General features: G+C 36.1%; 1 protein-coding gene across 1 annotated transcript; it reads right to left on the minus strand.

The window, feature by feature from the left end:
- Positions 1-20,383: 20,383 nt before the first annotated feature.
- Positions 20,384-49,095, minus strand: ZNF484 (zinc finger protein 484). Its single transcript, XM_036856020.1, has 6 exons — positions 48,990-49,095; positions 39,428-39,513; positions 39,045-39,089; positions 30,840-30,966; positions 30,469-30,564; positions 20,384-23,913 (listed from the first exon to the last, which is right to left on the minus strand). Exons 2-6 carry the CDS (start codon positions 39,449-39,451, stop codon positions 21,686-21,688), a joined length of 2,520 nt encoding a protein of 839 aa, XP_036711915.1. The 5' UTR covers positions 39,452-39,513; positions 48,990-49,095; the 3' UTR covers positions 20,384-21,685.
- Positions 49,096-72,089: the final 22,994 nt, after the last annotated feature.

The raw sequence follows: 72,089 nt of genomic DNA on the forward strand, positions 1-72,089 counted from the left end.
AGATGTGGAAATTAAACAGCCTGCTCCTGAACAACCAATGGGTCAAAGAAGATATCAAAAAGAATCAGAAAATATCTTGAAACAAACAAAACCAAAAATACAACATACCAAAACTTCTGAGATGAAGCATAAGAAATTCTAAGAGGAAAGTTTTAGCCTACATTAAGAAAAAAGAAAGAACTCAAATAACCTAACTTTACACCTCAAAGAACTAGAAAAAGAAGAACAAAGCCCAAATTTAGCAGAAGGAAAGAAATATCAGAGCAGACGTAAATGAAGTAGATACCAGAAAAACAATAGAAAAGATCAACAAAACTAAGAGCTAATTTTTGAAAACATACAGAAAATTGATAAACCTTTTAACAAAGGAAAAAGACTATATAAATAATATCAGAAATAAAAGAGGAGACATTACAACTGACAACACAGAAATACAAAGAATCACAAGAGGTTACTCTAACAATTATACATCAACAAATTGGATAACCTAGAGGAAATGGAAAATTCCTAGGAACATACAACCTATCAAGACCGAATCATCAAGAAAGAAAATCTGCACAAACCAATATCAATAACATTGAAGCAATAATTTAAAAACCTCCCAACAAAGAAAAGTCCATGAGCAGATGGTGTCACTGGTGAATTGTAATAAACATTTAAAGAAGAATTAATGCCAATTCTTCTCAAACTCTTCCCCCAAAACTGCAGATGAAGAGAACACTCCCAAACTCATTTTACAAAACCAGCATTACTCTGATACCAAAGCCACTACAAGAAAAGAAAACTACATCCCTGGTGAATATAGATGGAAAAAAACTCATGAAAATATTAGAAAATATTAAACCAAATTCAATTGACACATTAAAAGGATCATACACCATGATGAAGAGGGCTATATCCCTGGGTTACAAGGATGATTCAACATACACAATCAATAAATGTGATACATCACATTAATAGAATTAAAGATAAAAATCACACAATCCTCTCAATAGATGCAGAAAAAGCATTTGAAAAATTCAATATCCTTTCATGATAAAGATTCTCAACAAATTGAGTATAAAAAGAATGTACCTCAACATAATAAAGGCCATATATGACGAGCACACAGCTAACATCTTACCCAGTGGTGAAAGGTTGAAAGCTTTTCCTCTAAGATTAGAAATAAGAAAGGCATGCCCACTCTCACCACTCTTATTCAAGAGAGTACTAGATGTCCTAGCCAGAGCAATTAGTCAAGAAAAAGAAATAATAGGCATCTAAATCAGAAATAAAGAAGTAAAACTATCTCTGTTTTCAGATGATCTTATATAAAAATAATCCTAAAGACTCTGCTAAAAACTATTAGAACTAATAAATGAATTCAGTAAAGTTTCAGGATAATGTAAAATCAACATACAAAAATCAGTTGCACTTCTATACACTAACAAATGATCAATCTGAAAAAAAAATTTAAAAACGAATCCTATTTACAATAGTATCAAAAACAATATAATACTTAGGAATAAATTTAACCAAGGAGGTGAAAGATCTGTACACTAAAAACTGTAAGACAGGGAATTCCCTGGTTGTCCAGTGGTTAGGACTCTGTGCTTTCACTGCCGTGGGCCCAGGTTTGGTCCCTGGTCAGGGAACTAAGATCCCACAAGTCACACATGCAGCCAAAAAAACAAAACCAAACAAACTGTAAGACATTGATGAAAGAAATTGAAGAAGACACAAATAAACAGAAAGATGTCCCATATCCATGGATCAGAAGGATTAATATTGTTTAAATATCCATACTGCCCAATGCCATCTATAGAGTCAATGCAATCCCTATAAAAATTCCAGTGGTATTTTTCACAGAAATAGATAAAACAATTCTAAAATTTGCATGGAACCACAAAAGACCCCAAGTAACCAAAGCAATCTTAGGAAAGAACAAAGCTGGAGGCATCATGCTGCCTGATTTCAAACTGTATTTCAAATCCATAGTAATCAAAACAGTATAGTATTGGCATAAAAAATACACATTGATCAATGGAACAAAATAGAAAACCCAGAAATTAACCCATGCATATTAAGTCAAATAATATTTGACAAGGGAGCCAAGAATACTCAATGGAGAGAGAACAGTCTTCAACACATGGTGTTGGGAAAACTATATAACCACATGCAGAAAAATAAAATTGGACCCCTCCCTCACACCACTCACAAAAATTAACTCAAAATGGAACTAAAGACTAAAGATAAGACCTTATATCATAAAACTTCTAGAAAATAACAGAGGGAAGAAGCTCTTGACATAGATGTTGGCAATGATTTTTTTATGACACTAAAATCACAAGCTACAGAAGCAAAAGTCATTAAGTGGCACTACATAAAACTAAAAACTTCTACATAACAACATAAACAATTAACAAAATGAAAAGGAAACCTACAGGATGGGAGAAAATATCTGCTAATCATACCTAGGATAAGGAGTTAATATTCAAAATATAGAAAGAACTCATACAACTCAGTAGCAGAAAAAAGAAACAATCCATTTTAAAAAGTGGGCAGAGAACCTGAATAGACATTTTCCCAAAGAAGATATCCTAATGGCCACCATGTACATGAAAAGATGCTCAACATCACTTATCATAAGGGAAATGCAAATCAAAACCACAAGATATTACCTCACACCTGTTAGAATGGCTATTACAAAAAACAAAAACAAAAAAAAACACAAGAGATAACAAGTGTTTTTAAGAATGGGAAGAAAAGGGAACTCTTGTGCACTGTTGGTAGGAATGTAAATTGGTACAGCCACTATGGAAAACAGTAAGAAGTTTCCTCAAAAAAACTAAAAATTGAACTACCTTATGATCCAGCAATTCCACTTCTGGGTATTTTTTGAATATAACAAAAACACTAACTCAAAAAGATATATACACACATATGTTCACTCATATGGAGATTCCTCAAAAAATTAAAAATAGAACTAAGATATGACCCAGCAATTCCACTCCTGTGTATATATCCAAAGGTAATGAAATGAGTATCTCAAAGAGATATTTGCACTCTCATGTTCATTGCAGCATTATTCACAATAGCCAAAGTATGGAAACAACCTAAGTGTCCATCAATGATAAAGAAAACATTATACACACATACATACATACACACACACAATAGAATATTATTCACACATAAGAAAGAAGGAAATCCTGCCATTTGAGGCAACGTGGATGGCTCTTTAGGGCATTATCCTAAGTGAAATAAGCCAGACAAAGGCAAATACTGTATGATCTCACTTATATGTGGAATCTAATAAAACCAATCTCATAGAAACAGAGAGAGTATAGTGGTTGTTGCTGGGGCTGCGGGCCAGGGGAAATGAGAGTTTGTCAAAGGATACACACTTATAGTTTAATATTGAATAAGTTCTGGGGATCTAATGTACCTCATGGTAACTATAGTTAACAATACTGTATTATATACTTGAAAGTTGCTAAGAGAGTAGATCTTAAATGTTCTCATCACACAAAAAAAGGTAATTATGTGAGATAATTGAAGTGTTAACTGACCTTATTTTAGTAATCATTTTACAATAAATGTGTATACAATCATCACATTGTACACCTTAAATTTACACATTATGTATCAATTATGTCTCAATGAAGCTGGAAAAATAAAATATGAAGTTTTAAAAATAGAAAGTCATCTAATACACATACAAAAAATATGGAATTAGAAAGTTATCATTTTGCAACCATCAGAATAATGGATTCATGCAAGAAGCATCAGTAAATGCTAAGTGTAGTGGATGAATCTATGAGGAGTTAAAGGATATTTACATAGTCTCAAAGATTCCCCCCTCCAGGGAACTTATTAATATTAATGGAAAACAGAAACTTGACAGGGGAGAAACCTGGTAGACAGCAACCTTAAATGCTCAAAGTTAATATAACTGGTAATGAAGTAAATCAATATCATATGACTTCTGATATGATGAAGTGACAATACAAAGTCATTTCTATGGTTTTTTGAACGAAAATTATCAGAATCTAATTATGAGGAAACATCAGACAAAAACAGAGAGACAGTCTACAAAACAACTGGTCCATACTCTTCATTTAAAAGGTCATGAAGAGGAGGAGCTTCAAGATGGCGGAAGATTAAGACATGGAGATCACCTTCCTCCCCACAATTACATCAGAAATACATCTACATGTGGAACACCCCCTACAGAACACCTACTGAACGCAGGCAGAAGACCTCAGACCTCCCAAAAGGCAAGAAATTCCCCACGTACCTGGGTAGGGCAAAAGAAAAATGAAAATACAGAGACAAAAGAATAGGGACGGGACCTGCACCAGTGGGAGGGAGCTGTGAAGGAGGAAAGGTTTCCACACACTAGGAAGCCCCTTTGCGGGCGGAGAATGCTGGTGGCGGAGGGGGGAAGCTTTGGAGCCACGGAGGAGAGCGCAGAAACAGGGGTGCGGAGGGCAAAGCGGAGAGATTCCCGCACAGAGGAACGGTGCCGACCAGCGCTCACCAGCCCGAGAGGCTTGTCTGCTCACCCGCCGTGGCAGGTGGGGACTGGGAGCTGAGGCTCCGGCTTTGGTAGGATCCCAGGGAGAGGACTGGGGTGGGCTGCATGAACACAGCCTGAAGGGGGCTAGTGTGCCACAGCTAGCCAAGAGGGAGTCCGGGAAAAAGTCTGGAGCTGCCAAAGAGGCAAGAGACTTTTTCTTGCCTCTTTGTTTCCTGGTGCATGAGGAGAGGGGATTAAGAGCGCCGCTTAAAGGAGCTCCAGAGATGGGCGTGAGCCATGGCTATCAGCGCGAACCCCAGAGACGGGCATGAGATGCTAAGGCTGCTGCTGCAGCCATCAAGAAGCCTGTGTGCAAGCAAAGGTCACTATCCACACCTTCCCTCCCAGGAGCCTGTGCAGCACGCCACTTCCAGGGTTCCATGATCCAGGGACAACTTCCCTGGGAGAACACACGTTGCACTTTAGGCTGGTGCAACGTCACGCCTGCCTCTGCCACCACAGGCTCGCCCCAAACTCCGTATCCCTCCCTCCCCCCAGCCTGAGTGAGGCAGAGCCCCCAAATCAGCTGCTCCTTTAACTCCATCCTGTCTGACCGAAGAACAGATGCCCTCAGGCGACCTACAAGCAGAGGCAGGGCCAAATCCAAAGCTGAACCCCAGGAGCTGTGTGAACAAAGAAGAGAAAGGGAAATCTCTCCCAGCAGCCTCAGGAGCAGCAGATTAAATCTCCACAATCAACTTGATGTACCCTGCATCTGTGGGATACCTGACTAGAAAACGAATCATCCCAAATTGTGGAGGTGGACTTTGGGAGCAATGATATACATATTTTTTTTGCCTTTTTCTTTTTTTGTGAGTGTGTATATGTACGCTTCTCTCTGTGATTTTGTCAGTATAGCTTTGCATTTACCATTTGTCCTAGGGTTCTGTCTGTCCGTTTTGGGGGTTTTTTTAGTATAGGTTTTAGCACTGGTTATCATTGGTGGATTTGTGTTTTGGTTTCATTGCTCTCTTTTTTTCTTTCTTTCTTTTTCTTTTTATTACTTTAAAAAATTTCTTTTTAATAATTATTTTTATTTTTCATTTTAATTATTTTATTTTATTTTATTTTATCTTCTTCTTTGTTTCTTAATTTCTTTTCTCCCTTTTATTCTGAGCCATGTGGATGACAGGCTCTTGGTGCTCCAGCCAGGCATCAGGACTGTGCCTTTGAGGTGGGAGAGCCAAGTTCAGGACATTGGTCCACAAGAGACCTCCCAGCTCCACATAATATCAAACGATGAAAATCTCCCAGAGATCTCCATCTCAAGGCCAAGACCCAACTCCACTTGATGACCAGAAAGCTCCAGTGCTGGACACACTATGCCAAACAACTAGCAAGACAGGAACACAACCTCACCCATTAGCAGAGAGGCAGCCTAAAATCATAATAAGGCCACAGACACCCCAAAACACACCACCAGACATGGACCTGCCCACCAGGAAGACAAGATCCAGCCTCATCCACCAGAACACAGGCACCAGTTCCCTCCACCAGGAAGCCCACATAACCCACTGAACCAATTTTACTCACTGGGGGCAAACACCAAAAACAACAGGAACTATGAACCTGCAGCCTGTGAAAAGGAGACCCCAAACACAGTAAGTTAAGCAAAATGAGAAGACAAAGAAACATACAGCAGATGAAGGAGCAAGATAAAACCCACCAGACCTAACAAATGAAGAGGAAATAGGCAGTCTACCTGAAAAAGAATTCAGAATAATGATAGTAAAAATGATCCAAAATCTTGGAAATAGAATGGAGAAAATACAAGAAACGTTTAACATGGGCCTAGAAGAATTAAAGAGCAAACAAACAGTGATGAACAACACAATAAATGAAATTAAAAATTCTCTAGGAGGGATCAATAGCAGAATAACTGAGGCAGAAGAACGGATAAGTGACCTGCAAGATAAAATAGTGGAAATAACTACTGCAGAAGAGAAAAAAGAAAAAAGAAAGAAAAGAATTGAGGACACTCTTAGAGGCCTCTGGGACAACATTAAACGCACCAATATTCGAATTATAGGGGTGCCAGAAGAAGAAGAGAAAATGAAAAGGACTGAGAAAATATTTGAAGAGATTACATTGAAAACTTGCCTAATACGGGAAAGGAAATAGTTAATCAAGTCCAGGAAGCACAGAGAGTCCCACATAGGATAAATCCAAGGAGAAACACGCCAAGACACATATTAATCAAACCAACAAAAATTAAATACAAAGAAAAAATATTAAAAGCAGCAAGGGAAAAACAACAAATAACATACAAGGGAATCCCCATAAGGTTAACAGCGGAGTTTTCAACAGAAACTGTGCAAGCCAGAAGGGAGTGGCAGCACATATTTAAAATGATGAAGAGGGAAAACCTACAATCAAGATTACTCTACCCAGCAAGGCTCTCATTCAGATTTGATGCAGAAATTAAAACCTTTACAGACAGGCAAAAGCTAAGAGAATTCAGCACCACCAAACCAGCTTTACAACAAATGCTAAAGGAACTTCTCTAGGCAGGAAACACAAGAGAAGGAAAAGACCTACAATAACAAACCCAAAACAATTAAGAAAAGGATAACAGGAGCATACATATCGATAATTACCTTAAATGTAATTGGATTAAAGCTCCAAGCAAAAGACATAGACTGGCTGAATGGATACAGAAACAAGACCTGTATATATGCTGTCTACAAGAGACCCACTTCAGACCTAGGGACACATACAGACTGAAAGTGAGGGGATGGAAAAATATATTCCATGCAAATGGAAATCAAAACAAAGCTAGGGTACCAATTTATATAGCAGAGAAAATAGACTTTAAAACAAAGACTATAACTAGAGACAAAGAAGGACACTACATAATGATCAAGGGATCAATCCAAGAAGAAGATATAACAATTGTAAATATTTATGCACCCAACATAGGAGCACCTCAATACATAAGGCAAATACTAACAGCCATAAAAGGGGAAATCGACAGTAACAAAATCATAGTAGGGGACTTAACACCTCACTTTCACCAATGGACAGATCATCCAACATGAAAATAAATAAGGAAACACAAGCTTTAAATGATACATTAAACAAGATGGACTTAATTGATATTTATAGGACATTCCATCCAAAAACCAACAGAATACACGTTCTTCTCAACTGCTCATGGAACATTCTCCAGGATAGATCATATCTTGTGTCACAAATCAACCCTTGGTAAATTTACAAAAACTGAAATTGTATCAATTATCTTTTCCAACCACAATGCTATGAGACTAGATATCATTTACAGGAAAAAATCTGTAAAAAATACAAGCACATGGAGCCTAACAATACACTACTGAATAACCAAGAGATCACTGAAGAAATCAAAGAGGAAATCAAAAAATACCTAGAAACAAATGACAATGAAAACACGATGGTCCAAAACCTATGGGATGCAGCAAAAGCAGTTCTAAGAGGGAATTTTATAGCAATACAATCCTACGTTAAGAAACAAGAAATATCTCAAATAAACAACCTAACCTTACACCTAAAGCAATTAGAGAAAGAAGAAGAAAAAAACCCCAAAATTGGCAGAAGGAAAGAAATCATAAAGATCAGATCAGAAATAAAAAGATATGAAGGAAACTATAGCAAATATCAATAAAACTACAAGCTGGTTCTTTGAGAAGATAAACAAAATTGATAAACCATTAGCCAGACTCATCATGAAAAAAATAGAGAAGACTCAAATCAATAGAATTAGAAATGAAAAAAGAGAAGTAACAACTGACACTGCAGAAATACAAAGGATCATGAGAGATTACTACAAGCAAATATATGCCAATAAAATGGACAACCTGGAAGAAATGGACAAATTCTTAGAAATGCACAACCTTCCAAGACTAAACCAGGAAGAAATAGAAAATATGAACAGGCCAATCACAAGCACTGAAATTGAAACTGTGATTAAAAGTCTTCCAACAAACAAAAGTCCAGGACCAGATGGCTTCACAGGTGAATTCTATCAAACATTTAGAGAAGAGCTAACACCTATCCTTCTCAAACTCTTCCAAAATATAGCAGAGGGAGGAACACTCCCAAACTCATTCCAAGAGGCCACCATCACCCTGATACCAAAACCAGACAAAGATGTCACAAAGAAAGAAAACTACAGGCCAATATCACTGATGAACATAGATGCAGAAATCCTCAACAAAATACTGGTGAACAGAATCCAACAGCACATTAAAAGGATCATACACCATGATCAAGTGGGGTTTATCCCAGGAATGCAAGGATTCTTCGGTATACGCAAATCAATCAATGTGATATAACATATTAACAAATTGAAGGAGAAAAACCACATGATCATCTCAGTAGATGCAGAGAAAGCTTTCAACAAAATTCAACACCCATTTATGATAAAAACCCTCCACAAAGTAGGTATAGAGGGAACTTAGCTCAACATAATAAAGGCCATATATGACAAACCCACAGCCAACATTGTCCTCAATGGTGAAAAACTGAAACCATTTCCACTAAGATCAGGAACAAAACAAGGTTGCCCACTCTCACCACTATTATTCAACATAGTTTTGGAAGTTTTAGCCACAGCAATCAGAGAAGAAAAAGAAATAAAAGGAATCCAAATCAGAAAAGAAGAAGTAAAGCTGTCACTGTTTGCAGATGACATGACTCTATACATAGAGACTCCTAAAGATGCTACCAGAAAACTACTAGAGCTAATCAATGAATTTGGTAAAGTAGCAGGATATAAAATTAGTGCACAGAAATCTCTTGCATTCCTATACACTAATGATGAAGAATCTGAAAGTGAAATTAAGGAAACATTCCCATTTACCATTGTAACAAAAAGAATAAAATATCTAGGAATAAACCTACCTAAGGAGACATAAGACCTGTATGCAGAAAATTATAAGACACTGCTGAAAGAAATTAAAGATGATACAAATAGATGGAGAGATATACCATGTTCTTGGATTGGAAAAATCAACATTGTGAAAATGACTCTACTACCCAAAGCAATCTACAGATTCAATGCAATCCCTATCAAACTACCACTGGCATTTTTCACAGAACTAGAACAAAAAATTTCACAATTTGTATGGAAACACAAAAGATCCCAAATAGCCAAAGCAATCTTGAGAACGAAAAACGGAGCTGGAGGAATCAGGCTCCCTTACCTCAGACTATCCTACAAAGCTACAGTAATCAAGACAGTATGGTACTGGCACAAAAACAGAAATATAGATCAATGGAACAGGATAGAAAGCCCAGAGATAAACCCATGCACATATGGTCACCTTATCTTTGATAAAGGAGGCAAGAATATACAGTGGAGAAAAGACAGCCTCTTCAATAAGTGGTGCTGGGAAAACTGGACAGCTACATGTAAAAGAATGAAATTAGAACATTCTTTAACACCATACACAAAAATAAACTCAAAATGGATTAAAGACCTAAATGTAAGGCCAGACACTATTAAACTCTTAGAGGAAAACATAGGCAGAACACTGCATGACATAAATCACAGCAAGATACTTTTCGACCCACCTCCTAGAGAAATGGAAATAAAAACAAAAATAAACAAATGGGATCTAATGAAACTTAAAAGCTTTTGCACAGCAAAGGAAACCATAAACAAGATGACAAGACAACCTCAGAATGGGAGAAAATATTTGCAAACAAAGCAACTGACAAAGGATTAATCTCCAAAATTTACAAGCAGCTCATGCAGCTCAATATCAAAAAAAGAAACAACCCAATCCAAAAATGGGCAGAAGACCTAAATAGACATTTCTCCAAAGAAGATATACAGATTGCCAACAAACACATGAAGGAATGCTCAACATCACTAATCATTAGAGATATGCAAATCAAAACTACAATTAGATATCATCTCACACTGGTCAGAATGGCCATCATTAAAATATCTACAAACAATAAATGCTGGAGAGGGTTTGGAGAAAAGGGAACCCTCTTGCACTGCTGGTGGGAATGTAAATTGATAAGCTACTATGGAGAACAGTATGGAGGTTCCTTAAAAAACTAAAACTAAAACTACCATATGACCCAGCAATCCCACTACTGGACATATACCCTGAGAAGACCATAATTCAAAAAGAATCATGTACCACAATATTCACTGCAGCTCTATTTACAATAGCCAGGACATGGAAGCAACTTAAGTGTCCATCGACAGATGAATGGATAAAGAAGATGTGGCACATATATACAATGGAATATTACTCAGCCATAAAAAGAAACGAAATTGAGTTATTTGTAATGATGTGGATGGGCCTAGAGTTTGTCATACAGAGTGAAGTAAGTCAGAAAGAGAAAAACAAATACCGTACGCTAACAAAATTTATATGGAATCTAAAAAAACAAAAAGGTCATGAAGAACCTAGGGGCAGGACAGGAATAAAGACACAGACCTACTAGAGAATGGACTTGAGGACACGGAGAGAGGGAAGGTTAAGCTGAGACAAAGTGAGAGAGTGGCATGGACATAGATACACTACCAAATGTAAAACCAATAGCTAGTGGGAAGCAGCCGCATAGCACAGGGAGTTCAGCTCGCTGCTTTGTGACCACCTAGAGGGGTGGGAGGGTGGCAGGAGGGAGACACAAGAGGGAAAAGATATGGGGATATATGTGTATGTATAACTGATTCATTTTGTTATAAAGCAGAAACTAACACACCAGTGTAAAGTAATTATACTCCTATAAAAATGTTAAAAAATAGTGTCATGAAGAGCACAAAAAGACTGAGGAGCTGTTGTAGATTTAAGGAGACTAAATGGGCAGAAGACCTAAATAGACATTTCTCCAAAGAAGATATACAGATTGCCAACAAACACCTGAAAGAATGCTCAACATCATTAATCATTAAAGAAATGCAAATCAAAACTACAATGAGATATCATCTCACACTGGTCAGAATGGCCATCATCAAAAAATCTAGAAACAATGAATGCTGGAGAGGGTGTGGAGAAAACAGAACACTCTTGCACTGTTGGTGGGAATGTAAATTGATACAGCCACTATGGAGAACAGTATGGAGGTTCCTTAAAAAACTAAAAATAGAACTACCATACGACCCAGGAATCCCACTACTGGGCATATACCCTGAGAAAACCATAATTCAAAAAGAGTCATGTACCAAAATGTTCATTGCAGCTCTATTTACAATAGCCAGGACATGGAAGCAACCTAAGTGTCCATCACTGGATGAATGCATAAAGAAGATGTGGCACATATATACAATGGAATATTACTCAGCCATAAAAAGAAACGAAATGGAGGTATTTGTAGTGAGGTGGATGGACCTAGAGTCTGTCATACAGAGTGAAGTAAGTCAGAAAGAGAAAATCAAATACAGTATGCTAACACATATATATGGAATCTAAGGCGGGAAAAAAAAAGGTCATGAAGAACCTAGTGGCAAGACAGGAATAAAGACACAGACCTACTAGAGAATGAACTTGAGGATATGGGGAGGAGGAAGGGTAAGATGTGACAAAGTGAGAGAGTGGCATGGACATATTTACACTACCAAACGTAAAATAGATAGCTAGTGGGAAGCAACCGCATAGCACAGGGAGATCAGCTCGGTGCTTTGTGACCACCTAGAGGGGTGGGAGGGTGGCAGGAGGGAGATGCAAGAGGGAAAAGATATGGGGATATATGTATATGTATAACTGATTCACTTTGTTATAAAGCAGAAACTAACACACCATTGTAAAGCAATTATACTCCAATAAAGATGTTAAAAAAAAAAAGACATGATAACAATGTAAAACATAAACTAGTATTTGCTTTAGCAATTAAGTATGTTATTTGATGAAGTAGTAAAATCTGAATAAAGTCTGTGGATTAGGTAATAGCATTGAATCCGTATTAATTCCTGTTTTGGTAATTGTGCTGTGGTTATATAAGAGAATGTCCTTGTTTTTAGAAAATAAAAATTGAAAAATTTGGGATAAAGAGGAATGATATCTTCAATATACTCTCGAAGGTTCAAAAAATGACGTGTGTATGTGTGTGTTTGTGGACGTATGCATATTTTAATGGGGAAAGAGTTGAAGTAAAGGTAGCTAAATATTAACATTCAGTGAATCTGGGTAAAGGATATATGAGAATTTTGTAATGTTCTTTCAAATTTTCTTTAAATCTGAAATTATAACAAAATAAAATTTGAAAGAAAAAAACGTATAGCTGAATGTATCACATGGAAAATCAATAGAGAAATGACAGATTAGTAAGAACCATATGCATGGTATATGACAAAGGGATCATTTCCTAAGTATATAGAACAAACAAAGAAACAATAAGACAGTAAAACAATGGGCAAAGAAAATAAGTAGGCAGTTCATAGTAAAAGAAATAAAATGGCTTCTAAACACACAAAATTCTATCACATTCATATGAAAATATAATTTAAAAAAATATATATAGTTACCTGTTTCACTTATCAAACTGTCAGAAAAATTTGACAATCTTTAAGTTCTATGATGTATAAGTTTAAAATATCCCCAACCTGGAAATTCTCTTCATGAAAAACTATACACTTTCTGACATATAAAAATACTAGATACAAACAAATGCCCATCAGAATGTGATGGGGTAAATAATAATGGTACACCCATTATTAATGCATATATAGGATATATACAAGTAAGATTTTAAAAATAAGTGATACAGATATACAGGTTCTAATATCTAGACTAATTAACAAGCCATGCCTATTTTCTGCTTACATTTTCAAAGATTATAATCAGCAGAGGAATGTGGGGACCATGAAATAGTGGAGGTAGCATTTACCTGCACTTTCTTTTGTAATGTTTTAAATATTTTAGGCTGGTGCATATATTATCAATAATAAAAAATGAATCACATTTTCTCATAGAATTAAATGCCATGTCTGCTGTTTTAAAACCCTCCTGCCACTAAAATCTATTCTTAATTCTGTTTCCAATGTTTGTATCAATACTTGCATTTTTCATCTTATTTCATACATCATATTTTCTAATAGTATGTTAAACAATAATGGTACCAGTGGAAATCTCTAATTACTGATTTTAATTCAACTATTTCCATTTAAAATATTTGTTGTTGCTATTAGAGAATAACTATATTTAAGTAGTTTTCTACTATGCCTATTAGTAAAGAATGATGAACTAATCACTTTACAGTAAATATTGATATCAATATATTGCTTTTCTCTTTTAATTTAATTACTTATTCTAATTTCTTGATATTCCATCACTGCTGAATTTTAAAATTAAAATCACTACTAGTTTTCATTTTATATACTGCAAGATTCTATTTGCTAAAATGCATGTGTAGTCATACATGACACGAGTCAATAATTATTTTTGTATTGTATTTACTATGATGGTTGTATAGTAATGGCATATTCTTAAACCACAATGGTGCAATGAAAATAGTAAAATGTACTGGGAAACGCTATCTTTCTCTAGGACTTGGAAGATTTGAATAAAATTATCTTGTCTTTAAACGTGAGCTAAATTCATATATAAGTCCATCTTTTCATGTTATTTTTTTAAATCAACTTTATTGATATAATTTACATACAGTAAACTGCACCCATTGTGTTGAATTCAATGCATTTTGACAGTTGCGTACACCAACACAACAAAAATACAGAACATTTTCATCATCCCTAAAAGATTTCTTGTACCCATTTGCTGGCCATCCCTCCCTCTGCCCCTAGCCCCAGGCAACCACTGATGTGATTTTTGTCACTTCACTATATGTTAGTTTTCATTTCTAGAATTTCATATAATTGCAACCATTCAGTATACAATACTCGTTTGTGTCTGCTTCTTTTACTCAGAATGCCTTTGAAATTCATTTATGTTGTTACGTATATCAGTAGTCCATTCCTTTTCATTGCTGAATAGTATTGTAGTATTCATTTATGAATATACCACATTTTGACTATCCATTCACTTGATGATGGACATGTGGGTTATTTCCAGTTTGAAGCTATTATGAATAAAACTGATATCAACATTCATGTACAAGTCTTTGTATGGACATAAGTTTTTATTTCTCTTGGGTTAAATATAAGAATGGGATGGCTGTGTTGTATAGTAGTTGTATGTTTAACTGTTAAGAATTTGCCAAACTATTTTACAGTGTTTGTGTCATTTTATATTCCCATTTGCCATGTATGAGTTCCAGTTGCTCCACATCTTTCAACACATGATGTCAATCCTTTTTAGTGTTTTTAATGAGTGTATAGAGGTGTCTCGTGATTTTAATTTGTATTTCCCTGATGGCTAACGTTGAAAATCCTTTCTTGTCCTTATTGGCTATTTCATATCTTTTTCATGAATGATCTCTATTTGAATTTGCTGCTATTTGTGTGTGGGGGGTGCGGTTATCTGCCTTTTTACAATTGGGTTGTAAATTTCTTTATATTTTCAGAATACAAATCTTTTGTCAGATGTCTACTGCAAATATTCTCTCCTATTCTGTATCTTGCCATTTCATTTTCTTAACAGTGCCTTTCAAAGGACAAGTTTTTAATTTTGAAAAGTCAAACTTAACATTTTTTCTTTTATAGTTCATTATTTGTGTGTCCTATCTAAGAAGTATTTTCCTATGGTCCCGGTACATTTTAAATGGTTGCTCTATAATGACATTAACAATTTTTTATGATTATTGACTTTTTTCACTTTTTTCTTTTTCAATTTTGATCAAGTATGTGTTGCTAGGAAATCATTTACTCTTGGTAGTATTCTCTTCTGGTCCTATTGATTGACCCAGTATCTGTGGTTGTTTTTACTCATTACACATCTTGTTTAATTTTGGTATCTGTCTACTTCATTTTGGTTTCTGTGGGGTATCTAGTTTACTGGGGTTTTAAAAAATCTTTCCTATTTATTTTAATAGAGAAAAGATGGACTACTTTATAAATTTTGATGCCTGAATAAATTCAGGCATAATTTCCCATGCAAGAGAAATCTAAAATAGAATGGTTTATACAAAGCATGTCTATTTTTATCACATAGCAAAAGTCAGGAGGTAACTTGCTGCTAGTGTTGATTAAATATATGTCAGGACATGTCTCTGATTCTTTTGGCCTCTCCCCTATGAGAAAATGTTGCCTCTGCCCCAGGCATCATGTAAAAGGAAGAAAGGGTAAATTGATGACAGCAGCTAAGTCTGTCCTTTTCTTTAGGAAAGCAAAGGTTTTCCCAGAACTACCAGTGTTTTGCTTCTCCTGGCCTGAGTCAGTTCACTTGGCCACTACCAGCTTCAAAAGATGCTAATGGAGTAAGCAGTGAGAGAGGAGTATTGGAATTGCTCAGCAAACCAACAGTGTCTACAACTGTGAAAGTGACTATCCATATCCAAGAAAAAAGATATACAAAGTATACAAAAAACCTCACAAACACTTAAAAATCTTATAATATGTGAAGCTTAACTAAGACTAGAAATTCAGAAACTGCGGAAGAATAGATGGGCATATTTAAACATGTAAAAAATAAGACGTGAATGGGAAAATAGCATATACAAAGTCAAGAGACAAACAATAGGCTTTTTTTTTAAAAGGAGTTACTACCTTTAGAACATAAAAAGCTGTTACAAATTGACAAGACAATCCAAAAAGAAAAATTTAGGATGGTTTATAAAGGCAACTTTGCAGATTAGCAAAGTGGCCAAGGAACTTTTAAAGAGGTCATGTCAATTAAAATAAAACTATCACTTTGAAATCATAAAACTCCTCAAGGTTAAAGAGTAACAGCTACTTTTAATACAGGGGAAGGGCACATTTTTATACTAATGTTAGAAATATGAAACGCTAGTCTTATTCCAGAGAAATCTGGCAACATATATTAAAATAAGAAAACACAATTCAATCCATCAATCTCACTCTTACAGGGGGAAAAAAAAAACCTCCAGTAGGTAAGGACATGATTATGCTTGTCCACTAACCTATTATGCTATGTCACCTCTTGAAGATGTTTATCAGATCATTTTTCCTAGTGACAAAAATGTCAATAAACAGTGGCAAAGTGGTTGAACAAATTATGGCATGTCTACACCATGGACTCTTCAGCTGGTTAAAAGTACTGTTGAGTGCAAAAGATGCAAAAATGTGTGTATAATCCCATATTAAGACAATTGAAACACACACTCATATATGTGTGCACAGATAGCATATTAATGTGTCTATATATGGTTATGAGTATAAAGAAAAATAAAAGAAGTTCATCAGCATTGCTTATCTGTTGACACACTGTTGATGGCTGGAGTTGCTGAGAGTGGAGAAAGTACAAAATTCAAGAGATAAAATATATTATAAGTCACATTTATACAAAGTTTTATGTGTGTGCACATATGTGTCTTTAAGTATTTTTTTTAATTAAAAGAAAGGCGATTTTTGGACTGACCTATTTGTCCCCACTGGTTCTAGAGACATGGGCATGAAATTAAAGCAATAAACAAGATGAATCATATTTCTTGAGGAATTTGCTTCTATAGGAAGGCTTCTTCCACTGTATCAAATATATAGTTTCCTCCCACTATGAATTTTGTGACATTTTAAGAAAATGATGTATTCTTAGAAGACTTATTTTTCTCAATTATTTATCTGATGTCCAGTAAGGTGTAACTCATGGACAAAGACTTTTTGACATATAACATACAATATACAATATCATAGGGCCTCTCTGTAGTATGAATAACTTGTAATTAATAATTTATAATTCTGACTTGTGTAAGAATACTTTCTCACTTTTAAGAAATACACAATTTTACTTGTGTATAAATACAGAATACTGAAAACTGATTTCTGAATGAACCTATTCCCATATTTAGTGCATTTTTCTTCCTCTAGCAGAAATTTTCTGATAACTTCCAGGTGTAGTGTTTTCTAGTGACTGCTTTTATAGGTTTTTCTCTCCAAAATGAGTTTCTGTAATGAAGTATGATTTGTGAATGCAGCCCTACCCACATTTAATCAAAGAAGTACTCTCCCCTATGAATTACCTGATGTATAATTAAATACTGGTCCGAGTGACCATTTTTACATTTACTGAATTCACAGAACAAGATTCCTTTTTGAAAAATTAATATAAAGTGCATTTTTAATTTAAAAATTTATATTGTAAAACTGTCTTAAAATAGTTTTGCTCTAAATACAAGTGAACTGTATTATAGTGCTGTCATAAAAATATACAGCTGTAGAGAATGGACTTGAAGACATGAGGAGGGGGAAGGGTAAGCTGGGATGAAGTGAGGGAGTGGCATGGACATATATACACTACCAAATGTAAAACAGATAGCTAGTGGGAAGCAGCCACATAGCACAGGGAGATCGGCTCAGTGCTTTGTGTCCACCTAGAGGAGTGGGATAGGGAGTGGGGAGGGAAAGGCAAGAGAGAGGAGATATGGGGATATATGTATATGTATAGCTGATTCACTTTGTTATATAGCAGAAACTAACACACCATTGTAAACAATTATACTTCAATAGAGATGTTTAAAAAAAAAAGATATGGCTAACTCACACTACTTTCCCAAGTCAAGTCTATACTCCACATTTCCCCCAATTAATTTATACTGACCTTGGGGTTTACCTACTTAAGATTTAGCTCTCATATTCCACTGATAATTTTCCACCATCCATTCCTCAATCAAATCCCAAGTATCCCTTGAGATACATGGAGGTCCACAAAACACTCTTCCTTTCTCCTAGAGATTAATTGTGTGTTTACGAAAAGTAAAGTATCTTTTTTTTTTTTTTTTTTGGCTTGGTAATGTAGAATTGTATTTTTTAAAATGTACCTGAGAATAAAAAAGTTGAGAATCAAACCGCTGGGCTCTTAACACCAGTTTTCATTAACTTAATTTTCTATTAATTATCCAAAGGGGTGGGGGGGGCATACTATCAAAGAAGGAATCTGAGAGGCTCTTAGTCAATCTCCTCCTTTTGCTAAAGTTTGGCAGCTACCGTAATAAAATTTCACACTACCAGAAGTAATTTTCTCATATGTATCAAAGTTTATAAAGTGTTTAACAAAAGAGTGAATGCCTTAACTTTTAACAACAAAAATTGGGAATAAAGTCATGTTGCAAATCAGAGCACTTTCATTTTTTGGAAAGTTTGGAGAGTTTTGGTAATTAAAAAAAATATATTTCTGGACTCTGCATTCCTTAAGTAGCAACAGCTATCTCAGTGAATCGAAAACTTCTGTTAATGGCAATGTAGGTGGTCTGTACCAGTACTCCCTCTGAGAACTAAAAAAGGTGGAAGAAAATATTAAATACGTTTAGGTTTGTGACAGCACCAAGGAAGTGAGAAACTGCAAGAATAAGATTAAAGACATAACCTCTGGAATTTGGAACTATTTATTAAAAAGAGGTGTTTGCTAATTCTTAAAGCAAATACTGGGCAAGAGAAGCTTAAGACAGTTTTTTGACAAACTTATGGGACTAAAGGGACAAATAGTAGAATTAAGTTCCCTCTAAGGAGGAGGGGCCTGATAAATCTCCCAAAGTCCTAAGTCTTGAGGGTATCCCCTAAGAATAAGAGTGATAAAAAATAGACAAGCCTTCACAGGGACTGCAGCCCAGTTTCGAATAATCTCAGTACATGATTGGATGAAGGCAATCAGGGATTGCTCATGTTCCTAGGCTGGTCCCCTGTTAGAAGCAAAGGAAATCCTCTCTGAAAGATATCATCCAGACAATCTAATCATATCTACAATTTTTAATATATAGTGTCTAAGCAGTTCATTTAAAATCACCAGGTATATGAGAAGACAAGACATCACCAAAACTCAAAAGAAACAATAGTCAACAGAAAAATACTATTGGGATCTAGACAATGGGGTCATCACTAGGAGAAGGGGAGGAACATAATGAAGTAAATGCATAATTTGAATAAATAATAGCTAGAAATTTCCCCAAATGTGCAAAAAAAAAAAAAAAAACCCAAAGAAAAAAACCATTAAGCTCCAGATTTTAAAAACACTGCAAACCCCAAGCAGGATAAATACATAGAACATCATACCTAAGCATATCACTGTCCAACTGTTGACAGCCTAAGACAAAGACATAGATTTTAAAGGAGTGAGAGAAAAGAAGAATTTTAAAAAGAACATAACCTTCAAAGGACACTGGATTGAAAGCTTACTTTTCAACAAAACAATGAAATACAAATCATAACAAAATATCTCAAAATACTAATAGAAAATAACTGCCAACTTAGAATTCTATACTCAGTAAAAACATCCTTTAAAAATGAAGGCAAAATTAAGACATTTTCCAACAAATGAAAACAATTTGTCACTAGCAAACATACACTAAAAGAAATACTAAAAAGTGTTCTTCAGTCAGAAAAAAAAATGATTCTAGAAGGAAAATTCAAGAGCAAGAAGGGGAAGAAGTAACAAAAAGGGCAAATATATGGATTAATTTAAATGCATATTGACTCTGAAACAGTAATGATTGAGTGTGTCAACTACATTCAGAATTAAAATGCATGCTACCAATACCATATAAGTCAAGAAGGAAATAAAGTTAATGTTCTAACTCTCCACCTTATACAGAAAGTGGTGTACTAATTTACATTAGCCTTTAATATGTAAAGTATGCATATTGTATTAATATCTTACATAGTAAATTTTGAGACAAAAAGCACCACTAGAGATAAAAACAGACATTTTATAATGATGAAGTTTCAACTAACCAGAAAGAGTATAACAATTCTAAATATGAATGTATGTAAAGACAAAGACTTAAAATATATAAAACAAAAACTGGTAGCTCTAAAAGAGAGACAAATTCACAATTATTCTGGGAGATTAGTACACACATTCTTTTAGTATCTGATAGAATAAAAGATCAAAAAAAGTTTAAGAATACAGAGGATTTGAAACACAATTGATTAATTTGTAGAGATTGAAAGGAAATAGGAGTACTCCTCCAAATGTGCAACTATCTTCTAAGAATACAAGTTCAAATTCAAGACAATTGCCTCATAATAACCTAGTATGTAATAATAAATATGTAGAGAATGCATTAACAAAATTGGAAGGAAAGAATTCTAGGTTTTAAAACTCATTTTCTTAATTTGTCTCTTTTTCAAACAGAAATCAGTAAAAAGTAGGGGTTTCTGTGGAAGATGCTGAGAATCCAGAGTGCTAAATCTGCGCTACAGATTTAGCAGAGTGCTAAATTCCATGATCTCAGGGCCAGTTCTAGTGTGACAGGTAGTCTATGGGGTGCTGCTTACATCACTGATAACTTTTGGGATATAGGCTGGGAGCACTTTATACCTCTTGGGCATGAGTTATCTGCTGCCATGGCAGGGAATTAGTAAACGAGGGAACATATTGGTTACCTAAAGATGCCTGTGAATATTCAGGTAAGTCTGTGGTTCTGATTTGCCAATCTCAAAGTCAAATTGTAAATTTTAAATTTACTAATCCAAATTTCCACACACTGATAAACATTATAAACAATAAATAATACTGACTTCCCAAAGAAAAAAAAAGTAGAGTCCTTCTTTGTGCCTTTAATGTCAATTTTCACAAAAACTTCTAGCTTTTCTTCATTATAGACCTGAATTGTCTATACTGTTGCCTTGATTTCAGTGTCCTTAGGGTGCTTGGACTATGAAAATTTTTCTTAGAACACTGTTCTAAGAAACTGTTCTAAGAACACTGTTCATTAAGAAATTCCTTTGGTCAACATTGAATATTTTTGCTATGCAGGGCATGAAAAACTCAACAGCCCTGACTTATAAAGCTGCTTATCCAAAATGTAAAACAAGAAAGATTGCCAAGTTATCTCCTTCCATATGTACTGTTATTTGCAGGGGCTTGACAATCCCAAGTAACCAAGCATGGCCATTAAACACTGCTTAAACACTTTCTCCAGAGTGTCTCCCCATATGTATAAAACTGGACGTCAGTTATGAGATCCAGATATTCATACTTCTGACTAGATAAAGTGACTTTGGTTACCTCTTGCTTCTTAGTCAAGCTATAGCTCCTCAAAACTTTTATCCCCACACCATGATTGTGGCACTGAGCATTCTACTTCCCCAGTATCAGATTTCTGATGTATACTGAGTTGTGCTTTCTAGTTGAAGGCTTTCCTAAAGTCATTACATTTATAGGGTTTCTGTTTAGTATGAATTTTCTGGTGTTTAATAAGATTTGATCTGATGGTGAAGGCCTTTCCACATTCAGCACACATATATGGTTTCTCTCCTGTGTGAATTCGATGATGTTCAAGGAGTTGTGACTTCTTAATAAAGGTCTTCCCACAGTCACTGCATTCATAGGGCTTCTCTCCAGTATGAGTTCTCCGATGTCGATTTAAGTGTGACTTCTGGATGAAGGACTTCCCACATTCAGTACAAATATAAGGTTTCTCTCCTGTATGAATTCTCTGATGCATAATTAGTGTTGATTTTCTTGCAAAGGCTTTCCCACATTCACTGCACTCATAATGTCTTTCTCCAGTATGAGACTGCTGATGTATATGGAGGCCTGACTTCCGAGTGAAGGCTTTTCCACAGTCATTACATTTATAGGGTTTCTCACCAGTATGAATTTTCTGGTGTGTAAAGAGATTTGATCTGTCAGTAAAAGCCTTTCCACATTCAGCACATCTGTAGGGTTTCTCTCCTGTGTGAATTTGCTGATGTACATGAAGCTGTGATTTCTTTGTGAAGGATTTCCCACAATCACTGCATTCGTAAGGTTTCTCTCCAGTATGAATTCTCTCATGTGTAATAAAATGTGACTTATGGAAGAAGGCCTTCCCACATTCAGTGCAAACATAGGGTTTTTCTCCTTTATGAATTCTCTGGTGCATACTCAGTGTTGACTTCTGAATAAATGCTTTCCCACATTCACTGCATTCATAATGTCTCTCTCCAGTATGACATTTCTGATGTATCCTGAGTCGTGACTTCCAGGTGAATGATTTTCCACAGTCGCTGCATTTATAGGGTTTCTCTCCAGTATGAATTTTTTGGTGTTTAATGAGATTTGACCTATCAGTAAAGGCCTTCCCACATTCAGTACATATATAGGGTCTCTCACCAGTATGAATTTTCTGGTGTATAATGAGATTTGTCTTGTGGGTGAAGACCTTCCCACATTCTGAACATATAAAGGGATTCTCCCCTGTGTGAATTCGCTGATGCACATGGAGCTGTGACTTCTTTATAAAGGACTTCCCACAGTCACTGCATTCATAAGGTTTCTCTCCGGTATGAATTCTCTCATGTGTAATAAAATGTGACTTCCGGATAAAGGCTTTCCCACATTCAGTACATACATAGGGTTTTTCTCCTGTATGAATTTTCTGATGCATACTTAGTGTTGATTTCCTTGTGAAAGCTTTCCCACATTCAGTACATTCAAAGTGTTTCTCGCCAGTATGAACTTTTTTATGTATATTGAGGTTTGAATTCTGAGAGACATTTTTCCCACATTCATTATAATTATAGGTTTTTTTCCCTCCAGTATGAATTCTCTGGTGTCTGAACAGATCTGACTTTTGGATAAAGGCTTTTCCATGTGGACTGCATTTACAATCAGTGTCCTCAGTGTGAGGAGTTTTCTCATGGTTTGAATTGAGGGAAAAGTCCTTCCCGTATTCAGTGCATATATAGGGTTTCTCTCTTGTATAAACCTGAGGTACAGCAAATTGGGACTTCCGAGTGAAGACTGTTTCACATTTGCTGCACTCATGATGTTTCTCTTCAGTATAAATCCTTTGATGCACAAAAAGGTGTGACTTATGGGTGGAAAGTTTTACACAATCAGAAAATAAATAGAGGTTCTCCCCATGAAATTTTTGATGTTGAATGAGAGTTTGCTTATGACTCAGAAGTTTCTTACATTGATTATATTCACAAGCATTCATTTCTGTATGAGAATTCATATGAGTAAAGATATTATCATATCCAATAATCTTATCAAAATTTTCTGTTGCATTGTTTCTATTATAATTACACAGGCTTACAATAGGCTTCAAACTCTTTTGAAATGAGTCATAGTTATGGAGTCTTTTTCTTGAAGAAACAAGGTATGTGTTTACATGAAATATTTTCCTAATGTCTTTATCATATTCACAGTCTCCCTCATTAGTTAGTGTATCCTTGTTGATGAAGGCAACATGACTTAAATGTTTGTTCTGGTTTTCCTCACATCTCCCTGTCTGTTCATCATCTTGCCACAATTCTTCTAAAATGGAATACAGGTCATCTCTTGTGAAGAGATTAATTCTTTCAAACTGGATTGAAACTTCTTCAGACATTCCCTGTTGTGACGTTTCAAAACCAATACCCTGATCTAAAAAATAAAATAAAATAAAACACACAAAGAACAGTTAGCAGAACACAGAAGGGATGATACATAGAGTGGATGCAGGGTGAACACAGAGAAATGAAAGAGGTTTATATAAACATAATAATAAATATAGATAAATATAAAAAATATGAATAAATATATGTGTAGTAATCTCTTTATATATAATAATATGCAATAATAAAATAAGCATTAACATTACATTTACTGTCTGATAAACAATAGCATTTAGATTTGCCAGGCATTTTTCCAAGTTCTAACTCATTTAAACATCATCACAACCTTTTGCTATTGGTGTTATTATTGTCCCTATTTTACAGATGAGGAAACTGAGCCACAGAAGAGTTAAATAGTGTGTCCAAATCAAATGTTTAGTAATTGGGGAAGATGAGATTCAAACTGAAGTATATCAGTTCTGTGCATGTAGCAGAACTACATAATAAGGTGTCAGAGGAACAAAGTGACAAACTATGTGGCTAAAAAGAAGTGTTTCTGAGTCTAGATTCTTACTATCCTTCATCTATAAATCCTAATCTCCCTGCTTTCTCTTTTCCCTATTAACCACTCTGCCTTAAATACCAACTGATTTATGTTTAGAAAACTATTGTAGCCTCAGTCATCCTGAATTAGCTTTACCATTACAAACAATAAATGTATGTATATGATTCAATTCTTTATGTCCTGTTTGGGGTGCACATACATGCATCTAATAGAAAGAATATAACAGCAAAAAGGGCCAACTCTGAAGCAGAGACTGAAAGTTGTCCATCAAAATCTGTCCCCTTCCTTCAACAGCATTAAGCTTGTAGCCAAGCATGTGTCTACCTCAAAACAATAGGTCTGTAAAGCCTCATTTGTCATTAGGTAAAGCCAAGTAATTCAGTTATCACCAATCAAATGGGAGTAAAAATTATATTTGTTGTAATCAGGCCAAGGTCTTAAGGAAGTGGGTGTGTCTCCCAAAACCCTCTTCTCTTCCCACTGGCTATATTCCAGACTTGCAGCTGGCAATGCGCAAGGCAGAGATCAGAAAACTACAGCCCTCAGGCTAAATCCAGGCCTCTACCCAAAAGCTAAGAAAGGATTTTACAGTTTTGAATGGTTGAAAAACAAAAGAAGAGTAATACTTCATGGTACATGAAAATTATATGAAATTCAAATTTCCATGTCCATAAAGTTCTTATTGGAACACAGCCACATCCATTCATTGATGTACTGTCTATAGATGCTTTGGGGCTTCAAAACAAAATTGAGTAATTATGACAGCAATCACATGCCTCACAAAGCCTGAAATATTTACTTCTGAGCCTTTACAGAAGATGTTTGCTGACCCCTGCTCTAGGAGATGATGGTGCAATGACTTTCTAGAAAGTCTGTCCCTAAATAGTCATTGGAAGCAGAGTGGCCTGGCAGACCTGGACCACTCACTTTGGAACTGTCATGTGATGGGTCAATGTTTATATTCTCTAAGTCACTGTTTCTTGGGGGTCTCTCAGTGACAGGGGCTTAGTTTTACTCCAATATACCATTCTTGCCCAGAATAAGAATCACTAATATTCCAAATTCTGGAATAGTGTGTAAGACATAGTAGATTCTCAGTAAATATTTAAGTAAAAATTAGATTATTCTTGAATATAGACACAGTCTAACCTCATATCCATTTCATTCTATCTCTAGGGCCTTGTAATGTCCCCAAACACATTCTTTAATTTTTATATTACATTTTTGCTCACGCACATTAATGGCTTTCATTAATCCTGAGGACCTCTAATACTGATTTCTAAAAACGGATTTTCATCTTTTGCAACCTTTCACTTTCTTTAGCTTATAAACCCATTGCTACGCCTGACAACATTTACATTATTACCAACAATGTTCAATGTAAAAAATTTGCTCCTGTGGTAAAAAGTTTATCCATAATTCCTCTGTCACACATTGAATTACTCATTCAATAAAATACAGAGTCATAATTCAGGCCAATAAAATGAATGTATGCAAGCTATCTTTCCACCAGTCACTAAAGTCTATTTTATTACTGAATCCAAACATATATTCTGTTCCTTTTCCCCATTAAGCTTCCTTTTTCTGATCCTCTGTTCCTATTCAAAATTCATTTTCTTCATGGATCATTTAGGGTTCTATGCTCTGAAAATGAATCTCAAATCTCAGCACAACTCTAGGAGGGCTCTCTTTTCTTTTAACTTAAAAACAAACACAGATATTTCTGAGCCTTTCATAGTCATATTTAATCGGCATAGATTTGTACAATAACAAATGCTTAATGCTCAAAGCCTGAAATTTTAAACATTTCTTGCAGTTATCTTCCCTTTCTAATTACAATTATTGGCCCTTTGAATTACTCCTAGCAGAAAAATTTTCAAATCCCTCTGAAGCAGCACAAAATAACCTCCTCTGCCTATCACATAAATTAAGGAAGTTAATTTCACTAACTATTCTCTAAGGAAACATTTTTAAAATGAGGTAAAAGACTCAGTTATCACACAAATTAATGTCGTTTTCTCTGAATTTCTGGGGGTTGGAGAATTAGAAAAGGGAAAAAGCAATGTATGCTGTAATAGTTAGGTCCAATTCAAGGAGTAAGTGAAACCTGAGAGCAAAGCATAAGTATGTGGATTATCTGAATAGGCAGATAGGTCAGAAAGTAAAGGGTCAGATGCAGGGGGATCATTAAAGAAAATGTTAAAACAAAGTAAACATGATTATGGAAACTAAACAAAGATAAATGTGAATTGCAAACATGAGGCATGTTCTTCCTTTAGTTTATAAACCCATTGAGAGAGGAATTTGTCATATGTTAGATAATATTTTGCACCATATAGCTATGACAAGATAAGCAGAATATTTTAATCAGCATCTAAGAAAAAAAGTTTAAAAAAAAAGGAAACAGCACATCAAAATAGGGTTAGAATAATCCGGGCATAAGTAAATACAGACATGGTTTTGGTGATGTCACTGGAAAGTAAAAGGAGGAGGGCATCTAACTGATATTTTCTAAAAGAGAAAAATTCGTAGAAAGAGCATAAAGAATTGTTTGAGAAGATGAGTCACAGGGAAAAGCAAAAAGCACAATAAAATATGACAAAATTTTGAAAGGTGTGCCATCTGCTGTCAGCATGCTGCATTGTAACTGCTCTTCCTCCACACAAGCAGCCACCTGATGGGCCCTTATATGTGTAAGGTATCAGTTGTTCCTCTGAAAGCTGTATACAATGGGGGCCAATGCCTCCTTGAGACACACAACCAACAGTGACAGGTTAAGACTTGTTCACGATTCTGGAGTCAGTCATGGCTTATGCCAGAATTGAGACACATGATTCAATCTGAGACACATAGATAGGTCTAGGTCACTTTAAGGAAGGCGTTGTCCTTTACATATGTCCCATAATGCCAATAACTTCCAACTTCAATTGGTTAAAAATATTACAGAGCATTATAATTTATTTATATTGTTTAAAATCTTATGAACACTGCTAAGGTCTGTGTGTACATTATATGTATTTAAACTCTGTGTTGATAGATTATTTGTTTTTGCTTCTTTCACATAACATTTCATAGTACATTTCTGTATATTAGTACTTCCTATACTTATAATTTTTTTTATAGCTATGGTAGTTTTTCCTCTGTTTGGACCATTTGGGTTGTTTAGTTTATCCTCATACATAGTGTAGCCATAAACATCTTTGTGTCAACTTCTTGACTTTTCTTTTGCTTACATTCTTGGAGTATGTCCCCAAAGTAGAATTTCCAGGGCAGGAAGCATGTTCAGTTTAATATCACTTATTATATGTTTCCAGAGTTCTTTCCAGAAAGATTTGGCTAAACTTACAGAGCTTTCAGCATTGTACCTGTTTCTCAATGTACCTGCCATCATCGTTTTAATTTTTATTTGTTTTTTGCTGTTTTTATGTTTGTCATTTTTATTTCAATTTCACTTATTGCTAATCAGCCTACAAAATATACATATAAATGTGATTATTTACTCTGATTCTTATTTCCACTTATTAAGTATACTCTGAGAGAATAAATATATCCTCACCCACCCACAGAGAAAAAAAAAATATGACAGAGACTTGTGGGACTCAGCAAATGTAGCATAAAGTAGCACAGCTCAAAGTGTGTACTCACCAGAGAACAGTAAAGCCACAGAACAAGAGAATAAAGACCCCTTGGTGGTGGTCATCATCTAAAGATCCTGCTTACTACACCAACTGTGAAGTCACCTGCGGAGGAGGAATGGACTCCCACCCCAAATTTGGTTCAAATGTCAAGAGTAATGATTTGACACACATACCAATAAGGTGTGAAAAGGTTCATTACTCACACAATGAGGCTTTTAAAGGGAGAGCTTCTAAGCAGGTCCAAAAGTGACTTAAGAGAGCAAGAAAAGGAAACTGGCTTGGGTTTTATATGGTGGTTGGGATGTGGGCTAAGCTGACTGATAGAGTGCAACTTCCCACTAGTACCAAGGGAGAGACCACCTGGGCTTTCTTGTCAGTTTGCCCAGATGTGGGGCAGAAGGTGAAGAGACAGTGGTGAAGTTTAGAAGGTGTCAGCAGTCAAATACCAAAAATGAAGTCAGAATCTACTACAAGGTACATGATAAGATGTTCAAAATATTTTGTTATTAGAGAAACACAAATTAAAACAATAGTTAGAAATTAAAATCCATCAGATTAGCCACCTTATGTGAAATTATTAAAAATATGGGCAGGGATGTGGAGAAACTGATGCCCTTGTATGTTCAGGGGATTGCAGACTAATACATCCAATCTAGAAAACAACATGTTTATACTTAGTGAAATAAAGTATTAGTATACTCAGTAATAAAACAATCCCACTACTCTTCCTCAAGAAATTCTCATTTCCTATAAGAATAGTTCATGAAGAAATTTATTACAGTACTAGTTGTAGTAGCTAGAAAACTGGACAAGTAAATGTGGCATATATACACACTATGGAATGTATGCGTCAATTAGAAGAAATGAACTAGAAAAGCAAATTTAACATGAACCAATTTAGTTCTGAGAGAAAAAATTAGAAACTGAGTAGGACATACAGCACAGTACCATTTCTATAAATTAAAAGGACCAACAATTTAAATTTTATAAATACCCCACAAATTCAAGGATAGATTGCAAACATATCAAATATAATAGAGCAGTTGCCTCTGGGAAGAATAAAAACAAGTAGGGAGTGAGGATTAAAAGGGATAAATAAAGAAATAAAATAAAATAATTTTTTAAATTGTAAAATAGGGAATTCCCTGGCTGTCCAGTGGTTAGGACTCTGAGCTTCCACTGCAGGGGGGCACAGTTCGATCCCTGGTCAGAGAACTAAGATCCTGCATGCTGCAGGGTGTGGCAAAAAAAAAAAAAGAAAAAAGTTATGAAAGAAATAAAATAAGAAGGGAAGCTTAAACAGAGTGATGAATATATTGACTACAAACTGAGGACTGTAATTTACTCAATTTCCTGCACACAAGGTACAGAAACTTTTTGTAAAATATCAAAATTAATAAATTAATCAGAAAGACCTAGTGAGTGTTGTGTTACACTAGCCAGGTAGGAAGAAAATGTCAGGAAGCATAATTACTAATGTCACATACAGCAAAAAACTGTCCCCAAATGTAGGTAATGGTACCCTCAAAGTCAACAGTTGGAGGAGAGGCATGGGAGAAGATATAATAAGGCCATCTCTAGATGACAATTCTGAAGCACTAAGGGAAAAGAAAAAAAATGAAAAGAAATCAGCAGGAGTGTGACCCACAGTAATTTTTTAAAAAAACAACTCTATGAGCCCCTGAATATGTAAGAAAAGGATTTAAGACCTTGATGGAGGTAAAAAGAATAAAAAATGCTATAAAAAGGGAGAAAAAGCAAAAAAGCAGTATCCTAAATCCAATGTACCAGTAATTGTAGCACATCCCTCCTAAAAAGTCAAGCAAAGTGGGATGAAGAGAGTGGCATGGACATATATACACTACCAAATGTAAAACAGATAGCTAGTGGGAAGCAGCTGCATAGCACAGGGAGATCAGCTAAGTGCTTTGTGACCACCTAGAGGGGTGGGATAGGGAGGGTGGAAGGGAGACGCAAGAGAGAGGAGATATGGGGATATATGTATATGTATAGCTGATTCACTTTGTTATAAAGCAGAAACTAACACACCACTGTAAAGCAATTATACTCCAATAAAGATGATTTTTAATTAATTAATTAATTAATTAGTTAATTTTAATTTAATTAAATAGACAACCAGCAAGGACTTACTGAATAGCACAGGGAACTGTGTTAAAAAAAAAAAAAAAAGTCAAGCAACGAAGACACTGATATTGGAAGGGGCCTGAAGTGGGGATGGCATTTAGATGTCCAAGGGGAAAATATCAACTCTATCCATGCAGTTCCAAAAGTTCAGAATGTTGAGAAACATCATATTAGTAGCACTTCAAAGTTGTCAGCCTCTGCCAGTACAACTGCAGTTCGGTCGTACTATCTCTTATGCTTTTTGTTCCCTACTCACCTAGATAGCTCTGGCTTGAGATTTCACCATCCAACATACATGGCTCTTCTCCCCGCTCCAAGTTGAAAATGACTTCTGGTTTGGGAACTTGACACCCTAATAACAGGAAATTATAGAATACTTGATTTCAAAGGTCATACAATGAAATATTCCATTTACTTTCCAGAAAAGTTCATGGGGAACAGAAGTATATTCATAATATTGTTAAGAACATAGGACAAAAAATAAGGACAAAACTATTACACACTTCAGATGTCCTGCGGTCTTTAGAAGTCCCACGTACCTCAGAAACCTCACAGATTTCAGAAATTCCACTGAGAAAGAAAATACACTCAATTAGGTACAGCCTTACCCAGCAGAGCTGTGCTTACCAACTGAGATCAAGTTGAAATAGTTTTCCAGCATTACATCCCTGTATAGACTTTTCTGAGCAAGGTCCAACTGTTGCCACTCCTCCCTGCTGAAGTCTACAGTTACATCCTTGAAAGACACTGATCCCTGGAAAAACACATGCTTATTCAATGTAAAGGATCAGGATTGCAGGACAGGAACAAGATATTTAGAAACTTGTTTTTAATAATTTTTAACATGATACAACATATAAGATTCCCACTAAATACCTAAATTTTACATTATTATTTCAAGAAAAAAATAAATATTAAAAGTATCATGCCATTCTTTCTATGGTTCTGATAATATTATGGTGTTTTATTTTGTTTTGTTTTTATCTGTGTGCTGGTTACAAAAGAATAAGCTGTGAAAACTCAACAAGCTGCATACATGATTTGTGCATTCTTTTCTATGTATGCCATATTTCATTAACACTTCACTTAGAATATATCTTCTGCTTTTCACTTTGCACTCATCAATCTACTAAGTCAATTCTTTCTTTAAAAAAGATAAATAAAATAGGCTTTTTTTCCAATTAACTGTGTGGTATTGACATAAGTATAGACGATAGAATTCAATGGAATGTAACCAAGAATCCAGAAATAAACCCTCATATTTATGGTAAACTGATAATTCAACACAGGAGTCAAAACAATTTAAAAGGGGAAAAACAGTCTTTTCAACAAATGGTGCTAGGACAAGTGGACATCCACATGCAAAAAAATGTGGTTGGACTCCTACCTCATGCCATATTAAAAAAATAAACTTAAAATGGATCAAAACACCTAAATGTTCTTAAGTTTTAGCTAAAAAGGGTATATCTTTGTGACATTGGATTTGGCAATAATTTCTTTTTTTTTTTAATAGATCTTTATTGGAGACTAATTGCTTCACAATACTGTGTTAGTTTCTGTTGTACAACAAAGTGAATCAGCTATATGTATACATATATCCCCATATCCCCTCCCTCTTGAGCCTCCCTCCCACGTTCCCTATCCCATCCCTCTAGGTCATCACAAAGCGCCCATATGATCTCCCTGTACTATGCTGCTGCTTCCCACTAGATAAGTATTTTATATTTGGTAGCATATATATGTCAATGCTTAGATATAAAATCAAAAGTACAAGCAACCAAAGAAAAAATTAGGTAAATTGGACTTTATCAAAATTAAAAACTTTGTGTTTAAAAGGATACCATCAAGAAAGTGAAAACACAGGGGGAATTCTCTGGTGGTCCAGTGGTTAGGTCTCTGCGCTTCCACTGCAGGGGACATGGATTCGATCTCTGGTTGGGGAACTAAGATCTCACATGCCCTGCGGCGCAGGCAAAACAAACAAACATATAAAAGGTGTACTTTAAAAAAAGAGAGTGAAAAGACAACCCAAAGACTGGGAGAAAATGTTTGCAATTATATATCTGATAAGGGACTTGTGTATAGAATAGATAAAAAACTCTTACAACTCAATAAAAAGATAAATGATCCAATTAAAAATGGATCAAGAATCTGAATATACATATCTCCAAAGAAGATATACAAATGGCCAAAAAAGCACATGAGAGGGTCTCAATATCTTTAGTCATAAGGGATATTGAAATTCAAATCAAAGAGATACCCCTTCAAATTCACTAAGATGATTATAATTTTAAAAATGCTCTGTTTGTACCTATTTGTATTTTTATTATTATTTTGTAGCAAAATAATAAATGACATTAAAATTTGCATTCTGACATTTAAAAAACTACTTAAATCATTAGTCATTAGTCATCAGAAAAATGTACCCATTAGGATGGCTATAATAAAAAAAAAAAGACACATAATAACAAGTGTTAGTGAGGAAGTGGAGAAACTGGAACCCTCCTACAGTAAAGGTGGGAATGTAAAATGGTGCAGTCACTTTGTAAAACAGTCTGATACTTCCTCAAAAGGAATAATATGACCCAATGGTTCCACTTCTAGGTACATACCCAATAGAAATAAAAACACTTATCCACATGAAACTTGTACAGGAATGTTCATAGTAGCATTATTCTTAATAGTCAAAAATAGAACCAATGCAATGTCTGTCAACTAATGATGAATTTTAAAATGTGGTATATCCATACAAGAGATTATTCAGCCATAACAAGAAATTAAGTACTGATTTATGCTACAATATGGATGAATCTTGAAAATACTATGCTAAATGAAAGAAGCCAGTCACAAAAGACCACATATTATATGATTCTATTTATATGAGATGTCCAAAACAGGCAAACCTATTGAGACAGAAAGAAGACTACTGGTTGCCCAGAGCTAGGGGGAATGGAATGAATTGGGGGGTGGGGGGTGGTGACAGCTAAAAGGTATGAGTCGGAGTAGGGAGGGAAAGAAAATGCTCTAAAACTATGAAAAAGGGTGCACAACTCCATGAATATACTAAAACCCATTGAATGCACACTTTAAATGGGCAATACATATGGTATGTGAAGGAGACCCTTTTGAGGCACTGTCATTTCCAGATGGCATACAATAGTTTGTGGCAGTCCAGTGTTTCTTCCAAGAATAATTATAAATGCCAGATGAAATACTGAAATCATCTGTTTGGAAGTACTGGAAGCTTGTTAGGTACTAAGACTCTCAAGAGAACATTGAAGATTTAAGTTGATGTATGCAGCCACTTTTACACTGGGCATATTTACCAATTCTGGGTGTGGCAAAAGGTGAAAATCCAGCTTTGAACAAGTAGAAGGTTACAGTTGGGTGACAGAGAAACCAGAACTCAAACACATGGCCAATTTTCCCCTCAGGACATCTGCCAAATTCTAGGGCTGTATGGGCAGAAGACTAAACACTTAAGCAGAATAGCCTCTGAAAAGCAAAGCAAAATTTTAGTAGTCTGGTAAGAAGACAGAGTTGGCATCTATCAGGAGGAGGGTCCACAGAGGACAAACCGGGCTCTCAGCTGAAAATCCTAGATGGCCAGAGTGAACCAAAGGTAGACTATTATTAGGGCTTCAACTCAGCCTTGATTCAGCATAACATTGTGACTGACTGGATAAAGATGTTCATCTTCTACTCTATCTGCTCAGGGAAAGACGAATCCACTATTGAGAAAGATATCATAATCTAGATCTTCTACAATGCTTTATACATGTTTTGATACAATAAAAGAAATCCTATGCCTATCAAAAAACAGGACTAAATATCCAAAACCAGAGGAAAAAAATTCAAAAGAAACAGTCCTACTGTGCTTTGGAGTTAGAAGAAAAGATGGAGAATTTCATTAGAAAAAATGGGACTTATAATAAAGATATCAAATGAAAACTGAAAAATTCAGTATCTAAAATTAAGAACTGAGAGAGGTTTAATAGCAGAGTACAGAATTACTGAAATAGAAGACAAGCAAACAGAAAATATCCAAACCAGACCACAGAGTTTTTTTTTAAATAAAATAAACACAAGTGCATGTGACGTATCACATGTACAACACAGTGAAAAGGAATAACATATTGTAGTCTGAGAAGATAAAGAGGGAGAATATGAGGCAGAAGCAAAATTTGAAAAAGTAATGGTGAATGACAGCAACTCAAAGATTCAAGAACTTTCTCAAATCCCACTTTACAATACTGTAAATACTGACTATGCAAAAACAGTAACAGTAATACCTTGTGAAGTTTAAAATATGTGTAGAATTTAAATGCAGCAAATGGAATTAAGGTGTTTTAGTATCTACTGAGAAGGAGGCAAGGTAATAATGAGTTAAAAATGGATATTGTAATATCTAGGGAAACAAATAAAAGAATGTATAACAAGCAAGTTAACAAAATAAAAATTAAAATTCTGACTAATCTAAAAGAAAGTCAAGAAAGGAATGTAAAAATAATATTAAACAGACAGTTCAAATATAAAACTAATAAAAGTGGATATAGAACTTCCCTGGTGGTGCAGTGATTAAGAATCTGCCTGCCAATGCAGGGAACATGGGTTCAAGCCCTGGTCCGGGAAGATCCCACAAACCGCAGAGCAACTAAGCCCTCGAACTACAACTACTGAGCCTGCGTGCCACAACTACTGAAGCCTGTGTGCCTAGAGCCCATGCTCCACAACAAAGAGAAGCCACCACAATGAGAAACCTGGGCACCACAACGAAGAGTAGTCCCCGCTCGCCACAACTAGAGAGAGCCCATGCACAGAAACGAAGACGCAACGCAGCCAAAATAATTAATTAATTAATTTAAAAAGAAAGAGAGAAAGAAAGAAAACTGGATATAAATTCAAGTATATCAGTAATTGCATTAAATGTAAATAAACTAAACAATCAAATTAACAGCAAAGATTGAGACTTCCAGTTCAAAAAAAAAAAAAAAGTTAAATGCATTCCACCCTATTCATCCTGCTAAATGCCTAAATACCTAGGTTTTTTTCTAAAAACCTAGAAAAATATATAAGCATCTATCCACACCCTTGACTTTCTCTCAAGAGCATACTTTCCTACAGTGAAACTAATTTTAGCATCTTTTGGAATCTTGATAGCCCCAAAATTTCCCAAAACATCAAGTATAGTTCCTTTTTGCTCAACAGTTCTTCCTTCAATCTATCTCTTAACATTCATATTTTACTATAAGCAGGAAGAAGAAACCAGGCTACATCTTCAACCTTTTGCTTGAAAATCTCCTCAGAGAAAAATACAAGTTCATCATTGACAAATCTGCTTTTCACATAACTACAGGACAAAATTCAGCTAAGCTTTCTGCCACTGTATAAGAGAGATGTCCTTTTCCTCTAGTTTCCAGTAACATGTTCCTCATTTCCTTCTAAGTCTTCAGCAGCAGCACCATTAACACCCATATTTCTATCAATAGTCTGTTTATAATAATTGAAATATTCTCTAAAACAATATAACTTTTTTCCTAGTGTGCTCCTCACTTCATTCTGAGTCCTCTAGCAGAGTTAACATTCATATTTCTATTATCAGTCTGTTTGAGGAATTCTAGGCTCTTGCTATTATACTCTTCAAAATTTTTACAGTTTCTATCCATTACCAAATTCCAAAGCCATTTGACATTTTTGGGTATTTGTTACAGCATCATTCCACTTCCAGGTACCAAAATCTGTAATGGTTTCCTATTGCTGCTGCAACAAATTGCCACAAACTTAAAACACAAATTTATTATCTTACAGTTCTGGAGGTCAGAAGTTGAAAATAGGTCTTACTGGGCTAAAATCAATGTGTTGGATGTACTCCTTCTGGAGGCTATAAGGGAGAATCCATTTCCTTGTCTTATCTGACTTCTAAGAAGTTAGTGGTCCCTTCCTCTATCTTCAAAGCCAGCAGAGTAGCATCTTCAAATCTCTCCTTGACTCTGACCCTTCTGCCTCCCTCTTTCACTTATAAGGACACTGTGATTACACTGGACCCTCCCAGATAACCCAGAACAATCACCCCATCTCAAAATCCTTAACTTAATCACATCTACAAAGTCCCTATTGTCATGTGAAGTAACATATTCACGGGTTTCAGGAATTAGGATGTGGATACCTTTGGGGGTTATTATTCTGCCTACTACATCCAGTAAGAAAGATGGGAGAGTAAAAGTAAAAAGAATGGCTTAAAATTTCTGAGTAAAAGTGACTTACAATCTAGAATTAGCTATGAAATTACTGAGGGTAAAATAAAAATATTTCCGGACATGCAAGGTCTCAAAAAATTTACTTTCCACACAATACTTTCTAGAGAGCTACTGGAAAATATTCTCTAAAAATGAAAGCATAAATCAGGAAAGAGCCAGAAAGCAAGAGCTCCAATACTTGAGAGACATGAAAGGAATTCCTAGTATCATGCCAAAGGGAGACCCCCAAGTCAGTGGATGAGTATCAAACAGAGAGCAACTTCAAGCAGGTCAAAGACTCTAAAGGAAGCTTCTTTCAACAGCTGAAATAAATACCTATATTCTGGAGCCAAATTGCTTGGGTTTTACTTCTGGCTTCACCACTTACTAGCAGTGTGACCCAGGGCAAGTTACTTCTCTGTGGATCTGTTTCCTTCTCTGTAAAATGAGGATAATGATTATAGATACCTCAAAGGGGTTATGATTAAATCAGTTAATAGAGAGTGTTTATAGTGCCTAGCATATAGTAAGCACTATATTAATGTTTGTGATTACTGTTATTATCTAATATATTTTAACATATTGAGAAGATATTTATATACCTGGGAAGAATGTGAACTTGAATTAGTGATCCAAATATGGAAAATGAAACAAATGATTCAACCAAACAATAATAAATTCCAGGTAAAACAAAAAATAGTGCATAAAAGGTAAAATAAATGGTTCAGCTGTGAATATAATTAAAATAATCATAATAATAAATACAGCCTATTGATTTACCCAAAATTATGATATACCTATATTAGAAGGAGGGGAAGAAGAAATGTGCACATAAGTGTTGAAGCCTTAAGTGTCTGAAAGAGAGTTAAATCCCTATTTTCCATTGTGCTAAGTCAGTAGAAACTGCCTAAAGCTGAAAACCAAAAGGTACCAATATAAACATGTTATTTAGACATAGGAACATAAATACTAAAAAAATTAGTTCAGTTGAGTTCAGTGTGATGTGATTACCTTTATGAAGCTGCAATTTGAGGGATAAGAGAGCAGCTAACAGGTGTTTTGTTATTTTTTTAAATGAAGCTTCAAAAAACTATTTGATTGAGTAAACATATCTATAACCTTAATGATACTCAAAATTAAATATTTACTTTTAAAAGTTAAAATGCAAAGAACAAAGAGGTAAAAAAATTGAAAAAAAGAAAGACCATGCTTAATATATAAATAACTCCTCCTTTTAAAAAAAATTCAGTGAACTGACTTCGACCCCTGGAAAAACAGGGTAGATGCACTTGTCCCTATTCACCCACTAAGTACATCTAGTAACCATAGACATTATCCATAAAGCAAACATAAGAAGACTGAAAGCTTAAAGAAAAAAAAGCAAACTGTCTAGGGACCTCAGGAACCAAGGAACTATACAGCATGAGTTTCCTGAAGTCTATTGACTCATACAGCCCTGACCAAGTACTAGAAAAGCCTACAACCCAGAAACACCAACAAGGGCACAACAAAAAAACTCAAAGAAAAGTCTGCTCTCTCTAGCTAAAAGACCAGGAAAGGGGCAATCTAGAAAGACAGAAAACCTTTAGGCAAAACATGCTCCAGCCAAACATAACAAATAAACAGAAAACTCTGGGCCTGATCCCATGCCCATTAGCAAAGACCCAGTGGGTAGCTTAGATTCCCACTCTTGCCTGGCTGAACAGAGGGGCCCCATCACACTCCAATGGAGTGGTATGGAAAAAGAAAAAAACCAAGTGGAGTTTTGGGACTTTCATCCATGCATAGCAGTAATGAAAGAAAAAATTAGAACAATATCCCTCCTAAACATGATACAAAATCCTTAAAAAATATACTAGCAAATACAAATATATAAAAAGAAGTGTATGTCATGACCAAGTGGAAATTATTCAGAGGTTGCAAGGAAGGCTCAATATGTGAAAATCAATCAATGTAATCTACCGCAGCAATTAGCTAAAAAGGAAAATCACCTGACCATGTCAACTGATGCAGAAAAAGCAACTGACAAAATTCAACATCCATTCACTCAAAACTTTGCTTCACAAGGTGGTCCTTGAACAAGCAGCACTAACATCCTGTGGGAATCCCAGTCCTATTAAATCAGAATCTGGAGTCATGTGCAAGTGTGAGAAGCACTGCTTTGTAAGTCACTATAGAAAACCTGTTAGTACACTTCTAACAGGGTTGTTAAAGACACTGTCCTATCTCCATTCATCTGAAGAGCTATCAAAAATTTTCTCAAACATCAAGAACCAGGAAATAGTTACTATAGATGAAATAAATTACTTTTCAACGATATAAACCATGTATTTCACTTCCATCATTGCTATGTCTTTCAGGAAGATCAGAGGCAATTTTACAGTTCAAAGTTCATAACTGTGTGAAGCCACACAACTCACATATACCTATAATCCAAGCTTGACTTGGAGTTGATAATCTCTTCTTTACTTTCTCTGATCTTAGTTTTCATTTATTTATACTTACACATTTACTATATGGGTTAATAGATGCCTCCTAAAATCCACTAAAAAATAAAGAAAGCAACAAATAAATACATGAACAAATAAGAACTCACCAGGGACTTGGTCATTTCTGGTTCTTCTGGGAAAGGAGCAGAGATCTGAAAAAACAGATTGACAGAGGGACAGATGAGAGAAGGAAGTGTGTCAATGGCACACATGGACATATACATCATTTAGTGTCCATGCAACTGACCCAAAAACTTATTTCTAGAACTACATCATAAAAAAATCATCCTGTGTTGCACAAAGATTTAAATCCAGTAGTTTTACCACAGCTAATACCAAAAAAGAAAAAAAAAGTTTAGAAACATCTTGATAACAATAATTGTGGACAGCTTTAAATACTTTATAGGGCATCCATAGACATAATGTCATGTAAAATTAAACTACTGTAGAAAAATATGTTAAAATGTTAAGTAAAAATAAAAATATGTACCAAACAGTATGAGTCCATTTTCATTGAACAATATGTGTGTACATACACACATACATGAATGCATTAATGCACATAGAGAAAATTATCTGGAAGGAAATATATGTTAACAGATATAATATTTGGGTGATGGTAAAATTATAAGTAATTTGAATGTTTATATTTTTCTTATTTGTTAGTAAAAAGCAAAGTAACTTTTTAATGATTTAGCTTTGAGCTTCTGTGACCAGCCCATCAGAAGTAGTGAGAACATCCATAAGTAAGACCAAAAAAGGGAGACTGCTAGCTTTTTCACTGTTCTTTGCTTACAGTTCTTTTGGGGGTGGGGGGGCCACACCCCGCGGCTTGCGGGATCTTAGCTCCCAGAACAGGAATTGAACCTGGACCCAGCAGTGAAAGTGCTGAGTCCTAACCACTGAACCACCAGGGAATTCCCTCTTCCCATTCTTAAAAGGGAACTGTCAATGGAAACTTTGTCTTAACTACAATATAGTAAGTGGATTTGGTTCTAGTTAATAACAAACCTTAAGACCTAAGTCACTTACTGACTGAAGCCACTGTTTTCCAATTTTTTTATTGAGTTTTCTAACATAAAGAGTTGAATTATTAGTACAAGAAATACACATATACCTTCCATCTAGTTTCAACAATTAGTATTTTGCCATACTTGTTTAATCTTTCTATATACACATATAGTTACATGTAAATGCATACATATATATGAGTATACTAGTGTATATACATTTTTTTTTTTGGCTGAACTATTTGAAAGTTGCAGATGTCATGACACTTCATGCCTAAATTCATAACATCAATCTCCTAAAAGATTATTATCATGCCTGAGAAAATTATTAGCAATTCTATAACACTTTAATATTCAGCTCATATTCAAAATTCCCAGTTACTCAAAAAAACCTTTTCTTGTTGTTTTGTTGAAAGCATGTTCCAATCAAGACTCATACATTGGGGACTGTGTCCCTTTTACCCTAGACCTATCCTCCTCAGTATCTTTTTATGATGGACTTTTAAAATTTTTGCTTCTAACGTACACTTTCTAATATAAACAACATTTTGGTTACTTCTTTGCTAATTTTTTTGTGTGGTATAACTTATGTAAAGTACATGAATATTAAGTATACAGCATTTTCCCCTATTTTTCACATCTGCCATCCAGATCAAGAGAGAGAACATTTCTAGCACCTTTGGAAAGTATTAGGGAATCAAACCATTGTTTTTGAAACTTGTCAAAAAGCAAAAGAGTCAGTCAAGCATAACCAAACACTTCATGAATGAATTTCTTTTTCTGCTTATATAATTATTCCAGCTACAAGTTGCCAACTAAAAATTGGCACTTGCCATCTGCCTCTACAAGGGTTAAGCCACTAGCCCCTGCAGTTGCTGACCTTCAACACATCCTGAAAGGAGTTCAGGGTGGAGATCAGGAATGAGGCACTTGATGCTCTGGCAAAAACTGGCAGAACAGCCCTGCAGATAGTAAGATATTTTCAGGAGAATATTTTATGAGCCCAAATTCTTGCATCTTCTCATATCTAGAAAGGCATTAAAATCATTAACAGAGACATCTGCTCCTTGTGACTAGCAGCAACCTTCACAGGACTAGCAGCAAGACTTTGCTAAAATGTGTGCTTGACTGTACGTACCACCCCCTTCACCTGAATCATATATAATACTGACCCTCTCTCCTACCTCTCGGAGCAGTTTCTCAGAGCTATATAAAACAGTCTCCTGGGCTATAGTCCTCATTTTGCCCCAAACAAGACAACTCTCAACTCTCACATTATGCATTTTTTTAAGTCGACAAAGTAAAGGAATGGTAGAAATAGAAACGTCCATTTTGCACACATAATGAAATATGGATCTAAGAAACAATCATCAATGGCTGCTCACATCACAAAACAGATAACCGGACATTATGTGCCTCCTGATCAAGTATATCACCTGGGAAGTAGTCTTGCTCCCCAAAAAACAAAAACAAAAAAAGGAATCTGAATTTGATCAAGCCTCTAAATCTTACCAATCCAATCCACATAAAACGATACTTCAAAATGTATTGTAATTTTTTAAGGTGTGATAATAGCACCATGGCTATTTTTATTAAAGGAATTTTACATATTGAAATATTTATGGATAAAATGACAAAATCTTTGAGATTTGCTTCAAAATAATCCAGCAGAAGAGAAGAAATGTTGGAGGAAGGGATAGATGACAAATGACTGGGCATGAGTTGATAATTGTGAAAACTGATGGGTAATTGCGGCGTGAGGGCTTCTCTCTAGTTGTGGCGTGGGGTTTTTCTCTTCTCTAGTTATGGCACGTGGGCTCCAGAGCACATGGGCTTTGTAGTTTGTGGCACATGGGCTCTCTAGTTGAGGCGCACAAGCTCAGTAGCTGTGGTGCACGGGCTTAGTTGCCCCGTGGCATGTGGGATCCTAGTTCCCTGACCAGGGATCGAACCCACATCCTCTGCATCAGAAGGCGGATTCTCTACCACTGGACCACCAGGGAAGTCCCCTAAATGAAGCTTCTTTATACTACTTTCTCTACATTTGTATTTTTTTAATTTTCATAGGAAAAAAGTTTTAAAAAGTCATTTTTTAGATAACATCAGCTGAAAAAAATGCACAACCTAAAAGGTGAGAATTATATTTTATTCGGCGGACTTGCTGAGAACTAAAGCCCAGGATGCAGCCTCTCAGATAGCTCTGAGGGACTGTTCCGAAAAGGTAAGGGAGGAGCCAGGATATATAGGAGTTTTTACACAAAAAAAAATAGGTAGTTGGAACATGAAAAGATTACTGTTAAAGAAAATCCACTGTAATGGCCTATATGGGAAAAGAATCTTAAAAAAAGTGGATATATGTATATGTATAACTGATTCACTTTGCTGTACACCTGAAACTAACACAACATTGTAAATCAACTATATCCAATAAAAATTTTTAAAAAAGAAAAGAAAAGAAAAAGAAAATCCAGACATCTCAAGTTAATGAATTTAGCAGTTCTCTATGTATGGGAAGATTCGAGAGTCTGGGCTCATTAAATCATGGCTTTGATATGCACCTTAAATATCTAGGGCCAGTATCCTGGTTTTTTCCATCCTGAATCCCCTCAGGGTGCACAGTTGGGGGCGAGTGCAGTGGCTGATGGATTGTTGACCACAACATCCTTTGTTTACTGATACGGCAGGTGACAACTTTCTTTGTCCACAATAATCAGAGAACTCTGACTACAGATTGAATATCAGATGACATTAGGGAGTTACTGTAACTTTTGTTAGGTGAGTAATGGCCTGGGGGTTATGTGGGGGGGGAAAGTCCACATCCGTTGGATTTGCATGCTAAAGTATTTGTGGGTGAAATGACATGGTATCCAAGACTTGTTTTAAGATATTCTAACTAAAACAAAGCAAGTGAGAAGAGATAGGTGAAACAACACTGGCAAATAGTTGATAATTATTGAGACTGGGTGATGAGGGCATTTGTAGGTTCATTACAACATTTTCTCTACTTTCCTGTATGTTTGAAATTTTCTATAATAAAAACTTAAAAAAATAAATCCTCTCCCACTACAGGGAACAGCCTTGGAGTACATGACATGAGCCATGCATTGTTCACATTGCAAAGGATCATGCTTTGTTTCAGCAAGTCCACCTCTGAGAAGATTCGTACTTCTGGGCTTCCCCCTCCCCACTCGCAGGAACTGTCACATTTCTGCCAAGCCAGGATTTGAACTGGATATGGAATCTATGAGACAAGCTCTTTTTGGCTGGCATGTTCACAATGAGCCTCACCTCTGTGTTTTCTTAAAACTCCAATCTTCCCAGGAACCCTAAGTTGAGTGAGGGTCCAAAGACTGCCAGTGATTATCGGGCGAAGTTGGGCTGGAGTCTGAAAAAATGATCCTGAAGGCTCAACTAAGTGGTCTGACCTCAGGGCTCTGTGGAAACACAAAGGGATCCTGACAGACAGAGTGCCACTCAGTGACAGCCTCTCAGCTGTCCTCCCAAGAGTGCATCAAACAGCGTGGAACAGGGTGGCACAGGGGAAATATATGAGGTGTGGAGCCAAATCAATGTACATTTGAATCCCAGGTCTTCCACCTTCTAGCTGTGACAATCTGAAGAACTTACTTCAGTCTCAGTTTCCTCATCCTTATAAGATAAACAAACCAATTTTATAATATTTGAAAAGCACTCAGTCCATGTGTGGCACATAAGTGCTTGTTAAATATTAATTACTGCTATTATTACAAAATCAGTAATCCACATAGAATGCAATTACTGTATCAAACATTATCTGACTTCACCAGCCCCTCAAGTCATCACCAACCGTGACACTCAGTTCCTCACTCCCACTCCTCAATCTGCTTACTACAACTGTCAACTGCTGCACACTGACCTCACCCCAGTAGCCATTACTCACACATCAGAATCACTGGTTCCCTTGTCCTGCTTTCCACAGGCCGCAATTGAGGCAGAAGATAGATGGGTTCCAGGCTAGACGTTTACAACTAGCCTCTGTTTATATTTCTTGAGGCAAGAAATAGATGGGCTCCAGGTTAGACATTTACAGCCAGCTTCCTGTTTACACTTCCAGATAGAAATAACACAGGAACAGGGTAAACAGCTGCACTTTGCCTCCAGTGGACACTTTAAGATAACAGTAATGGCAGGGGCAGATAGGAGCTGAGTCCTGCCCAGATAAACGATAAATAGACCACATATTTCTCATGTTTGAGGTCAAGGAGACCTCCCCAACTACACATGCATAGAAAGGCTCCTCAGGGGTCAAAAAAGGGAGGGGGCGCCACCCCATAATAGGTGGTGTCAACCTTCCCACAGGTTTCTGCACTGGAATCCACCTTGGCAAAAAGATGTGCATGCATGTGACGGTGGGACCTAGGATAGGTCAGGTGTGGAAAAAGAAGTGAGATAACTGGTCAAAGATAAGAAAAGATCCAGACGAAATGCCTTATATAAATGATTTAACCACCTCTTTACTTCACTCCTCCTCATTAGGGAGGACGCCCATACTCTTTCTCTCCGGGTGTGTATCTCTGCCTTGCTTCTGTCTTAACTACACAAACTGTTTCTCTGTCTCTCCCATATGTTGTGCTGTGTCTCTAATAATAAACTTTGTACCTGTTTTTACGGTTTCTGCCTCCTTGAAACATTCTTGCTTTCAAACGGGGCAAGAGCCAGGGAAACTTTGCCCTTGCTGGTCTAGGGGCTAGGATTCTTGGTTTTCATCCAGGCTACCCAGGTCCAATTCCTGGGCATGGAACTAGGATCTCGCTTCAAGCCACCACTCACTGCTGTCTCCATGAGATCGCAATCACTCATTCTATAGTCCCTGATCACAGAACCTCCAACATCTCTACCTCATGGTCCTGGTTCTACATCAATCATGCCCTGAAAAGGAAAAACTCCTCTTGTGTGTTTTTCCTCTATTCTCAACACTTCTGGCCACCAAGTGTGTGTGTGTGTGTGTGTGTGTTGTGTGTGTTGGGAGGAGGGGTCCCCAAACCAAGCAATTCTACAACACCAGCTGAGTGTCCTACAATTTAACTCAGTTCTGACACCATCTACTTAAGAGTTAGCACTAGATCACACAGGTTAAGGGCTTAGTCCTATGAGACTGTCCCACCCCAACTTCAGATGCCAATCACAAGTTCAGGTTGTTACTTGTGCTCTGACCAATTGGTTATAATCAGAGGTTCCCATGACCTCCTCCTCAGTCTCCATTAATTTGCTAGAGCAGCTCATAGAACTCAAGAAAATATTTTACTTATTAGATTACCAATTTATTATAAAAGAATATAACTCAGAAACAGCCAGGTAGAATAGAAGAGATGGTTATGGCAAGATACGTCAGAAGCAGTGCATCACTCTCCCAGAATCTCCACATGTTCAATCCAGAAACTCTCCAAAACCCACCCTTTTGGGTTTTTATGGAGGCTTCACTATGTACAAATGATTGATTAAATAACTGGCCATTGGCGACTGATTCAACCTCCAGCCAGGGAGTGGGTTTCAAGTTCTAAAACTCTAATAATTTGCTTGGTTCCCCTGGCAACCAGCCCCCATCCAGCAATTCACTAGGGGCTTTCCAAACATCACTTCAGGTGTGGTTGAAAGGAACTTTTTATAGCAAAAAACTCCCACTAATTTCACACTATCCCTTTGGTGCTATTTCAAGACACAGGAACAAAAGAAGCCCCTATAGCCCTTATCACTTAGGAAATTATAAAGGCATTAGGAGCTATATGCTGGGAACTGTGGATGAAAACCAAAATATATATTTCATATTATATCACAATACCACATGTACCAATAACTGGCCTCCACACTTTTATCACTACTGTCGACTGAAAAAAAAATGCACAGGCTAAAAGGTGAGGATTATTATTTATTCGGCAGACTTACTGAGGACTTAAGCCCAGGATACAGCCCCTCAGATAGCTCTGAGGGACTGTTCCAAAGAGGTAAGGGAGGAGCCAGAATATACATGAGTTTTTGCAAAACAAAACAAAACCAAAACCATCTAATTGGAACATCAAAAGATTACTGTCAATTAAAGAAAATCCAGACATCTCCAGTTAATGAATTTAGCACTTTCCTATATATGGGAGATGCAAGAGTCTGGGCTCACTGAAATCATTCCTTTGACATGCATCTAACTATCTAGGGCCAATATCCTGCTTTTCCCCATTCTGGATTCCCCTCTGGATGCACAGTTGGGGGTGGCTGCAGTGGCTGATGGCTTGATAGCCACACCATCCTTTGTTTACTGAAATGGCAGGCAGTGTTCTTTGTCCACACTACCCACAATGCATCTCCATCAGTGATCCCAAGACTGCAATTCCAGACATACCTGCACCTGCGATGGACTCTGAGAAATCACCCAAGGACTCCTACCACTATCCACACCATTCACTAGGCCTACACCATTAGCCTTTCCAACAAATTTACATGCAAACACGCACACCAGTTGGAGCTCAATCAGTGAACAAACCTAGGAATATTCTTGAATTTTAAAGGTAAATTTTAAAATCTAAAACACATCTAAATCTAAATCATGTGTGAAAGAACAGATTATTTACAGAAAAAGAATTAAGAAGATCAAGATGCCCCATCTGCAGTAATGAAAGCTAACTGACATCAGAAGCAGCATCTAAAGAACCACTTCTCTGTTAGGGCCAAAGACATTTTCAGAAATAAAACACTTGCAGAATATCTCTTATCATTACCTGAGGAAAATACCCACAAAAGTATTCCAAACCAATGTAAAATAAATCAGATGAGAAACAGCAAATAGAAAAATTGTTCAGCAATAATTTTTGCAAGAGATATATAATTATTAAAAAAAGATGATGACAATGTGATAAGGAGGCCATTAAATGGAAAATTAATAATACTATCCTATGACAAAACATTTCTAACTATCTCAGGAAAAAAACAGGAGTTATCTGGGGTGTAGAATGGAAACAATGAACAGAAATTTCATCAACCCAATAAAAGTATGAAAAAGGAAAAGAAAATGAGTTAAAATAAATAGTAAACATTAAAACAGAAGGTATAAAAATCAGGTAAATCATTATTACACTAAACTGAAAAGGTAAAATTATCCTATTGACAAACAAAGACTAGGTTATAGGTTGGATTTGAGAAAACCAAAATGTATCTATTATAAGTAGTTAACCTAAACAATGAGGCAAATAGAAATATAAAATAAAGCCCTGGGCAAAGGTAAATCATCCAAATGAAATGAATGTGAAAGCAGGGATAGCAATATAAATACCAAAGTGAAATTCAAAATTGAAATTGTTTTTTGTTGAAAAGAGGGATCCTATAATAATAGCATCCAATAAATGAAAAAAATGATACAATATGCATTAACCATTAGGTTTATGCACGTCTCTCCCCCAAACACACACAAATAAAGCTAGCAAAAAAGCACATAGAACTACAAAGTGAATTATTAGTGAGAGATTACTATTATACCTTTTTCAGAATGTGATGAATCAAGTAGACCAAAAATAGGAAAGAAAAAAACTTGAAAAATACGAACAGGCTATATTTAATATACATTAAGAGAAGTTTGTACCACACAAACAGAAAACATACTTTCTCCTATAGCCATTGAACAAAGTTCAATGTAACTTGTGTAACTTGTCTTCAAGGAAAATCTTGATAAATTTTTAAAAGTTGAGACTTTGTAGTCTACAGTTTATGACAATATAATAAAATTTAAAATAAACAATTAAAACATATCAATAATTTGGGAATGAAGAAACTCCAATAACTCAGGATCAAAGTGGAACATCAAACTGAAATTATACATTTCAAAGATAAAGATGTATATAAAAGAAACTTTATACCTCTAAACGTATCCAGTATAAAACTGGGAAAATAAGGGAAAGAATGACAATTTACATAAAACGGAGATAAAAGAGAAACTATCTAAAAAGAAAAAGATAAAATTAATATAAAAACAGTAGAGAGTATAAACACAATTGGTACTTCAAAATGACCAGTAAAGTAAACCTTGAGATGACTGATAGTAAAAAAGGGAAAGAAAAATGATACATAAATATTATGAATGACACAGTAGCTACTAATCTGGATATGGAAGGGATCAAAATAAGGTAAATTGAAATGCAACCCCATATATTTTTTAAATCTCTAGCAAAGTGTACCATGATAACGATAAAGAAAATTTTCACATATTGAGGTATGGGGAAGTCATTCTGGATTATACATGATTCTGCCTGAACTTGCGTGAACACACACAGCACATCTGCTTTAACCATTAAAGTAAAGAAGTCTGTTTCGAAGATAAAAATAAATAACTCCCTTCCCATGGCATCCCCTTCCTAGACACCAGGGTCCTGCTGTCTCACTTTATATGTACTAAATCTGGTGCTCTTAAAACCTTGAAGGAATATATCCCTGTCATGTTTGATGTATGATTTTTGTTCTGATAAGGTATAAGACTATGTTGAAAATCATGCTTCAACCCAGCTCTTTCTCAGAGCCTTCTGAGACGCTATCTCCTGGGCTACAGTCCTCAGTTTGGCTCAAATAAAACTCTTTTCTACTCCTATTATGATTATTTATTGATTATTTCCATCGACAACTTTTAAAATATCAGGAATAGAAACAAACCAGTAAGCAGAAAAAAGAGAGGAAATCAATGAAGATCTAGCATCCTTCCCCCTCAGAGCCTTCATTACTCAGGCCCCACAGTTATCCTCCCCACCCCCCACAGACTCCGGGAATCCGTCCAGAGATCCAACATCAAAGATCCCACAGACCCCATCACTCCTCCTGGGAATCCACCATCATAGACCCCATCACTCCCACCCCATGTCTCCGCGGATCCACCATTAAAGACCCCACTATCAATCTGCCGGGAAGCCACCATCAAGACCACACCGACCCCTATTATTCCATCCACTGACCGCCTCCATCACTGACCCGATTGTTCTTCACGGACATCAGAGACACCTCTTCACTCAGCCCTCGGAAACTCCCGGCACTCACCAGCCCCTCACCCACGCTCTTTCAAGACAGTGGTCATTTAATCACTGGAACGGCAACAGCACCCACTTCCTTCTTCTGGATCCCTCCCTGTCCTTGCGGAATTCCTTAGGCGCCTCCTGGGTGTGCGCATGCTCAGTAGCAGCTTCTTTGCCAAAACTTGCCAGTATCCAACATGGCGCTCTGCTGAACCCCGCCCCTCTCTAAATGTCTTAAATTTGAAGTCATTATGGCTGCGCCCCTGTAGTCACTCAGGCCTGTGGGCGGCCATGTTGAAGTGACGTAGACTTGTGTGTAGTTAAAGAGTTGTCAGGAGGAAAGGTGGACCAGAGGTATGTATCCTGGAATTAAACCAGGAACAACCCAGAGTTCTGGGTGACCAGAGTCAGTCACCCCAAGCAGCCCCAGGCCTTTCCCCTACTCCTGTGGCTTCAAACACCGTCAAACAATAATATCTAATCAGCAATTATTAAACACTCCACCCCCAAACAGTAGAATAAACATTCTATGCAAGCACCTATAGAGCATTTACCAAGGGATACCATAAGCTGGGCTGTAAAACAAATCTTATCAAATTTAATAGAACTGAAATCTTAGAGAGTATTGATGGAAATAATCAGTAAACAGTCTAACACAGGAATATAAAAGAATTTTATTTGAGCCAAACTGAGAACTGTAGCCCAGGAGACAGCTTCTCAGATAGGTCTGAGGAACCACTCCCCTGAAGCATGGTTTTTAGCATAAGCTTAAACCTTAACAGAACAAAGAGCATACATCAAATATGACAGGGGTATATTCCTTCAAGCTTTCAAAAGAGACAGATTTATTACATATACAGCAAGACAGCAGGACCCTGGTGTCTGGAAAGGGAACTTTATCTTCGAGGGAGTGTTAACACTGGATGCTATAGGATGGGAGTTATTTATCCTTATCTTTGAAACAGACATTCTTTGCCTTAATGGTTAAAGCAGATGCGCTGTGTGTACTTGACAGGCCATGAGTCAGGCTGCTTTAGTTCACCCAAAGTTCAGGCTGAACCATGTATAAGCCAAAATGAATTCTCCATACCTCAGTATGTGAAAATTTTCTCCATCAGGAGTATGTTCCCTGGACACAATAGAATCAAACAAGAAATCAGTAACAGAAAGACAATGGGAAATTAACACTTGTAAATTAAACAACACAATTCTAAATAATCCATGGGTCAAAAGAGAAGACTCAAGGAAATTTTAAAAATATATTGAAATGAATGAAAGTGGAAAAAAAATGTATCAAAATTTGTACTTTGCAAGTAAAGTAGTGGTGAGAGGAATTTTATACTGCTAAATGTTTACATTAGAAAAGAAGAAAATTCTCAAATCAATAACCTAAGTTCCCACATTAATAAACTAGAAGAGGAAGAGCAAAATATAAACAAGAAGGAAGTAAATAATAAAAATATGAGCAAAAAATAATACAATTGAAAAAACAATAAACAATAGAGAAAACAAAACAATAAGCTAGTTCTATGGAAAGTGTGATAAAATTGACAAGCCTCTAGAAGAGACATAAGTTACCAAAAACAAGAATGAAATATAAGATACCACTGTAGATCCTACAGATAACAAAAGAATAAAAAGAGAATACCAATAGAACTACCATATGACCCAGAAATCCCACTATTGGGCTTATACCCTGAGAAAACCATAACTCAAAAAGAGTCATGTAACACAATGTTCATTGCAGCTCTATTTACAGTAGCCAGGACATGGAAGCAACATAAGTGTCCATCGACAGATGAATGGATAAAGAAGATGTGGCACATATATACAATGGACTATTATTCAGCCATAAAAAGAAACAAAATTGAGTTATTTGTAGTGAGGTGGATGGACCTAGAGTCTGTCATACAGAGTGAAGTAAATCAGAAAGAGAAAAACAAATACCGTATGCTAACACATATATATGGAATCTAAAAAAAAAAAAAATGGTCATGAAGAACTTATGGGCAGGATGGGAATAAAGACGCAGACCTACTAGAGAATGGACTTGAGGACATGGGGAAGGGGAAGGGTAAGCTGGGACGAAGTGAGAGAGTGGCATTGACATATATACACTACCAAATGTAAAATCGATAGCTAGTGGGAAGCAGCTGCATAGCACAGGGAGATCAGCTCGGTGCTTTGTGACCATCTAGAGGGGTGGGATAGGGAGGTTGGGAGGGAGATGCAAGAGGGAGGAGATATGGGGATATATGTATATGTATAGCTGATTCACTTTGTTATAAAGCAGAAACTAACACACCATTGTAAAGCAATTATACTCCAATAAAGATGTTAAAAAAAAAAGAGGATACCAAAAATCATTCTACACACATAAATTTGACAACTTAGAAAAATACACCAATTGCTCATAAAAGCACAAACTCCAACAACTTTCACAGCAAAAAATAAATATGTTGAGTAGCCCTATAATTGAAGTCAAAATTTAAACATCTGAAAATGAAATCTTCAGACCCAGATGTCTTCATTGGAGATTTCTAACAAACATTTAAACATTAACACAAATTCTACACAATCTCTTTCAGAACAAACAATAAAAAGGAACACATTCCAACTAACTTCATGAGGTCAGTATTGCCCTGATACCAAAATGAAAGACAGTACCAAAAAAACAAAAAAAGAATGCAGATCAATATACTTCATGAATGTTGATAAGGAAAAAATCCTTAACAAAGTATTAGCAAATAGAATTTTTTAATATGTTAAAAATAAAATTCAGCTGAGTAAATTTTAAAGATCTTATTGGCTTTATTCAACGATTCATGAATCTGGCAGCATCCAACCTAGCAGATAGAAAGGAGCTTTCTAGCAGATAGAAAGGAGCTCTGAGAAGCTGTGCAAATGAAATTTTTTTATGGGCAGAAGAGAGCAGAAACAAGGAAGTTACATTAGGCAGAAAGCAGATTGGTTATTGCAAGATTACTTTCCTTTAGGGAATGGCAGGGATCTATCAGGCAGATTACCTAACAAATGCTGATCAGGTGATTCCGTATTGACTGGCTTAAGATTTTATTTCTTGGAGAGCTGAAACTGTAATTAAGGTATGTGTCAGTTTGGTGACATGATGTTTAGCATAAGTGACTCCATTTTGGGCCTGTTATTTTGTTTTTAACAAATATATAAAAAATAATCACACACTATTACCAAGTGGTGTTTATTAAGTCATGGAATAAATTAAATCAATGTAATCAATCATTGTAATCCATCATATTAACAGGATAAAATTAAAGATATCACATGATCACATCAATTGATGCAGAAAAGGCATTTGACAAAATTGAACAGTCATTTCTTGTTTTCTTTTAACTGTCAGGAATTAAGAGTAGAGGTGAACTTCCTAACTTCATAAGTTAGGGGGGGAAACTATAGCTAATATCAAATTAAATTATGAAAGACTGAATGCTTTCCCCCTAAGTTTGGGAACAAGGCAAATATGTTTGTTCTCACCACTCTAATTCTACCTAGCCCTGGAAGACCCAGCCAGCTCAATAAAATAATTTTGAGACAAAATAAAGTGGAAATCATTCTACTCATTTTTTAGACTTATTATATAGCTACAGTAATCAAGACAGTGTGATATTAGCAAAGAGATAGACAGTTCAAAGAAAAAGAATTGGGAACCCAGAAATAGTACACAAGTACAGCCAACTGATTTTTGACAAAGTTGCAAAAACAATTCAATGGCAGAAGGATAGTCTTTCCAACTGTAACAGAGGAAGAACAGAACTAACACCAAGTTGGAACAGCCTCCCTCATTTTTTAGCTTATACTCTATTACTCTAGTCCTGCACATAAAGAGTTAAATATTAGAGAAATATTGCTTGTGCCCAAATAGCTCATTAAGTTCCCTGAGGAAAGTTTCCATCCCCTGGTCCTGAGATAGTTATGACTACTACTTGTTGTAGATAAGTTCGCTTTCAGCCCAGAAATCTTGCTAATAAGCAGAGATAAGAATGGTAGAGTAAAAATAACTGCTAACAATTTTAAGTTGTTACAGGAGGCTTGTGATCCAGCCTACATGAACAAGCAGAAAGACAATGAAATGTTATGCTTCCCTTGAAGGCCAGGTGGCTCCAAGAAGTCTGCACTCCACTTTTACCCTTTAATCCTCCTGCTTCCCCTTTCTCTTAACATAAAAGAAGCCTGAATTCTATTCCAAGTTAAGGTGGTTCTTTAGGACATTAGCCAGCCATCTTCTCGATTTTCTGACTTTCCAAATAAAGTCTCTGTTCCTTGCCCCAATACCTTGTCTCTCGACATATTGGCCTGTTGTGGGCAAGCAGTACAAGCTTAGACGTGGTAACACAACAAATGGTTCGGAAGCTGTGATATTGCGATTTATAAAAAGAAATATATATATTTGGTCTTTGGCCCCCCACTCCTGGCACAAAGCTACTAAAACATTTGGAATTTCCTGAGTGATAAGAATGAAAAAGTTGTCTTTTGTTATATTAATGAGGTGACTTTGGGAAAACACCTAAGGATGGGGGCTAGTTATCAAGGGAGCTAACCAGGGGACCCTGACCTCCTACCTTTCAGTCTCACCCCACTGACCTCCAGAGAGGGGAGAGAGTCTGAATCAAGAACCAGTGGCCAACAATTTAATCAATCATGCCTATGAAATGACACCTCCATAAAAATCCAAAAAGGTGGGGTTCAGAGAGTTTCTGAATTGGTGAACACATGGAGATTTGGGAAGAGTGACGCTCTCAGAGAGGACATGGAAGTGCAGTGCTTATTCCCCATACCTTGCCCTTTTATAATAAACTGGTAATCTAGTAAGTAAAATGTCTCTCTGAGTTCTGTGAGCCACTCTAGCAAATTAATGGAAACCAAGGAGGAGATCACAGGAACCTCTGATTTATAGCCAGTTTGTCAGAAGTACATGTAACAAAAACTTACTTACCATTGGAATCTAAAGTCTGGGAGGGAGTAGGGGGGCAGCATAGGGGGGAGCACTTAACCTGTGAAATCCACTACTATCTCCAGGTAGAGAGAAAGGTACTCTTTAAACTTACACAATGTTATATATCAATTATTTCTGACAAGGGATTAATATCCAAAATATATAAAGAACTCATACAGCTCAATAGCAAAAAGACATAATTCAATTAAATAATGGGAAAAGGATCTGTATAGACCTTCATATGTATATATAATGGAAAATTATTAATCCATAAAAAGAAGGAAACCCTGCCATTTGCAACATCATGGATGGACCTTGAGGGCATTATGCTAAGTGAAATAAGTCAAACAGAGAAAGACAAATACTGTATGATCTCACTTATATTTGAAAATTTTAAAAAGAAAGAAGGAAAAAATTGAACTCAGACAAATTCGTGGTTGTCAGCCATGGGGGTGGGGGTGGTTGAATGAGGTGAAGGGAGTCAAAAGGTACAAACTTCTGGGACTTCCCTCGTGGCACAGTGGTTAAGAATCTGCCTGCCAATGCAGGGGACATGGGTTTGAGCCCTGGTCTAGGAAGATCCCACATGCCATGGAGCAACTAAGCCCGTGCACCACAGCTACTGAGCCTGCACTCTAGAGTCCGTGAGCCACAACTACTGAAGCCCACATGCCTAGAGCCCATGCTCCGCAACAAGAGAAGTCACCGCAATGAGAAGCCCATGCACCGCAATGAAGAGTAGCCCCTGCTAGCTACAACTACAGAAAGCCCACGCACAGCAACAAAGATCCAACGCAGCCATAAATACATACATACATACATACATACATACACACATACATACATTTATTTTTTAAAAAAGGTACAAACTTCCAATTATAAAATAAATGAGTCCTGGGGACATAATGTACAGTATGGTGAAAATAGTTAATAATAGTGTACTGTATATTTGAGAGTTGCTGATGGTAGATATTAAAAGTTCTCATCACAAGAAAAAAATTGTTACTGTGAGGTAATGGATATAATTAGACTTATAATAGTGATCATTTTGTTATATATATATGCACGTATGTATACATATATATCAAGTCATTATGTTGTACACCTGAAACTGATATGTTATATGTCCATTATATCACGATAAAAAACTGTAATTGTGCGAGATGATGGATGTATTAACTAATCTTGTGTGGTAATCATTTTCTAATATATATGTGTATCAAATCATTACACGGTACAGCTAAAGTTTACATAATGTTATATATTAATTATTTCTAAATAAAGCTGTGGATTCAAACTAAACAAAAAAAATTTTAAGACACAAATAGATCAAATTAAAGTAACAGAGAAAGATATAGCATGCTAACATAAATCAAAATAAAGCTAGAGGTTTTGCACAGCAAAGGAAACCATCAAAAAAAATGAAAAGAGGGGACTTCCCTGGCTGTCCAGTAGTTAAGACTTTGCCTTCCAGTGCTGGGGTGCAGCACTGGGGTTCGATCTCTGGGCAGGGAGCTAAGATCCCACATGCCTCATGACCAAAACACCAAAACATAAAACAGAAGTAATATTGTAACAAATTCAATAAAGACTTTAAAAATGGTCCACATCAAAAAAATCTTTTTAAAAAAATTAAAAGACAACCTACTGAATGGGTGAATATATTTGCAAATGCTATTGCTGATAAGGGGTTAATATCTAAAATATATAAAACTCACTATCAAAAAACAAACAAACAAACAACCCAATCTAAAAATGGGCAGAGGGAAATTCCCTGGTAGTCCAGTGGTTAGGACTTGGTGCTTTCACTGCCTTGGGCCAGGGTTCAATCCCTGGTTGGGGAACTAAGATCATGCAAGCCATGTGGCATGGCCAAAAAATAAAAGGGAGTGGGGCAGAAGATCTGAATAGACATTTTTCCAAAGAAGACTTACAGATGGTTAACAGGCACAGGAAAAGATGCTCAACATCATTAACCATTAGAGAAATACAAATCAAAATTGCAATGAGATACCACCTCACACCTGTCAGAATGGCTACTATCAAAAAGAACACACAAAAAAAATTTAAAAATTAAAAAAATTTAAAAAAAAGAACACAAATAACAAATGTTGGCAAAGATATGGAGAAAAAAGGAACACTTGTACACTGTTGGTGGGAATGTAAATTGGGGCAGCCACTGAGGAAAACAGTATGGAGGTTCCTCAAAAAACTAAAAATAAAACTACCATATGGGGCTTCCCTGGTGGTGCAGTGGTTAAGAATCCACCTGCCAATGCAGGAGACGCAGGTTCGAGCCCTGGTCTGGGAAGATTCCATGTGCCATGGCACAACTAAGCCAATGGGCCACAACTACTGAGCCTGTGCTCTAGAGCCTGCAAGCCACAACTACTGAGCCCACGCACCACAACTACTGAAGCCCACGCACCTAGAGTCCCTGTTCTGCAACGAAGAGTAGCTCCCATTCGCCACAATTAGAGAAAGCCAGCACCCAGCAATGAAGACCCAACACAGCCAAAAATAAATAAATAAAATAAATAAATTTATTTAAAAAAAAAGCTACCATATGATCCAGCAATTCTACTTCTGGGTATAAATCTGAAGAAAATGAAAAAACTTAATTCAAAAAGATACATGTACCCCAATGTTCATAGCAGCATTATTTACAATAGCCAAGATATGGATGCAACCTAAGTGTCCATCAACAGATTGAATGGATAAAGAAGACATATGAATATATATTCACACAGATGTATGAATACATATATATATGTTCATACACATATACATACAATGGAATACTACTCAGCCATAAAAAAGAATGGAATCTTGCCGTTTGCAACAACACGGATGGGCCTTGAGGGTATTATGCTAAGTGAAATAAATCAGACAAAGACAAATACTGTATGATTTCACTTATCTGTGGAATCTGAAACAAATGAACAACAACAAAAACACAAACCAGAAACTCATAGATACAGAGAACAAACAGATGGTTGCCAGAGGAGAGGAGGATGGGGGGTTGAGTGAAATAGGTAAAGGAGATTAAGAGGTACAAACTTCTAGTTACAAAATAACTGAGTCATGGGGATGAAATGTACAGCATTAGGAATATAGTCAATAATATTGTAATAACTTTGTATGGTCACCGATGGTAGCTAGACTTACTGTGGTGATCATTTTGTAATGTACAGAAATATTGAATCACTAAGTTGTGTACCTGGGACTAATATAGTGCTGTAGGTCAATTATACTTCTATTTTTTAAAAGGATATATAATCACAGTATTCTAAAAGGTTCTGCAGTGAACTATATTTACATTGTTATAATGATGCAAACACTAATTATTGATATAATTTAAAGTATGATAAAATTTTTGGATAGAAGATGAGGAATGAGGGGAGGAGGTATTAAATTTTCATCTCATAATATTTATAAATTTAAAGATTGCTTTTTTCTTTTCTATTTATTGTATCTATGTGAGATAATAGATATTAACTAAACCTTATTGTGGTAATCATTTCACAATATATGTAAATCAAACCACCATACTGTACACCTTAAACTTACTTATACAGTAATGTGTGTCAATTATTTCTCAATGAAACCAGGAAAAAAAAACTGGTAGAACTGAAAAGAGAAATAGTCAAATTCACTGTTACTATTGGAGACTTCAGTATTCCTCTATCACTAATTGAAAGATCCTATAGGCATAAAATCAGTAACGATATATTTGAACTCACCAGCACCATCAATCCACAGGACATAATTGACATTTACAAAATAATTCATCAAACAACAGCAGAATACACATTGAACTCAAGCTCACATGGAACATTCACCAAGATAGATCACATTCTGGGCCATTAAACAGGTCTTAACAAATTTACAGGAATACAAATTAAATAAAGTATGTTCTCAGACAACAGTGGAATTAAACTAGAAATCAGCAACAAAAAAGGAGCTGAAAAATCCCAAAATTTTTGGAGACTTTGCAACACACTGCTAAATAACACATGTATCAAAAAAGTCTTAGGAGAAAATTTTAAAGTATTTTGAAAGTATAATTCATCAAAATTTATGAGATGCAGCAAATTAGTGCTTAAAGGGAAACGTATGATATTAAATGCATAGATTAAGAGAGAAGAAACAGCTAAAATCAATAATCTAAACTTCCACCTTAGGAAGCTGCATGTAAAAAAATGAAACTAGAACATTCTTTAACACCATACAAAAAATAAATTCAAAATGGATTAAACACCTAAAGGTAAGACCAAATACTATAAAACTCTTAGAGGAAAACACAGGCAGAACATTCTTTGACATAAATTGCAGCAATATCTTTTTGAGCCGTCTCCCAGAGTAATGGAAATAAAAACAAAAGTAAACAAATGGTACCTAATTACACTCAAAAACTTTTGCACAACAAAGGAAACCACAAACAAAGTGAAAAGACAACCCACAGAATGGGAGAAAATATTTGATATGATGTGACCGACAAGGGATTAGTCTCCAAAATTTACAAACAACACATGCTGCCCAATATCAAAAAAACAAACAACCCAATCAAAAAATGGGCAGAAGACCTAAATAGACAATTTTCCAAAGAAGAAGACATACAGATGGCCAAGAGGCACATGAAAAGATGCTCAATATCACTAATTATTAAAGAAATGCAAATCAAAACTACAATGAGATATCACCTCACACCAGTCAGAATGGCCATCATTTAAAAAATCTACAAACAATAAATGGTGAAGAGGGTGTGGAGAAAAGGGAACCTCCTACACTGTTAGTGGGAATGTAAATTGGTACAGCCACTATGGAGAACAGTATGGAGGTTCCTTAAAAAATTAAAAATAGAGCTACCATATGATCCAGCAATCCCACTCCTGGGCATATATCTGGAGGAAAACATGGTTCAAAAGGAAACATGCACCCCAATGTTCATTGCAGCAATGTGTACAATAGCCAAAACATGGAAACAACCTAAATGTCCATTGACAGGTGAATGGATAAAGAAGATGTGGTACATATGTACAATGGAATATTACTCAGCCATTAAAAATAATGAAATCATGCCATTTGCAGCAACATGGATGGACCTGGAGATTATCATACTAAGGGAAATAAGTCAGACAGAGAAAGATAAATATCATATGATATTGCTTATATGCAAAATCACAGAAAAAATGAATACAGATGAACTTATTTACAAAATAGAAACAGACTCACAGACTTAGAGAATGAATTTATGGTTACCAGGAGGGAAGGGGGAGGGGGAGGGATAGATTGGGAGTATGGGATTGACATGTACACACTGCTATATTTAAAGTAGATAACAAACAAGGACCTACTGTAAAAATAAATAATTAATAAAGTTTTTAAAAAAATAAACTTCCACCTTAGGAAATTAAAGAAAAAGAGCAAGGTAAAACTAAAGCAAGCAGAAGAAAAGAAATAAGAATTAGAGCAAAAATAAATAAAATTGAAAACAGGATATTAATAGAGAAACTCAACAAAACCAAAAGCTGGTTTTTTGAAAAGATCAATGGAATTGATAAGTCTCTAGCTAAGCTAACTAAGAAAAAGAGAGGACAAAATTACTAGTATCAGAAATGAAAGACAGAACATCACTACTGATCCCATGGATATTAAAAGGACAAAAAAGGAATTTTTTAAAAGAATGCCAATTTTTGAGCAGTTTCAGTTTCCTAGCAAAACTGAGAGAAAGCTACAGAGATTTCTCATATACTGCCTGCCCCATACCTGCATAACCTCCGCCATCATCAATATCCTCCACCAGAATTGTACATTTGTTATAACTGAGAAACCTAAATTGACACATCATAATCACTTAAATCCATAGTTTACATTAGGGTTCACTATTGGTGTTGTCCATTATATAAGTTTGGAAGATGTATAATTACATGTATCCATCATTATGATACCCTCTGTGAAAATCCTCTGTGCTCTGCCTATTCACCCATTCCCTTACCCTAACCCTTGGCAACAACTTGTCTTTTTCCTGCCTCCATAGTTTTGCCTTTACTAGAATTTCATATAGTTAGAATCATACAGTATATAGCCTTTGGCTTCTTTCACTTAATAATATGCTTTTTAAATCCCTCCATATCTTTTCATAGCTTAATAGCTCATTTCTCTTTAGTACTGAATAATATTCCATTGCCTGGATGTACCACAGTTTATTTATTCATTCACCTACTGAAGAACATCTTGGTTGCTTCCAAGATTTGCCATTTATAAATAAAGATGCTATAAGCACCCATGTGAGATTTTTGTATGGGCATAAGTTTTCAAGTCCTTTGGGTTGAAAGGAGCACAAATGCTGTCATATGGTAATGTGTGTTCAGTTTTGTGAGAAACTGTCAAGCCGTCTTCCAAAGTGGCTGTACAATTTTGCATTCCCACCAGCAATGAATGAGAATTCCTTTTGCTCCACATCTGCATGAGCATTTGGTGCTTTCAGTGTTCTGGATTTTAGACATTCCAATAGACGTGTAGTAGTATCTGATTGTTGTTTTATTTTGCATTTCCCTGCTGACATATGATGTGGAGCATCTTTTCATATGCTTATTTAACATCTGTATATCTTCTTTTTTTAAATCATTGAACTGTACATTTATTTATTTATTTATTTTGTTGCACTGGGTCTTAATTGTGTCAGGCGGGCTCCTTAGTTGCAGCATGTGGACTCTAGTTGCGGCATGCAAACTCTTAGTTGTGGCATGCATGTGGGATCTAGTTCCATGACCAAGCAGGTATTGAACCCGAGCCACAGCAGTGAAAGCCTGGAATCCTAACCACTAGGCAACCAGGGAACTCCCCCAAATAAAGTTTAGAATCAGTTTGTCAGTATCCACAAAATAACTTGCTGGGATTTTGATTGGGATTACAATGAATTTATAGAGCAAGCTGAGAAGAACTGACATCCTGACAATACTGAGTCTTCCTATCCATAAACATGAAATGTCCCTCCTTTTATTTAGCTCTTCTTTGATTTGATTCATCAGAGTTTTGTAGTTTACCTGGTGTAGATCTTATGCATATTTTGTTAGCTTTATACATAAGTATTTCATTTGGTGGGGGGGTTGTTAACATAAATGATACTGTATTTTTAATTTAATTTCAAGTTCTGCTTTTTCATTGATGATATATAAGAGAGTGGTTGACTTTTGTATTTTAACCTTGTATTCTGAAACCTTGCTATAATCACATATTAGTAGTAGGAGTTTTTTGGTTGATTCTTTCAGATTTTCTACATAGATTATCATGTCATCTGTGAACAAAGACAGTTTTATTTCTCTTTCCAAATCTGTATAACTTTTCTTTACTTTTCTTGTCTGATTGCATTAACTATGATTTCTAGTATGATGTTGAAAAGGAGTGGTGAGAAGAGACATCCTTGCACTGTACTTGATCTTAGTGGTAAAGCTTTGAGTTTCTCATGATTAAATATGATGTTAGCATAGGTTTTTAAATAAATATTCTTTATCAACTTGAGAAAGTTCCTCTCTATTCCTAGTTTACTGAGAGTTTTACCATAAGTTTGTGCTGGATTTTGTCAAATTATTTTTCTGTATCTATTAATATAGTCATCTGAATTTTTTAGCCTATTGATATGAAGGATTATATGAATTGATTTTCTAGTGTTGAACCAGCCTTACATATTTGAGATAAATCCCACTTAGTCATGGTGTATAATTCTTTTTATACATTGTTGGACTTAATTGGCTAATGTTTTGTTGAGGAGTTTTGCATCTATATTTATGGAAGATATTGTTCTTTAGTTTTCTTTTCTTGTAAAGTTTTTGTCTGGTTTTTGGTATTAGGACAATCCTGATCTCAAAGAAAGAATTAGGAAATATTCCCTCTGCTCTTATCCTCTGTAAGAGACTGTAAAGAATTGGTATAATTTCTTCTCAGAATAGTTGTTAGAATTTACCAGTGCAACCATCTGGACCTGGTGCTTTTTGATTAGGAAGGTTATTAATTATTGATTCAATTTCTTTAATAGATATAGGCCTATACTTCTTTAAGAGATATAGGCCTATACAGAGAGTCTATTTCTGCTTGTGTGAATTTTATCAGCTTGTGTCTTTCAAGAAGACACATAAAGGAAGGGAAATACCCAACTCCAGTTCCCTCAAGCCTTTCTGACCCACCTAAAGGATAAACAATCTGAGGAGCCTGTGTGAAGGTCACAGCCCAGGAGCACAGACTCACTAAAAATGAAACCTAATCAGAGGGATATAGAATGAATACACCCTCACACACCTTTACCACCACATCAATAGCATTTTTGCACAAAAAGGGAGATAAAACCAAGGGCACTAGAGGAAATAGCCTCTGATACATTCAGCTACAGCAAACTCTAAACACAGCTTAATTCCTATCCTCATAAACATAAATCCTCATACTAAAGACCTATTCAGTTACTTTTACCCAGTACATCATGTCCAGCTTTCAAAAAAACACAAGGCATACTAAAACAACAACAACAAAAAACAGTTTAAAAAGATAGAACCCAAGTGTCAAAACAGACTCAGATATAGCAGAGATGTTGAAAATTTCAGACTAGGAACTTAATACAATTTTGATTAATATGCTAAGGGCTCTAATGGAAAAAGTGGACAACATGCAAGAATAGATGAGTGATGTAAGCAGGGAGACAGAAACTCTTAAGAAAGAATCAAAAGAAAGCGTTAGATATAAAAAACTCTGTAACAGAGGTAAAGAATTGCTTTCATAGGCTAATCAATAGAGTGAACTCAGTCAAACAAGAATCAGTAAGGTTGAAGATATGTCAATAGAAACTTTCCAAAATGAAAAGCAAAGATAAAAAGGAATGGAAAAGGGGCTTCCCTGGTGGCACAGTGGTTGAGAATCTGCCTGCCAATGTAGGGGACACGGGTTCGAGCCTTGATCTGGGAAGATCCCATATGCCGCTGAGCAATTAGGCCCATGAGCCACAATTACTGAGCCTGCGTGTCTGGAGCCTGTGCTCCGCAACAAGAGAGGCCACGATAATGAGAGGCCTGCGCACCACGATGAAGAGTGGCCCTCACTTGCCGCAACTAGAGAAAGCCCTCGCACAGAAACGAAGACCCAACACAGCCATAAATAAATAAATAAATAAATAAATAAATAAATAAATAAATAAATAAAAAATATATACCACCCCAAAATACACCTCTTTGGTGTATGAAACATGAGAGAAGCTCTGAAAACTTAGTGTAAGTTACCTTTAAAAAAAAAAAAAGGAATGGAAAAGATAGAATATATTATCCAAGAACCAAGGGACAGTTAAAAATGGTGTGATATCTGATTAATGGGAATAAAAGAAGAAGAAAGAGAAAGGAGCTGAAGAAGTAGTATACAGTGAAATTACCTCCAAAAGTAACAAAAATTGAGGGAATTTGTCACCAGAAGACTTGCGTTGCAAGAAATGTTAAAAGAAATTCTTCAGAAAGAATGGAAATTATGTATAGGTCAAAAGCTTGGATCTCATAAAAAAGGAAGAATATTAGAGAAGGAATAAATGAAGGTAAAATAAAATCTTTCATTTTTCTTATTCTTTTTTTTTTGACTGTATTATAAGGAATCAGTTTTCTTTTTTTTTTTTAATTACTTACTTATTTATTTATTTATTTATGGCTGTGTTGGGTCTTCGTTTCTGTGCGAGGGCTTTCTCTAGTTGTGGCAAGCGGGGGCCACTCTTCATCACGGTGCGCGGGCCTCTCATTATCGTGGCCTCTCTTGTTGCGGAGCACAGGCTCCAGACGCGCAGGCTCAGTAGTTGTGGCTCACGGGCCTAGTTGCTCTGTGGCATGTGGGATCTTCCCAGACCAGGGCTCGAACCCATGTCCCCTGCATTGGCAGGCAGATTCTCAACCACTGCACCACCAGGGAAGCCCTCTTATTCTTAATTGAGGTAAGAGATAATAATTTGTTCAAAATGATAATAGCAACAAAATAATCAGTGACCATAGCCTATGGATAAGTGAAATGAATGACAGCAATGTTGTAAGGGATGAAGAAAGGAATTGGATATATAATACTCCATTATAAGGTAATTTGCACTACCTGTGAAGTGGTATTGTGTTATTTCAAAGAGGACTTGGACTAGTCATAAATGTATTTTGCAAACTCAAATCAATCACTTAAGAAGTCTTTAAAAAGAAATATAATTGACTCACTAAGGGAGGAGATAAAATGGAATCATACTAATTGCTCAGTTAAACAAAAGAAGGCTGAAAAAGAGTAGAAACAAACAAAAAGAAACAAAGAACAAAGGCAACAAATAGAAAGAAAACATATTATTCAACTATATCAATAATCACTTTAAACATCAATGGTTTAAATACACACTGAGTACACATAAAACACAAAAACTGTCCGAGTGGACAAAAAACAAGACCCAACTATATGTTGTCTACAAGAAACTCACTTTAAATACAAAGACACAGATAGATTAAAAGTAAAATGATGGAGAAAGACACACCATGCTAACACTCACTAATGAAAAGAAAGCTGGAGTAGCTATTTTAATTTAAGACAAAGCAGACTTCAGAGCAAGGAAAATTATCAGGGATAAAGAGAAGCATTACATAATGATAAAAGGGTCAGCTCTCCAAGAAGACATAACAACTTATAACACTAATGGATGTAGACAAAATTGCCCCCAAGAAAAGCCAGCTCTATTTAGCAAAAAGCAAGGAAGAAGGCAGTCCAGCAGGACAGAAACATTTTGACCTGTCTTAGGCTGCTATAAGAAATACCACAGACTGGGTATCTTATAAACAACAGAAATTTAATGTTTATGGTTCTGGAGGCTGAAAAGTCCAAGATCAAGGTGCCAGCATGTTTGCCTTCTGGTGAGGGCCCTTCCTGGTACATAGCCAGTACCTTCTTGCTGTGTCTTCACATGGTGGACTGTGTCCTCACATGGTGGATGAGGCTAGGGATCTCTCTAGGGCCTCTTTTATAAGGCACTAATTCCACTAATGATAGGTCCATCATCAAGACCTAAGCACCCAAATGCCCACCTCCTAATTCTATCATCTTTGGGGGTTAGAATTTTTCTAACTTCTCTTTATTTTATTTATTTTTTTCTTGAGGTATATTTGATTTACAATATTATATTAGTTTCAGGTGTACACATAGTGATTCATAATTTTTATAGATTGTTCTCCATTTAAAGTTATTATAAAATATTGGCTATATTCCCTGTGCTGTACAATATATCCCTGTAGATTATTTATTTTATACATAGTAGTTTGTACCTCTTAATTCCCTACCCCTATCTGGCACATCCCCGCTTCCCTCTCCCCACTGGTAAAAACTAATTTGTTCTCTATATGTGTAAGTCTATTTTTTTCCGTTATATTCATTTGTTTCTTTTTCTTAGATTATTTTTTAGGTTTATTTTTAGATTCTACATATAAGCAATAACACACAGTATTTGTCTTTACCTGTGACTTATTTCACTAAGCATACATAACACTCTCTAGGTCCATCCATGTTGTTGCAAGTGGCAAAATTCCATTCTTTGGTCTGGATGAGTAGCATTCCATTGTGTGTATATATACAACATTTTCTTTATCCATTCAACTCTTTTTTTTTTTTTTTTTTTATTATTTATTTTATTTTATTTTTGGCTGTGTTGGGTCTTCGGTTCATGCGAGGGCTTTCTCTAGTTGAGGCAAGTGGGGGCCACTCTTCATCGCGGTGCGGGGACCGCTCTTCATCGCGGTGCGCGGGCCTTTCACTATCGCGGCCCCTCCCGTCGCGGGGCACAGGCTCCAGACGCGCAGGCTCAGCAGTTGTGGCTCACGGGCCCAGCTGCTCCGTGGCATGTGGGATCTTCCCAGACCAGGGCTCGAACCCGTGTCCCCTGCATTAGCAGGCAGATTCTCAACCACTGCGCCAAGAGGGAAGCCCTCCATTCAACTCTTGATGGACATTGAGGTTGGATTCATATCTTGGCTATTGCAAATAATGCTGCCATGAATATTGGGGTGCATGTATCTTTTTGAATTAGTGTTTTCATTTTCTTCAGATATATACCCAGGAGTTGAATTGCTAGATCATATGGTAGTTCTACTTTTAGTTTAGTTTTGTTTTGATTTTTAATTTTTTTCCCCAATCTTTAGTTTGCCTTTTCATTTTCTTTTTTCTTTCTTTTCTTCTTTTTTTTTTCCCACACCATGTGGCATGCAGGTTCTTAGTTCCCTGACCAGGGGTTGAACCCAAACCCCTGGCAGTGGAAGCATGGAGTATTAACCACTGAACAACCAGGGAATTCCCTATTTTTAGTTCTTTAAAGAACCTCCATACTGTTTTCCACAGTGGTTGCACCAACTTACATTCCCACCAACAGTGTACAAGGGTTCCCTTTTCTCCATATCTTCACCAAAATTTGTGTTCTTTTTGATGATAGCCATCCTGACAGGTATGAGGTGATATCTCACTGTGGTTTTGACTTGCATTTTTCTGATGATTAGTGATGTTGAGCATCTTTTCATGTGCTTGTTAGCCATCTGTAAGTCTTCTTTCAAAAAATGTCTATTCAGATCTTCTGCCCATTTTTTAATTGGGTTGTTTGTTTTTTGGTATTGAGTTGTATGAGCTGTTTATATTTTTTGGATATTAATCCCTTATGATCATTCACTTGCAAATATATTCTCCCATTCAGTAGGTTGTCTTTTTGTTTTGTCAATGGTTTCCTTTGCTGTACAAAAGTTTTTAAGTTTTGCTAAATCCCATTTGTTTATTTTTGCTTTTGTTTCCTTTGCCTCAGGAGATAGATCTGAAAGAATGTTGCTATAATTTATGTCAAAGAGTGTTCTACCTATGTTCTCTTCTAGGAGTTTTATGGTTTCAGATCTTACATTTAGATATTTTTTTTGAAATTCACGTTTTTATTTATTGATTGATTGATTGATTGCTGTGTTGGATCTTCGTTTCTGTGCAAGGGCTTTCTCTAGTTGCAGCAAGCGGGGACCACTCCTCATCGCGTTGCGCGGGCCTCTCACTATCGCGGCCTCTCTTGTTGCAGAGCACAGGCTCCAGGTGCGCAGGCTCAGTAATTGTGGCTCATGGGCCCAGTTGCTCCGTGGCATGTGGAATCTTCCCAGACCAGGGCTCGAACCCGTGTCCCCTGCATTGGCAGGCAGATTCCCAACCACTGCACCACCAGGGAAGCCCCCTTACATTTAGATATTTAATCCATTTTGAGTTTATTTTTTGTATGGTGTGAAGGAATGTTCTAATTTTATTCATTTACATGTAGCTGTCCAGTTTTCCCAACACCAACATACTGAAGAGACTTTTTCCACATTGTATATTCTTGCCTCCTTTGTCATAGATTAAATGACCATAAGTGTGTGGGTTCATTTCTGGGCTCTCTATTTTGTGCCAATTATCTGTGTGTCTGCTTTTGTGCCAGTACCATACTCTTTTGATTACTATAGCTTTGTAGTATAATCTGAAGTCATGGCGCACGATTCCTCCAGCTCTGTTCTTCTTTCTCAAGATTGTTTTTGCTATTCTGAGTCTTTTGTGTTTCCATACAAATTTTAAAATTATTTCTTCCAGTTCTATGAAAAATGCCTTTGGTATTTTAATAAAGGTTGCATTGAATCTGTAGATTGCCTTGGGTACTATGGGCATTTTAACAAAATTAATTCTTCCAATCTATTAACATGGTATATCTTTCCAACTGTTTGTGTTGTCTTCAATTTCTTTCATCAGTGTCTCATAGTTTTTCAAGTCCAGCTCTTTTATCTCTTTATGTAGGTTTATCCCTAGGTATTTTATTTTTTTTGATGTGATGGTAAATGGGATTGTTTCTTTAATTTCTCTTTCTGATGGTTTGTTATTATTGTATAGAAATGCAGCAGACTTCTGCATATTAATTTTATATCCTGTGTCTTTACCAAATTCATTCATGAGCTCTATTAGTTTTTTGTTGCTGTCTTTAGGATTTTCTATGTATAGTATCATGTCGTGCAAACAGTGACACTTTTACTTTTTCCTTTCTAATTTGGATTCCTTTTATTTCTTTTTATTGTCTGATCACTGTGGCTAGGACTTCCAATACTATGTTGAATAAAAGTGGCAAAAGTGGGCATACTTGTCTTGTTCCCGATCTTAGAAAGAACTCTTTCAGCTTTTCACTGTTGAGTATGATGTTAGCTGTGGGCGTATCATATATGGCCTTTATTATGTTGAGGTATATTTCCTTTATATCCACTTAATGACGAGGTTTTAATCATAAACAGTTGTTGAATTTTGTCAAAAGATTTTTCTGCATCTGATATTTGTGTGCATCTGATTTCTGCATCTAATTTTGTGTGTGCCCTTTAAGAATGGAGTCTCTATTTCCTACAGCCCTCTTGCTCCTCCAAAAGTAAGCCCCACTGGTCTTCAAAGCCAAATGTTCTGGGGGCTTGTCTTTCCAGTGCAAGACCCCCGAGCTGGAGAGCCTGATATGGGGCTCAGAACACTCACTTATTGGGAAGAAACTCTGCAATCATAAGTATCCTTCCATTTGTGGGTCGCCCACCTTGGGGTATGGGTGTTGACTATACTGTGACTCTGCTCCTCCTACCTGTCTCATTTTAGTCCCTTCTTTATATCTTTAGTTGTAAATCTTTTCTGGTAGATTCCAGTCCTTCTCATCAATAGTTACTCTGTAAATAGTTGTAATTTTGGTGTACCATAAGAGGAGGTAATCTCAGGGTCTTCTTACTCCACCATCTTGGCCAAGCTCTGTTCCTCATTTGGATTTCAACATATGAATTTTGGGAGGTCGCAGATATCTAGGCCATAGTACTACCCAATTCCAAGTAAACACCACAAAAAAATCTGTGCCCTTCTCCTCATCATGTTCTGAGGCTCCAAGAATATGTGGGGTGCCCCGTATTTCATCCCTGCCCTATAATAACAAGGCAGCATTGACCCCCTTCCCTATTGATGGCCATGGCTACAGAGACATGGGTCACAAGCACCACTCTTACTTTGCATTTCTTATGTGTTTTTTTCAAACTAAAACTGTGCCTTCTGCACACAAAGCACCTACTCTCTTTCTGTTTTCTCACTCTAATGCTAATTCCTAAGTGTACCTTTCTAACGGGCACAATTAGACACCAAGAACATTTTGGAATTACAGTGGTCACTTTTGCAGAACTTGAATATGAACAAGTTGTTCATATGAGAGGTGCCTTAGAACAAGAACAACAAAATATTTTTACTGTTCAACTGTCTGTTTCATATGCGAAGGCTTCAAAATGAAACTTAGAATCAAAAATTGCCTCCCTATAATATTATATAAATTTAATATGAGAATTATGAGGAAATATGAGAAACTGTTTCCCTAAACAGTAACTTTAGACAATATTCAGAACTAGCTTCAGCTGTTCACATTTCTAATGCTCTTTTGACTTTTTTTCTTGATAACTCAGAGCCAGAAATTGCAAATACGGTATGTAAACAAAAAATTGACTGAAAAATCATCCCATGGCATGAAATTCAACATTTTGCTAAACATTTTAGAGACTTGAGGTAACAACAACAACAAAAAGGACCTGAGGAAAATATTTGTTCCCTTTGTCTAAAAAAGAGATCATTTTGTTTAATATGAGAGGAACCCCCTACTTCGTTTCCCTAATTGGGGATTAAAATACTGGCTTTAAAAAAATTGAGGTAAAATATACATATGTAAAATTTACCATGTTAAACATTTTTAAGTGTACAGTTCAGTGGCATTAAGTATGCTCACATTATTTTGAAAACATCACCATCATTTATCTCCAGAATTTTTTCATCTTCCCAACTGAAACTGGACCCATTAAACAATAACTGCTATTCTTCCTTAATCTCAATTCTGGCAACAATCATTCTACTTTTTTCTCTATGAATTTGACTACTCTAAGTACATCATATAAGTGGAATCATACAATATGTGTCCTTTTTGGGCCTGGCTAATTTCCCTTAGCATAATGTCTTCACATGTCACCCATGCTGAAGCATGTGTCAGAATTTCCTTCTTTAGGTTGAATAATATGCCACTGTATGTACAGTATATATCACATTTTGTTTATCTATTATATGAATGAACATTTGAATTGTTTCCACCTTTTTGCTGTTAAGAAAAATGCTGCTATGAACATTGGTGTGCAAGTATCTGTTTGAGTCTCTGCTTTCAGTTCTTTGGGATATATACCTAGAAGCGGTATTGATGAATTATATGGTAATGCTATGTTTTACTTTTTGAGGAAGTGTCAAACTGTTTTCCACAGTTGCTCCACTATTTTACTTTCCCACGAGCAATGCAGGAGTGTTCCGATTTCTCCATATCCTCTCCAACAGTTATTTTGTTTCTTAGTTTTTTGTTTTTAAACAATAGATATACTAATGAATGTTAAGTGTTATCTCACGGTCTTGCTTTTCATTTCCCTAATGATTGGTGATCTTTTCATGTGTTTACTGTCAATTTGTATATCTTCTTTGGAGAAACATCTATTCAATCCTTTGCCCATTTTAATGGCCTTACTTGTTGCTCTTTATGGCATCTGTATTAGGTGCTAATAACTGGGTAGCTCATTTTCTTGGAGTCCTAATTCCACCCTGGGTTTCTGGTGCTGTTATCTCCTTTACCCAGAGGCAGAAACAGGTCAGAGGCGTTGAGTGACTCTTCCAAGGAGGTGCAGGACTCCAAAACAGAAAGGTAATTAAGAGAAGACCCTACTGGAGAGAGTTTGATGGGATCAGAGAGTTAGGAGTGCCAGATTAAATATAGGATGTACTTAGACTACAAGACTGTTCGTGTTTATTGTTATATTTCTTCATATATTCTGAATATCAATCCCTTGTCAGATATATGATTTGCAGACATTTTATCCCATTCCATGATTTACTATTTACTTTGTTAATACAGTCCTTTGATTCACAAAAGTTTCTCATTTTGATGAGGTCCAATTTATTTATTTTTTCTTTGTTGATTGTGTTTTTAGTGTCATAAATGAGAAATCATTGCCAAATGTAATGTCATTAAGCTTTCCCCCCAAGTTTTCTTCTAGGAGGTTTATAGTTTAAGGTCCTATGCTTAGGTTCTTAATCTATTTTTTTCTTTAACATCTTTATTGGAGTATAATTGCTTTACAATTGTGTGTTAGTTTCTGCTGTATAACAAAGTGAATCAGCTATACATAAACATATATCCCCATATCTCTTCCCTCTGTGTCTCCATCCCACCCTCCCTACCCCACCCCTCTAGGAGGACACAAAGCACCGAGATGATCTCCCTGTGCTATATGTGGCTGCTTCCCACTAGCTATCTATTTTATGTTTGGTAGTGTATATATGTCCATGCCATTCTCTCACTTCGACCCAGCTTACCCTTCCCCTTCCCCTTGAAAGTCCTCAAGTCCATTCTCTATGTCTTTATTCCTGTCCTGTACCTAGGTTCTTCAGAACCTTTTTTTTTTCAGATTCCATATATATGTGTTAGCACACAGTATTTGTTTTTCTCTTTCTGACTTACTTCACTATGTATGACAGACGCTAGGTCCATCCACTTCACTACAAATAACTCAATTTTGTTTCCTTTTATTGGTGAGTAATATTCCATTGTATATATGTGCCACATCTTCTTTATTCATTCATCTGTCGATGGACACTTATGTTGCTTCCATGTCCTGGCTATTGTAAATAGTGCTGCAATCAACATTGTGGTACATGACTCTTTTTGAATTATGGTTTTCTCAGGACATATGCCCAGTAGTGGGATTCCTGGGTCGTATGGTAGTTCTATTTTTAGTGTTTTAAGGACCCTCCATACTGTTCTCCATAGTGGCTGTATCAATTTACATTCTCACCAACAGTGCAAGAGGGTTCCATTTTCTCCACAACCTCTCCAGTATTTATTGTTTGTAGATTTTTTGATGATGGCCATTCTGACCGGTGTGAGGTGATACCTCATTGTAGTTCTGATTTGCATTTCTCTAATGATTAGTGACGTTGAGCATCTATTCACTTGTTTGTTGCTAATCTGTATATCTTCTTTGGAGAAATGGCCATTTAGATCTTCTGCTCATTTTTGGATTGGGTTGTTTGTTTTTTGATATTGAG

Source organism: Balaenoptera musculus, chromosome 6 (genome assembly GCF_009873245.2).
Source record: "Balaenoptera musculus isolate JJ_BM4_2016_0621 chromosome 6, mBalMus1.pri.v3, whole genome shotgun sequence".
In the NCBI taxonomy this organism is placed as follows: Eukaryota; Metazoa; Chordata; class Mammalia; order Artiodactyla; family Balaenopteridae; genus Balaenoptera; species Balaenoptera musculus.

Coding starts and splice junctions, on each gene's coding strand:
- ZNF484 (XM_036856020.1), bottom strand. CDS start 39,451: ATGAAAATGGACTCATACTGTTTG. Junction 39,090..39,427: donor AAATGGACTCATACTGTTTG/GTACATATTTTT, acceptor CTGTTTTTTCAG/ATCTCTGCTCCTTTCCCAGA. Junction 23,914..30,468: donor CTCAAGCCAGAGCTATCTAG/GTGAGTAGGGAA, acceptor TTTATTTTTTAG/ATCAGGGTATTGGTTTTGAA.